The following is a 72,089-nucleotide window of genomic DNA, read 5'->3' as shown; positions in this document are numbered from 1 at the left end:
ATTTGTCAATGATATCATATTATCAAATTTTATATTGGCCCTAATTATTGGGCATGAACATAACATCACCATACATGTATTCTCTATAAGTATTCAACCACAAAAAAATACCAAATATTTGATATATTTATAATAATTAATCTTTATATAACAAGAAAACATATACACTACTAATATAAAACATTTGTGTTATTTTTTATTCTAAATATTTGAGCGGACAAAGATGCTGGAAAAGATTGACACCTACTATTTGGGATTGTAATAACCCACCAAAATTGATTCAACAAAAATTGAGTATTCTTTTTTTTTTTAATGTAATCATTATATTTTATTCAATTGCATACTCTGGACATCCGTCTAATTAGGATTAGGCATTCATCCATCCGGGATGAGCATCTAACCATACGGGTTAGGCAATTGTCCATACGGGACATAAGATTCCATCTATCCAATACGGGATAGGCATCTACCCATACGGGGTAGGCATCTACCCATACGGGGTAGGCATCTATCCAAACGGAATAGGAGATGCTCTGGCCAGAGACTTAGACTCATCGGGACCATTCGGGTCCTGAGCCACTCACTAAGTACTACACTCTTCTAACAAGAGTGCACCGAGGTCGCCGTCCTTAGGAGTAATTAAAATAATACAAGCTTGAATTCCACCTCGGAATTTGGCTTAAAGCCTCGGGAAGTCAAGCGAATCCATACGGGATTCCTTCCGAGTATGCATTGAATTTCTTTTTCAATTTAATTATCTTATCTTTCAATTAGGATTCTTACACAACCAAGCCTAGATCCCACCCACAAATGCCTAAGTACGAGGGACAACTCCATCCCAAGACTGCCTACATACCCGCTTCGGCACGGGATCAAGGCATAAAGTATGTAGTTCTATTTTCTATTCTATGGTTTGATGTAAACTGATTTGTGGGTACGCAACCCTTTCTAGGGTCAGTGTCCCAGACAGTTTCTCTGCGGTTGCTACCCACGATGGTAGCACTTAAGCGAAGGCTCAAGATGGCCTATTGCTTGTGGCCTAAAAATAACTAGATCCTAATTCTTATCATGAGCGTCACCCAATTGCAAATCACCAATATCCCTTCAAGATAAAAAAAAGAAATCAATTTCATGAGAGCATTTAACTTGACCATCCCTATAAGGGGTTTACTATGGTTTATCTCAACGGATGTGAAAATCATTTAAAAGTTATCTTATTAAATTATCGATCCAAGGGGGATTACCTGCCCCTTGGATTTTAACTTCCAAGTGTCCCTTATTACTCCCCGACGATTTATCAGGACGATGCCATAGACGTCGTTAATGCAGCTTTATTAGGCGTTAAGTGCAGTAGTTCAACACGACGACATTACCCGTAAGCGTGACCCAGAGGCACCGTATATACTGAACGCTGCTAGTTTTGGTTTTCCAACTTCCTTTGTTTAGTTTCTAAACTAAGAGCTTATAAAACATCATGCTTGAAATATAATTATGGAATGGATGTACATAATTTAAACTTTAAATACTATTTGAAAAAGAGAAATATCATTATTCTACAATTAAACGAATTAATACATGTATTGGCATGGTAATGATAATTGTGAACTTATGAGTAATTGCATGAAGATAAGGAATACGAAATAATAATAATGCAATGCAAAAGTAACGTCATTTACATACAAAATGCATAAATGTTTTCTCTTATCGCGAGACTAATTAATTATAAGGTTACAAAATCCCCATGAGTGATTAGCTTATATTTTTTTTTGAAATTTTTGGGTCAAATTGAAATAATAATAAGACTTACTTGTTTTCAAAATCATGGATCAAATAATCCAATAATTCCCTAAAGGAATTGAAACAATACTTTGATTTCAAACTTTTTGCTAATTTTAAGAAAAATAAATTTAACTAAACAATTGTATAAAGTAAAAAAATTAACTTAAATTTAACTTAAACGTTATATATATAAAAAATAATAATTTAAATTTTTAATAAAAAATGACTTTTAAAAGTTTTATCAAATTATTCATTAGCAAATGAATTGCTTTAAGTGTAGTAATTAGGGGGAGGTGGGGACCAAGGGTCCCATCATCCCCTGCGGTCCTGCATGCGCAGGCCCGTAGGGAATGAGGGGGCCGCGTGGTCCCCTCCACTCCCCTGCGGCCACTTACGGTGACCGCAGGGTAGTGGGGGGTACCATTAACCCCGCGGTTTCCAAAACCGCCGCCCTGCGCAATCTCATTTTTGGAAATCGTGCAACATAAATGCAGTATGCTATGGCGTTAGTATTAATATATTACCATTGGAATATTCACTATATATATATATATATATATATATATATATGTATGTATACATGTGTGTGTGTGTGTATATATATATATATCTATATGTATATATGTATATATATATATATACATATATACATATATATATGTATACATGTATACATATATGTACACACACACACACACACACACACACACACACACACACACAGAGATATGTGTGTGTGTGTGTGTGTGTAAAAATTATAATTTACAGTTTAATTTAAATAGGTACAGAAAGTAGTTTTTTGATAAAAGGATAAAAAATACTAAAGTAAACAATAAGGATTCATTCACAGGGTGAATAATCCAGGAAGTTACAGATAAACAATCCAGGAAGATGAAAGATAGATGATTATGCTGGGAAGTGTAATCTCATAAAATCTACAGAGATAAACTTTTATTCTCAGAGATAGACAATCCAGATACAATATTTGTTTCCAGCCATGAAGATAAATGAATTATGTTGGTAAATGCAAGCTCATAAAGTGTGTTTTTTTTTTTTTAATCTGATTTTCAATCTAAAACTTACAAAGATAAATTTATATTTTGCTTCTTCACAGAGAGTTATTCACAGAGATAGAAAGAATTAATCATACAGATTTAAATATTACAGGGAGAAATTTAGAATAATCGCAGTAAAATCTCAAACCAAACACAGAGGAAATAATCACAGTGAAATCTCTTTAAAGGATGAGATTCATATAAACAATAACCAGAGAGATGATTCTAGAGAAAATAAAGATGGTTCTAATTTAGTTCTTCAGCAAGAATCAATCTAAAACTTAATAAGAAATTTTAAACAAATTCCTATCAAGAATTTGAAATATATGGATCTAAGTAAAAAAAATTGAAACTAATGGATCTAAATGAACAAATGAAACTAATTCTTATCAACGAAATTTGAAACAAATGATTTCTAATTTCTTAGCAAATTAATCTACTTATCAAAAAAAAATTTGAACCTAATGGATCTAATTCTTATCAAGAATCTGAAAATAAATGAATCTATTTCTCATCAAAATTTGAAACAAATGATTCTAATTTCTTAAACAATTTAATCTACTCTAATTTGCAGCAAGAATAAGATGCATGAAAAAAAACTAAATTCGAAAGAACTTGGGTGCTCGAAAATGGTGTAGAATCCTCTATGGATCTCCCTTGATCCTTCAAACTTGAAGAGAAGTCCTCCAAAGCAAAAATCTTAGCTGAAAAATGAAAATATGACTACAAGAGAAATTTTTTTGAAGAATTTCTTTTATGGAATTACCAACTCCTTTTTTTGAAAACTTGCACATCTTTTATAAGAAAAAAACTCCAAATTCCACTACCTAATTTTTTAATTAAAAAATAGAGATTCTCTCCCAATTTGGCCTTCATGCAAATTGATTAGACTTAGTGGGAGGAGTTACATGCAAGGTGGTGGAGAAGCCTCTAGAAGCTTCTTATTCCTCCTACAACATGTGCCATAATTTGGGTGAGGAAATTTAAATAAACAATTAAAAAAAAGTATATTTTCCATGTGTGTGTGTGATTTATTATTTTTATCCTTTATAATATTCATTCAATAGTTTAGCCAAAAGAAATATAATAGAGTTTGTATTTTAATCCAAAGGTGATAAAGGAGGGTTGTGACAGGGATTATAAAGTCTAAAACTTGATTCAATATGATATTCTAACAACATTCACTCTCAAGGTTTTAATAACAATACTCATTGGCTATGATTTAAAACCATGTATTCGACTTATTGAAAATTATCATACTCACTAATACTCTACAAACAATGCATACCCTAATCATTATTTAAAAAGACTTACCATCCTTCTCGAAGATGAACTAATCAAATTAGCAAATCTTATAACAAATGTGTACAAGCATAAATATCCGTTTTTTCTTTTGAAAACATATTTCTTTCAAACAAACATCCAATTTTGTGTAAGAGAAAACCAAATTCAGAAGTTTGTATTAGCATCATTATTTCAAAGAAAATTTGTTTCAATAAACATATTGGAACAATACTTCAAATTTGTATTATCCTTTTAAAAAAAAGACTACAAATTTTATAGAGTTTCTCTTTATAAGCCTGTTCTCTCCAAAGTCATCTAACCCTTTCAAATACAAAAGTATTTACATTGTAAGAAACCCTTACAAAAAATCAAGCTATCTATGATAGTTTTTTGGAAAAATGAAAAACATCACATTGTTGAAAATCTTTTATTTTTGTTCATCTTTTGATTTTGAAATTTATTACCTTCCAAGTTGCTTCATGGGTATTTAAAATGTATAGCTAAAAATATTTGAAACAACACAATTTTTAAGAGCCGCAACTTTTTATTTGGGTACTTGATTAACCTCCCTTTTTAAAAATTGAATAGATCTACCACCTAGAAATTTTCTAGATAATTTACCAAATTTTAGACCCCAATTCCCCAATTCCATCATTTGAACCTTGAAAGTTCAAATTTAAGATTTTTTCTAACTCTTCTAAAAATTTTGAAATTTCAAAACTTCTTGTTTGAGTGTGATTTTCTAGTTGAAACTGTTGGTGTAAATAATTATTCATCTTGGATATTATTACACTTACTTAAGTTTACTTAGGATAATGCATTTTCATAGTAGTTTGGGTATGAGACACTTGGGTGTTTGTGCCACATTGAGATAGTGTGTGTAGGAGAAATTCCACCTTTTATGGTGTTGATTTTGTTGTTACACTCCACTCTTGTTGTTACACTCCACGTTCAGTGGGTGATCCACCTCATGTGGACTATTATATTATTTCTCCTACCTACCCACATCTATTTCCTACCTACCCTTGTTTCTTATTGAGCCACATGTCATGTTTGTGTGCTCACATATCCCTAGCCTTGCCTATATAAGCAAGCTCATCTACATTGTATGTAACAACTATTGAATCATATTATTGATCATTTTCTATTGATGAGAATATAGTTTATTCTTGTCCCATATTATGCCTCTATTTTGTACATTTCATTGAGCTCTTGATCTTGGCAAAATCTCACATGGTATCAGAGCCATTGGGGCTTCATTGATTCGTCTTGAAGAGGCATTATTGCGACGTCAAGAGGCAGATATGAGGAGTAGCATCTTTTGGAGGCGTCCTAGACTAGATCCGACCCCGCCATTGCGTCCAAAAGGCCGTTTCCATGAATTTTGGTTATAAAGTCGGCCTATTTTGGTGAGAAATTTTTTTTCCCCAATTTTGCCATAATCGTACGGATTTCAAAAAAAATTATATATTTTTCAAAAAAAAAAAAAAATTCTTTTTCTGAAATTTTTTTCAAAAATCAAAAATAAAAAAAAATAAAAAAATTTGAAAAGTCGAAAGAAAAAAAAACAAAAATTTGTGTTTGGGGGTCCGTAGACCCCCGTACCTCGTACCTGCGTGTTGTAGGTTGCAGGCGCCGCCGTACCTGTCAAAAGCGACCGCTCCGAACGCCGTGTCCTCCCTGCCGTCCACGCCAACGCCGTGCACGCCGCCGGTCCCCGCTGCAGGTCACCGTCGTTGCTCGCAGGTTCTCCCAGCACCTCTCCCGCTACTTGCCGGACTTTGCCTACCTCCGTCGTCGGACGCCTCTCCTCTACTGTCGGCCCTCAGCTCCGACGCTCCTTTCGCCGGCGACCACCAGACCGGTGAAACCCGCATCCGCCACGTGGCAGGCGCCCACTGGCCCGCGGGTACAAACCCTTACACGTCATATCCGTACGGTACGACCTACCACGTCATCTGCCACGCAGACCTGCCCAGTTAGCTTGCCCGTACGCACAGTCACCGTGCCATGCAGTCAGTCCGTACAGTGACACGTCAGTATCCGTACTACACAGTCACCTGCACAATCATCTGCCACGTCAGCTGTCCGTACAGTACGGACGCCCAGTCAGCAGAGGGCGAAGTTTTTGCGATGGTCATACAACTGTCAAATTTAACACAGTGACTTGCCGACGTCAGCGCCACGTCAACATTTTTCAAAAATTTGGCAGGCCCCTCTCATTTGCATTTTTGATTTTGCAGTTCAACTTCAAATGGCCATAACTTGCTCATTTTTGCTCCTTTTTGGGTGCAATTTTTTTTGAAATGGGCTAGAATTTTGTGCTCTCTGCAATGGTGAAGAAATTTTTTGATTTTGATACATGGATTTTTCAGAAAATGTAATTTTTGGTGACTGTACCTGAGTAATCCCAGTTTTTGCAACTTCAGAGGCTTCGTTTGGGGTCATACGACCTCCTTTTCAGGTGCCGTTTTTTTTTAAAGTGCGTATTTTTTTGTCTAATTTCACATGATGCTATCAGATTGATTCCATTGTAAGTAGAAATTATACTTTCAGATTTTGGCCATTCTTGGCTCTCTTGGTACTTGTATATTTGTTTGAATCTCAGTTAGATTCATTGCACTATTGATTAAAGTCTCTTGTATCTCATTTGAGAAGTTGTAAAATTTGCATCATAAGTCCACTTTGCCTTGTTTTGCAAGTGGCTCATTGTAATCACACTAAGTATAAAGTGCCAAAATCATCACTTTAGGGGGGGTACTTTGATTGAGTGAATTTGGGGGGGTGTCTCTTGTGCTTTTGTGCTCTTGTGTTCCTTCCTTTTTGCAGCTATGGGTTCTTCTAAGTTTCCTCTCTTAACTCCACATAACTATGCTACTTGGAAAATTGATGCATGGAGTAAACTTATGGAAAAAGGACTCACTCATTACATTGATGGAACTATTGTTGCTCCAGCTGATCCTAAGGTTGATCCAGTTGGTCACTTAGATTGGCTCACTAAAAATATCATGGCAATTGGTACCTTAAGAAAGTATGTATCAAAGGATCTCATTTTTCATATTGAGAAGTGTACTCTAATCAAGGATGCTTGGCAAAAGTTTCAAGACTTGTATGGTCAAGTTGATGAGATTAGGGGATATCAAATTGATAGTGATCTCACCATGTTAGATCCTAAGAACTTTGATACTATACAAGATTATGTCACTAAGGCAAATGAGTTGAGGGCACAACTCAAAGATTGTGGCATTGATAAAAAGGATACTCAATTGATATTCAACTTAATAGGCAAGCTTCCACAAGAATATGCAACATTTGTTTCTAGTTTCCAAACTCATAGGATGACAATGGGTTCAAGCTACACAATGCCTACATTTGATACTTTCAATGAAATGTTGATGATGGAACAAACTAAGTTGATAAGCATGGGCATTCTTAAGGCTTCTAAGTCTCAAACATTAGTGGCAAATCAAGGGAACAAAGGAAATCAAGGAAAGGACAACTCAAACAAGAAGAAGTGGCAATCAAAGCCTAAAGAAAAAGCACCATCTTCTCCACAACAAGGAGATTCATCCTCTTCCAAGAGAGATAATTCACCAAAGAGGGAGAGACCTACTTGTGCTTATTGTAAAAAGATTGATCATGAGGAACATCGTTGCCATTCTAAGAAGATTGATGAGCTTACACATATCATCAAAAAGCATAACATTGATTTGCCTAAAGTCTACAAGAAGGATGATTCATCAACTTCCACTTCCTCACATTCAAAAGGAAAAGGGCAAGCATTCATGGCTTCTACAAGTGGAAAGACTCACTCTTTTGGAACAAGAAAAGGAAAAGCTCTATGTGCTACTATCAGTCATGATTCAGAGAGACGACTTCTAGATTCAGGGGCTTCTCATCATATGGCATCTTCGCAGTCCATGTTCTCTACATTTGAGCCTTGCACCATGCCACAGATTTTAATGGGCAATCATACATACATGGATGTGATTGGGAAAGGATCTATTGACATTGGGGATAACTCCTTCAATGATGTGTTGTGTGTACCCCACTTGACAAATAATCTCCTTTCTATCTATCAAATCACACATGGTGCAACTAAGAGAGTTGTGGAGTTCACACCTGACTCGGTTTTCATTAGAGACTTGGAGACTAGAGCTATCATTGCGACTGGGGTGGTTGATCATGCATCTCGGTTATACTCCTTTTCAAATTTTGTTGATGATGATGATTTCACATATGATGATTCTATACATGATGATCACACTTATTGTGATAGTTCGGATTTTGAGGAGAACTTTGGACACTTGAACATGGGGATTCTCACATGTGACCCCATTCTCGAGCCTTGTATTTCATCTCCTCATATTGATATCACATCACCTATTGCACCTGATGATGTAGATAGTGCGACAGTTTTGCCTTCATGTGATTCAGTGCAGCAGGATATTCATTGTCTTCCAGCTTCAGATTCATGGGATTATTACTTGACAGATATTGCGGGTTTATTTATGGAATCCTACATTGCATATTTGGGAGACATCATTGATGACATTCATCTTCTCTTTGATGAAGGTGATCCTTCTTCGATTGTTGCGAGGGCACAGTTTGACCCTCTTGTTCGTTCTCTACATGATCATTCTTTCGAGGTTGACATGATTGTGGATACTTATGTACAACAGTTGGAGGAGGTCTCTTTATTTTTTGAGGAGACATGTGAGTCTTTGGGACATGTTCTACATCCATCTCCACTAGATCTTGGAGTGCCTTTTTCAGCAATGTGGCACAGTTTACCACCTTTGGAGGGGGTATCTTTTAGCATCGACATGGGGACACTTGAGCAGTTTTCAGAGATTCCTTTCATCATGAGTTTTCTTCATACATCTTCCCTTCATGATTGGGGAGACTTCATGGATACACCTTTGGTTTTGTTTCTTCCTAAGGGGATGAATGTTGTTCAACGTTCATGGAGCAGTTTCTTCATACATCGAGCTTCTATCATTGGTGCAGATTCCACATTGAGGGGGGGCTTCCTAGCTTCTCTTCTTCTCTCATATGGGGGGGACTTTTTCCTCACATGGGGTTTTGTTCTTCATATTCTTCTATGAGAGTTCTCTTGTGTAGCTTTCATCTCTCTTTTGGGGGAGGGTTTTTTCCCATTGGATTTTTCTCTCTTTCCCCACTTTGTGAGAGATTTCATTGCATTGGTTTGCATGCATTTGCATTTGTACATGGGTACCTAACATGGCCTAGTAGCCGGGACCCATCTTGCATTGCTTAGTTGCATTGTAGACTTAAGTGCATTCCCCTAAGTTGCACTTAAGAGGGGGTGTTGGTGTAAATAATTATTCATCTTGGATATTATTACACTTACTTAAGTTTACTTAGGATAATGCATTTTCATAGTAGTTTGGGTATGAGACACTTGAGTGTTTGTGCCACATTGGGATAGTGTGTGTAGGAGAAATTCCACCTTTTATGGTGTTGATTTTGTTGTTACACTCCACTCTTGTTGTTACACTCCACATTCAGTGGGTGATCCACCTCATGTGGACTATTATATTATTTCTCCTACCTACCGACACCTATTTCCTACCCACCCTTGTTTCTTATTGAGCCACATGTCATGTTTGTGTGCTCACATATCCCTAGCCTTGCCTATATAAGCAAGCTCATCTATATTGTATGTAACAACTATTGAATCATATTATTGATCATTTTCTATTGATGAGAATACAGTTTATTCTTGTCCCATATTATGCCTCTATTTTGTACATTTCATTGAGCTCTTGATCTTGGCAAAATCTCACAGAAACCACCTTTAAGGTTGACTATGCATTCTCAAAGATTTGAGTAAATTTTAAAGTCCATATGTACTTAAATACAAACTTACTTATTCTAAAAATGGGGATTTTAAGACAAGTATATTCAACAAGCTCAAAATTACTATAAAATGCTAACCTTAAATAAAGACAATAAGATTTTTTATCTTGACTTGATTTGGGTAAATTGAGATAGCAAAGGGGAGACAAACTTGGATGACATTTTAGTGAAGCGAGATTATTTTTAAGCAGTAGACATGAACTAGAAAATTCAAACATAGGCTCCAACAATATCCTTCTCTAGACATACACTAGAACCTTGGGTGTCTTTTGATTAACCATTTTACTTTGTTCTTGACATTCATGTTCAAACAAATATAAGTTGAGCTAAGTGTACAACCCTCCTTTTGTTGTTTTGTGTGCAATTATACTAGCATAAAAGGTAAGCTCTAATACTAAATATATGATTCCAAACAGTTTGATGGATAATAATGTATACTAGTAAATAATTAACAAGTTTATAACACATGTAAACAAGAGTTGCAGGGCAGCGGAGTTCCTGCCAAAGAATGCAAGGATTGTGTTTGTACTAAGATTTGCTAAAACTGCTAGCAAATTTGTCTTGTAACAAAGAAGCAAGTTAGTAAGCTCATATTGCATTTGTTGTGTTGGAATAGGATATGGACAAGGAACACAAGAATATCATCAAATGATGTGTGACAGATGGAGTGATTGCAGGCTAGACACAATTTGTTGACTGGGCAGTAAGTCATGTTTGGATGAATTGTGTTGTGAGCATTTGTGTGCGGTTGATGGGCCTAGTGGAATGGCAGTCTATGTGCCACAATAGAGGACTGCTAAAGTGTGGGGAGTGTCGTTAGTGCCATGGCTACCCTCACTATCATTTGCAATCAGTGTGCTCCTCATGGGGTCTATGGAAAGCCAGACTTTTGTTAGGTTTGGGTTTTGTACAACTACCATACTTATTGATATCTTATTCAGCCTCGGGCATTCAAAAATCTAGATTATAATTCTTATATCAGATACATAGTTAATCACGTGCTATAAAATAGCCAATTCAGGCAAAACGATCTTACATTTGGAAGTTCAAAAACATATAATTATATCAAACATTAAGGTAGTGAAACACTACAATCGTAGTAAATTTTGCATATATACATATATCATCAAAACACGTTCAAAACACATGTTCATTGGACTTTATATTTTTCTTTCTTTTGGAAAGAATACGTTGAAGTTTACAACAGATTCAAAGGTTATATTATTCATATAAAACCCATTGATTGAGTCTTGTCTGAAGTCATTATACATTTCCAATCAAGTCCATAAGAAGCATAAGCTTATTGTCGCATTAAACTGTAAAGATAGGGGAAATCTTATAAGGGATATTACATTATATTTGAAACTAAGGACTTTCCTCTACAAATTTGATTACACTCAGCCAAATGCAATTGTCAAGTATGAAATTAATCTCCATAGTTTCCCATAGCATGCTTCTAGTCTTTGGTAGAAATGGAGCTTTGGAACAAGACTTGGATATTCATCACAATATAATCAAAACAAGTTTCTCCATAAAATGTCTCATCATCGAGGATTTGAGTCATTGCAAATAGGTTTCGGATCCAAGCCCCAACAACTCTTGATGACCGTAAAAAACAAGGCATGGAATAAGAATATCAACTAGATAATTTTTCAACTCTGTGTGTGCTTTCATGGGAATTGCATTTCTTTGATGCAATTAAAATTTTGTAATTTCTAACAAAAACATAGTTTTTCTATACTGTCATTAATGTTTATGCCTTTTTCCAAGGCTGTAATGACTATGTGCTTCCACAATCATTGCAGTTAATGGAATTACACGTCTTTAACCATTTTGAAAAAATCCAATTTTGTAAACTTATCCACCAAACAAGTGAAAAATATGACATAAACTAAAATTTTCTATATTGTCATAAATGTTTATGCCCTGTTCCAAGGACAAAATTTTCCCACAAACTAGAAGAGTGTTGGCAAGTTTGAAGTCAGTCTCCACAACCTTGCGCTGAATGTGTCTAGTCCCCGACAAAATTAGAGCTTTGGAAGAGGGCATGAACATGCATCATGACATAATCAAATCAACTTATTTGTTTGACTATTGTGGTTATAACCATCCTGGTGAACATAGTTGCAAAATGTAAAAGCATAAACATTACACAAACTATTTAACAAAGTTGATAAAGGAATTATTACTGCATCATGTGATGGGGGCAACATATGTACACAAATTACTTATGGAAGATGCAAAAGCATATTTACTTATTAAAATATAAACATACGAAAAAATATGTTAGCATCGAGGATTTTGTTTACTGCATACAGTATGAGAATGTAGACCTCTGCAGCAACAACCGTACAAATTACACCTTGATGACTGCAGAAACAAAGGATGGAAACAAAACTAGCAAATAGATTCCTTTTGTCATGACTATAATATTTAACGCTATATAACATATGCTAGATAAAGACTGAAAGTATATCCAAGGTAATGTTCCAAAGCAATCCAGCAACATCAAAAGAAATAGCAACCAATCTCATCTCTATAAAGCCTTATACAAAAGGCAGAAAACATTATGACATGAGAGCCTTTAAGATTTAACATGTGAAATTAATAAATTCAAAGATATTTTAAGAGGAATAACATGAATTAGTAAATGAAATCAAGAAAGTTGAGACTATTTTAAAGAGCAATTGCTACTTATCTGGCATTTTGAGCGGCCAATAGCATATTGAGAGCATCAATATCAAGCTCATCTCCAAAAAAATGTTAGGGACAAACAACAAGTACAATACCACAAAGCTAGTTAACAAATGGATGTCAAACAAAATACCCAAAGAATTAGATACTTATAGATATAGCTAATGGAGCAGCAGATCGAGGAGCAACTAGGACAAGAGTGTAAACAATAATAACATGGGGATGGGAAAACAAAAATTTGCTTGGTAAAAAAAAAAGCCTTCTAGATGTGGATGCTACTGATGGAGGACACCATGGAACACAATTATATGGTTACCAACATAACTCTGAACAGTGAAAAAGGATTTGAATGAGACTTGAAATAAAATAATTAATACTAGAGTTGGCTTCATCACTGGTGTCATACAACGCAAAAGCTGAAATTTCATATTTTTATCCCCATGAGTCCTTTTTTGCATATTAAGCTTTAAAGAAAATACATTGCATGTTATCAGAAGCATCACACGGTGAACAACCCCAAAAGAATGAAAGTTAAAAATAAGTATGAGTGTGTTTTCATTTTATTTGCTTTCAAAAATAAAATAAAATATTGATGCTAGGGAATCTTGCTCACCTCAACCATGCAGATGAGTGAGATAATGTCTTGTAGATCCTCTCTATGTTATCAAATACAATAAAAGCGCCCAAACGAGAAATACCAGCAACACAAGCAACGTTTGATTGTAATCAACTGGTCCAAAAAGACTATACCTACTCAAAATTCCAAAATCCTCTTTTTTTGTTGCTTCCACAGATACATTTGCAAAAGACTACAACTAATTTGATCCTCAGGCTAGCAGTTGGGGCCTCATAGAGAAGAGAATAGAAAGCTCCTTCATCGTTTTTAGCAAAACCTTCCACCGTTTAGAAAAAGTGGCATGCCATGCCCATTGCATTTTCTATTTTCTTTAGCTCTATGCCTCGTCCTATTTGAAATAATCCAATACGTAACCTGCAAAGAGCTTTCAAAGTTACATAGAATATTACAAAACACACAGAACCTAAAAAGACCCTCAGTCATTTACATATGTCACATTGAAAATAACATGTGTGCACTGTATTTGCTTCCACGTAATGTTTGTGTAGGATGTTACTGCATCTTCCTGACAATCTGCCCTGCACCCTGCATTTTCCTGAAAAATCTGTTGTGCACTTTGATAATGGTGTGTTCTCTCTTATGGGAACCTGTGAATAGCTCTGAATGCCTCTGCCAACCGTGTGCAATATGAATCGAAGATTGCCAAAATACACTGCACACAAATTTCCACTAAAAAATGAGCAACTTCTTGATAGCACATAATGGAAAATAAAAATATGCAAAGTTTTCTGGCATGTTGACTGGGTGAAAGAAGAAAGATTAATCACTATTTACCATTAGAAGCCTTCGCTATAGTTTTTTGCAGGCAGGAACTAATAAATATCACAAACAATCAACCAAATACACATTCAAAGTGTTAAAGGATTTTAATGAATTTATGTCATTCCTATTTAAAATATTTTTTTGGATACAAATATGAGTTACAATGTTTATATACTAGTTCTTCACTAACATTACAAGTAGTATTTATACATGTGAAATACAAGGAGGGTTGATAACCATGCACTACACCTTATTGACATGTGTCCAATATATATGGTTACATGGCATGGATGATGTTGATTTTTATAGCCAAATGGTAGGTGTTTCCTATAATATGGATTCCACCAAGTTTTGCATGTATATGGTGGCATTTATTTTGAGATAGGTGAATCTAAGTGTTACTTGTCTATGATCTACTCAAGTATTTATTAAAGTGTCCTATATCATAGATAGTCACGTGTCAACTAAGTATGTGCAATTAATGACCTAACATCATAAAACATGTCATAATCAAATACAATACATCATTGAGTTAAATACTATAAAGAGTATCCATATAACTAACATAAAATGTAAAAATAATTATCATTAGCAAGTAGGTCATAATGAACAACTAATGGAGAAGAAAAAACTGTAGACATCCAAAATTAATTAAATCAATATTTAATTAATGTAAGCTTGTCCACATAATTAATTAATTGTGTTGGTCCCTTTCTTCTTAAAATTAATTAAATCAAATTTAATTAATTTTATCACTATAATCCAATAATTAATTTGCCAATAATTTAATTATTCCCCATTCTTCTAAAGTCATCTCAATCATTAATTCTTTCAAATTCCTCTTAGTTAATTAATTCTAATTAATTAACTTAAGTCATGTGATTCCTACAAATCACTTCTTCTAATCCTCACTTAGCCTAGTTAATTCGTCTAGAAGCATGATTATCATTATTCATCATACTCATTCTCTCTCCTCATGTCGCATCCTCCTAACTTTCCCACTTGAACTCCAATCACTCATTAAACCACCTAATCAATCTTCTTAATCATTTGCACATCCCTAATCACCTTGATTAGGGATGTGTCAACTCTTTGCCATAATGCTACCCACTTTGATCCTTTCAAAGAAATTCAAATTCTTTGAATCTCCCCATGCACCCTCTTCTCAAGGAATTTGTAATTCCTTTTCTAATTTAGTCTTCCCACACATCCACTATTTTGGAATTTTTAATTTCTCTCCCCTTTCTCCAAGGAATTTTTATTTCCTTTTGCTCTTCCCAATGTACTTGGGAGCTCTTCCCCATGAACCTTGAGAAGTGTGGAGACAAGAAATGTCTTGTTTCTCCCACTCTTTCTTTCAATCTTAACCCTTCATTCCAAATCAATCGTGGCCCTCCATTTTGGCCTCCTCCAATTTATAAATTGGAGTCTCTTTTCCTCACAAATCATCCACTTCTCATGTATTGTCATTCTGTCCATTTTAGTCCCAAGATCATCCATAACACCATCATAACTCCCAAATCTTGCCACACTTAGCCAATCCATTTCATCCTACTCAATCACTCAATCCAATCTCTTGTTGTGTAGTGGAGAGAAATCCACATCAATCCCTCATTCAAGGAGCAAATCAAGTGAAGAAACAAGGGTGCATCTTCCACTTCATCAAGCTCAATCTGAGGAGAAAGAGATCATCTCACGAAGGTATAATGGTTTTACTATATTTAGTTACATGTTTTATGCTTATTTGATTTGAATCTAACCATTAACCCCTCTTGAGATTTTTCCTTGGTTCAAAAACATCAAAATTTGTATCCATCACACAAGGTGAGTTATCATCTTGAACCAAATAATGTGAGAGAAATCTACCCAAGAGTAAAACATCCTAGCATGCATAATCATCACTAGTCATAGGGAAGGAATGATCAAAAGAAATATCAAAAAACAAGTAAATTGAGTATATCCAAGGGCAAAGGAAAATTACCAACTAATCTTAAAAAGGAGGCAAAAGCATAGCCATGATAAGTTAATACTTCTTTCAAAAATAAATCCCCATTCATAGTATGAAATGACATAAGAGAATCAAGGATGAAATAATGAAATTTCATAAAATGTAAGATGGAAAAAATAAGGCATGCATACATATTAGACAAAGATGACAATCTATGAAAATCCACAGTGGATGATGCATCAATGAAACCCAAACCAATGATGGGTGGAAGGATCATACAAATGTCAAGCGATATAAATTGAAACCCAAATATAGATAAGTCAATGATACATGAATAAGAGTAGATCCAAACCTTGGTTAGATCTAATATAAAATAGATGTAATCAAAATATAAGATTCATTAAACTGTATGAAAGAAGGATAAACCCTAGGTTATGAAATCATATGCAAATCACCACTTTATGTAAGGGGAGATAATTCTTCACATAAATATGATAGAGTAGGTAATTAGATGATTATACTATGGCTATGACATAGAATTATGATCCATATCATAGCATGATAAATTTTAAAATTAATGTATGAATTAAAAAAAACACATATCTCTTAATTTGATGGATAAAAGTATGTCATAAATATCACAAATTGATTCATTGATATACCAAGAAATTGGACCTATCAGATGATGACACCATTTTTGGGGGGACTATTGAGTTTAAGGATGAACTTATGGATCTAATCTCCACATTTGTGGAAGCCAATTTTGTGCTTGCAAAAATGAACTTGACATGTGAATTTAAACTTCATTTTTAGAAATAATTTGACAAAATTTTGATGACTAAAAAAGGTTCACCTTAACTTAATATACCCATAGCTAGGAACTTGATAGGCACCATTCATGAACTTGCTAGACACATATTTGTTCTCCTTTTTCCAGGCCCCTATGTGAGCTAATTTAATGATGGTGAACAAGGATAGAAGATAATTGAAAACCATGTAATAGGCTACTAGAATATTGATGCAATATTAATGTAACATAATTTGCATTCATTTATAGTTGAACATTAGATGTGCTCAATGGGTTCTAGATTTATCCTAGACATTTTAAACAAATCAAATTTATCCTTAAATACACTGCTCTAGTGTGCAATTCAAAACAATTTAAGCACTTTAATTAGTTCATAATGTATAATAAGAGAGGGAAACATGGGTCTCATATATAAATTTAAGTCTTTTTTTTTTTTGGGTAGACATCTGTGTACATATAAGTGGCCCAGTCAATTATGCACCTATAGATATGAACTAGGGTTGTGAATAGAGGATTTAGTGAGTGATTTTGAAATCTTGGATGTGTGTAGAAGGAGTAAAGATAGGATAGATTATTTTGCTATATTCAACAATAAAAATTCACCAACTTGTAGACTATTAAGCATAAAGAGTACTCTAATTACCATAGGTTCAAAACATAAGGGACAATTGCATAAATATATAAGTTTCACCATTACAAGAGTATCATTTTAAAATCTCCTACCATTAACAAAGAAATCAAGGATGATATGAAAGAAAAATTAAGTGTCTACTAAACAAAAAATAGAGGGAAGTTATAACATCATCTTATACTAATCAACCTCACATATAAACAAGATGAGAATGCATATATATGAGCATTAATCAAATTATGATGAATATAATTATCACTAAAAATGCTATTGTTGATATTAAAATTTACTCTTTTGTGCGCATTTTTATCAACATGGCAAATCTTGTAAACATGGGATGCAATTTACAAGATAATGCCCAAATTGAGAATCTTGTTCTTCTCATAACTTTCAATGAAATTTGTTTAGAAATAAAAGGAAATAAAAATGATATATTAAAAATAAAATACCAAGCTACTAGGAAAAACACCAACCAAAATATTTTACTTTTACCATTATAAATTTGCACAAGGTTCATATCATTTGAAATAAATGACTTTAAGTGAAAAGAAAGGGGCACAACCATACATGATTTGATCTCATTTGCAAACTATATAATTTTGAATGAACAAACTAAGGCTTAGAATGAAATCACAATTAAATAATGATAAAATAGTGGGAAAATATGTATGTGTGTGTATGTATATATGTATATACATGTATGTATATGTGTGTGTTTGTGTGCACATGTGTGTTTATGTATATGCATGTGTGTGAGTGTGTCTAAAGTTTTCTTTACACAAAGTATGAAAGACTTAACTTGAGTAGTCATAATTGGCTTAATTAACTATATATATGAAATATAACATCTTGCTTTAAAGGCCTAAGTATTAGAAATTCATGTATCTTTTTTTCCCCCTCTTCTAAACATCATTTTTCAACCAAATATTATATCTAGACATTATAACATTTTCATATGAAAAAAATGCCAAAACTTCAAAATTTGGAGATTACATGTTAGGAATCAATGTGAATGGGCTCAAATCAGTTGTCTAAGTAGCATTTTTGATGAAATAGTTAGCATGTATTCCTTCTTTAATATATGTTTAGTTCAACCATCAGACGAACATCCTTTTAACCATATCAAATGAACTTGAGGAGTTCATATGTATTATATTATAAAATGTTTTGCTAATAATACAACAAAAACCATGTGTCAATCTTATCAATTCCTCTACAAAGTGCTGATGTGCCACGTGTCCTTGTTGTGGCATTACATCCTCAAGAACTTATTTTTTGAAATGGGCTCCACCACTATCTAATGTGTTTAGGTTTAACAAAAGTGCAATCTCCCCAAGTTGTCACACTAATAGCCTTGAAATACTACACACATCATTGATCTTACAGATGATCAATAATTTTACTTCATTAGAACTCCATCTTGTACTTCCCAACTCTTATCAAAATGGGGGGGGGGAGACCCATTTTGTCCGTCGTCTCACCTTTGACCAATAGTGTAACCAGACTGACTTGCTATTTTGATATTATTTTTAATAAGCACTAAGGTGACATGTATCAAATAGTACACATTTTTTTTGGCCATATTCCTTCATATTTGTAAAAGGATATTAATGAAATTAGGTCCACCAACTTAACAAACTCACTAATGTTAATCTAATAGCACAATAATTTTGAAAGTTGTTATATTAACCACTTCAAAATGTTGTAGCAACCATTTGATCCCGTAGGTGAGATCGACAACTCCATTGCATTGAGAGTTTTCTTTTATGATATTCATTAACATGTGGGGCCTACTCAAATCACCATGCCATCTTTAATCAAAGGCATAATAGAAAAGACATGCAAGACAATATATTTCTCTATTGTTCTTGCTATTGATCTTTGAGGTGATCAAGAGTGTGGATCTATTATTGATACCATGGGCAAAATAAATTTTGTGAAGCCATGGGAAAATCTTGCAACTTAAACCAAATTTTGAGATGTATCATGGAAAACCATGTAACATTTTACAATCGATGACTTTTGAAGCTAAAATTTAAGCAAGATGGTCAACTAGAGGAAAATGAAGAAAATATGGGATGCCAATTAAGTTTCATCTTAAAAGGATGAATGAAATGCAAATCTCTACAAGTATTTTATAAGCTTAGGTGGGGGAAAGATATATGTAACACCCAAAAATAAATATTTAGGATACATGTTTTGCACCACAAGAGCGACAAAATAAATAAATAAATACAACATCTAACTTATAATTAAATTTATATAAGGTGTATGGAATTGAATAATCAACTTTATTATAACAACCTTGAAGATAAAAAAAATAAAATCCCACATAATTAATAATGCATATTATTGTCCAAGGAAAAACAAATAGAATGAAGAAGCAACTTTATCCTTGATTTAAGCTCCTTTGGACGGTCGATCTATGCTTCGTGCAAATAGTTTGTTCAAAGGATGTATTAACACAAATCTAATTAGATCTTATTTCTTATTATAGACATTCAAATGATTTTATTTATAACTTCTAAAACATTTGAGTTCAAAATCATCCTTTAAGCCAATTTTGAATTCACAATTTGTTAAAATTTAAATGTATGTTTCTTACAAGACTCCTACTTGATTCAAAATCCAAAACTCTATGACCTCTTTATGTTATCACCAACTAAACTAAAGAATGAGGTATTGATGATCATGTTGTTGAATCAATATTAGATGCAATCAATCAATATCATTCCTCTTCATCTATTTCATTAGAGTATGAAGAGGATGATGATGCTCGAGGCAAGACCAAAGCAAGAAACATGGAGACAAAAGCTAATGAGAAATCTTGAGGTCATATGGTTCTAATATCTCATAATAAATTTGGCAAGGCCCGTTTTTTAGCTTTCTTATAATTTTAGTTGCTAAACTTATGTGTAGTTTTTGTTGTCTTTTTATTTGTATGGGTGGGATTTGGCCTAATTCATAGAGTAACAATATTTTTTTCTAAGAAATAAATTATGAACAAAAATAGTGTATAGTTTTTAAAACCAAACAACTTATGATCCAAAACCATATAACTTTAAAAAGTAAAAGTTTTGAAAAATTTCACGATATAAACATTATCCTTTTGTTGTGGAGAAAAGAATATGCCCTTATAATTTTTCACTCTTGTTTCATGTCTCTTTATATCAACACCTTTAGTAAATGTTTCTAGCACATTCTTGAGCTCTTCTACATACACATTGATGGTCCAAAATCCATTATAGCATGTTATGCCATGGTGCTCTATTCAAAACATCTCTAGTACAATTTTTAGAACATCTTTGCCATGAAACATATTGCACCAACATTTCTCTTCTTAGACAAGATCATAGTTGTGATCTCATCAACCTCTTCAAAATTTTAAAATTTTACATTTCACGACTAACAATACTTAATATGATTGTTAGGCATCAATATGAGTGCCAAAAAGGTTTAAGCTTGATGTCTAGGCCATGTATTGAAATGAATCATCCCTAGGTCATTATACACATCAACACATCACATCACATCACATCACATTGAGAGTATGTTCCGAGATAAAATATTCACACATTTGTATCTAACAAAATTTTAGGTCTAACACACCAACATCTCTATCATACATTAACATCAACATCTATCTCCAAATCCCTTTCACACTTACCATCGACTCATTCTTAGGGTTTGAGAAAGGCACAAGGAAGTCTTATACTTCAATAATTGCATAGTTGGCCCCCATTACGCTCCTTAGAACCACCATCAATTCTATAGTTCAAATATCAATCAATGAACATGTGTTGCAAGTACCACATGTCAAATTTTGTTTAGAATAGTATTGTAACTCTTGATAGGACTGCTACCTCTATTTTATCCCAAATTCTTGTTTCCTTGTATTCCGCTCATCTCAATCTCCTCATCACTAATTTAATTCCAAATTTCATTTTTTAGTTACGTTTCAATGTCTCTCTAATCACAATCCTTATTTTAAAATACACAACACTAATCGTCACTCATTTCAATTCAAAACATCTTATAATAACAATCTCCATTAACTTACATCAATCTTATCATCAAACTTTATACCTAAAATACTTATTTGTGAAAGTGACTTTAAATGTTTATAATAGTTATCGAGAAAGTGACATATACCAGTAATAATTCCTTTCGGTGGTGCTAACCTATTGGGAAAAGAAAGAAGTGCACACAATTGCATATTCCCTTTCCCGTCAGCACACCAATCTTTTTGTTGTTCCCCTTTCTTGGAGAGCCCTCTCCAAGAAAGGAAGCGTATGAAATTGCGCCCTCCTACATTTACTCCCATGATGCCTTTCATGCGGCGATACGAAACCCTATTAAATTCATCTCCATGTTTGTTTGATTCGCTTCAACAAGTTGCTTGTGTGGCCGCAACTATTAAAGCGTAACCCACAAATTGATCATCATACGACTTGTAACCAAGACACATGATCCAGTCGTCATCCTATAAATTTTAATAATAGAATTCATCTCTTTTTGCGGAGAAGGATTTGGTCTTTTTGGGTTGCGGATTTTCTTGCTGCATCAAATAGTTTGCATATTATCCGCTGCATTTCACAGCTCAAAATCCAAAATATTCCGTGCAATTTGTTACAAGAGCAGAGGCGAGGAAAAACGAAGTTAACAAAAGAGGCAAGGGTTTGTTTTGGTGAAGTCTCAGTGCCAGGCTTACGAAAGCTGACATTTGACCCATCTTTCCCCAAATTTGTAGAGTTTTTGGAAGGCATGCTTTAGCGGGGAGTCATGGATTCGTCTAATGCGGTTCCTGCGATCAGTTCCGGCCCTCAAATGCAGGAGGAGATCAGGCAACACTCGGCGATCTCAAGTAAGTTCTTAATAAGCTTAATTGCCTTCTTTTGGGTTTCTGATTTTGCAATCTTCGCTTCTTGGGCTTAGTTGTCACGACCATCTCAGGGATGGATTTAGAATCCGTTACACAGTGGTATGCATATCGTTTGCTAAATTTAGTCGGAACTTTCAGGCGATTTAGCTGTGTAGGGAACTGTTTCGAGCGAATAGGATGCAGTTTTTATTCAGTTTCAACACTTTATTTTGTATCATGTGAATTTTAACCGGGCCCTATGTTTTTACCAACTGAGCTCATCCCATCTGAGTAATTAGTTTCCTTTTCCAAATTTTATACATTGGTTTCCTTAATCGTTGGATTGGGCAAGTCAGATTTTTGAGATCGGGCATGGTTACCAGTGGGATTTGAACTCGTGATTCTGATCACCGGTAGACGGATAATGGTTGACTCTGCCCGACCTGAATTTGTGCCTTCTAAGTTAGATTAGGGTTAATTTCTTTGCATGTGGTGGCAACCGGCTATCAATCTGTAGCCCAAATTGGCAGGGTTGCAAAAATAATCGGTAAAACAGGAAAATAACGGTGATATTCATAAAAAATAAAATTAAAAAAAATGTGTTGCTTAAGAAAAGCGCGAGCTGCTTTTCAAGGGCCATTTCTTTTGTAATTTTTTGAGCCGTTTAGAGCATTTTGAAAAAAAAATCAAAAGAGCAGGTGATTGCAAAACTATAGTTATCCGGAGCTTTCAGAATTTAAGGAGACAGAAGTCTAATACTTCATTTTACTAACAGAAATGAAATAACTATGTTCCACCAAGTTTCTAGGATGAGGACTGAAGGGATGGATGTATGTTTCAGGAGGCCCTTTTTTAGGGGATGGCAGGGGACTCCTAAATAAGAAAATTAGAAAATTAGAAAATTTCAAATATTCATAACTGCCACTATGAGTGGCTGCCTCATCCAATGGAGCCCCAACCAATTCCTCCCATGTCTCCTCCTCATCAACCTGTGTGGCATATTAGGGATCAACATCCTCAGGTGCACTTGGAGTTTGTTAATACTCAGGAGTCTGTCGATACTTAGGAGTCACAAGGCACTATGCATGGCCACCGACTTCTCCAATTGTTGAGAGGTAAGCCTATTCTTCTTGGTCAACTAGGCGAAGTTATATGGAGACCAATTTCTCTCTATATCAGAAAACTAATGATCAGGGAAAGGAGACAAGTGGCAAGTATCAATAACTCTTGTACTCTTTGCCATGCCATGTCAACCATTCAACAGGGTTGGTTTGAGCTAATGTAGCTCTATGATTCTTGCCTCTAATTTGTTGAATTTTGAACCATGGAGATTTACAAAGGCCAGTCACAATGTTCTAAGTAAGGTAGGCTCCTTATTAATACATATGCTCCTTATTAATACATATCTTCTAAGGGCCTTCATGAGCCCTTTTTTGATCTTGTCATTGTCAGATTGAGGTACTCTCCTAGGCCATGCTGCATACCATTTGGGATTTAGAGCGTAGGCTGCCGCCATATGAAGTGGGGCTGTTCACAATGTTCCATCACCATGTCACAATGGGTCTAATATATTCCTCATAAAATCTCAAATTATGTTCTGTACTATGAATGGTTTGTTTCATCTATTCAAGCATCCTCTCTAACAAAATAAAGTAGTTGGCATATCTAGTATCCATAGGCTTGAGGAATTCCATCCTCGAAAAAATTTGAAACAAAGCAAGGGAACATTTGCATGTCTCTAGCTTCTAACACCATTACCTTCACCCAATCTATCTTCTTAATGTCTTTTAATGCATATTTTAATTCATGAACACAACATAAGGTTTAGAAAATGTGCTTGTAAACACCCTCCACCATCAAGACAGCTATCTTACATACATGGGTTGAAAAAGTGACCACTTAGTCCAATCTTTTTTATGTCATCCTTCTGATCTAATGTTAGAAGTTTGCATCCTTCCTCTTCCCCAAACAATCAACAGCTCTAAAAAAAAGCTAGTTGAATGTGTGGCAATGATGTTGATGAGTAGCCAATCTAATATTGGTCCACTCATCCATGATGATAGAGCGGCCATCCCCTATCCAAACTTGTCTCATCTTGTCTATCATCATATTCACTTTGGAATACTCTTTGTCAAGGAGGGAGGTGCGTAGCTTGTGTTTTTTGGGGGACAAACAAAGGGTTGACAAGTGCATCTTTGAAGATTTGTTTTTATATATGAAGAGAGTGCCATATGAACTGGTATGACCATTGGCATAGAAAAACTTGGCAATAAAAGACTCAGTAGTCACTTCTCATGATTGCATATTAAACATGCCTGCAACACTAGTACCCCTTTTTTTACCTCTTTGACTTTCAACATCTATCGATTGTGTAGACAATGACACACTAAGTTGCAAAGACTTATTTAACATTCCTTTATTTCTTGCATCACCATTCATGTGCAACTTAGTTAATTTTGCCTTCTCAGCTAGGGTTATCTTTTTATGCTTTTTACCTCTTGTCTAGTTCTGTCTAAAAGATGAGAGTAAATCCTTGTGTAGCTGCCCCTATAGCCCTTTTTGCACAAATGACACGGCCATACTCTACTCCCCTGTGGATTCTTTTTCTTGTCTTTGCCTATGGCTGTTGCAATTTGCAAATTGTAAAAGAGGTTTTTTGGGACTTATTGGGCCCTTGAATATTTGAAGAGTTCAAAAGGGCATTCAAATTGGTTATTTGAACTAATTATCCCATCAACACTCCCACTCCTAGACGAACATCCAAAAAGGGTACTTCTACCACCATGGGTTCATTATTGAGTTTGAATTTTTTCATCCTCACTGCTGCTCGTTTGTTTATGATGAAAATGCAAATGACAGCTGCAAGTGCAAACATAAAACAAAATCAAACCAAAAAACCCTCCCAAGTGTTTGAAACTTCGACAAAAAACGGAAAAAATGCAATTTTTTTGTTAAAATGAACAATAGATAGTGAACTTACCTCAAATGATGTAGATTTGTTGCTCTGTTGCCCTTTTCTCACTGCTGTTCCCTTCTTTGAGTTCTTTCCTCACAGCTGTGCTCTTTCTTTCTTTTCCTCTTCACAATTTGTAAAATGGCAAAAACAATTCCTCTTTTAGATTTTAGTTTCTCTATTTTAGGTTTTGTTTTTTTCTTAAGGGATGTGGGGGCCTTTGTGGGCCTCCACATCAACCCTTTACTTTTTATTAATTTTATGTTTCTTTTTAGTAAAAAAAAATGAAGACATTTGAGTGCTGGGCCCCAAAGAATGGTTAGCCGTTCCTGGCTGTTTCCTGTTGTCCCCTGCTAATTTTTCAAAGTTTCCAAAATGTTTCCTGAAATTTTGAAATTTTGGAGACAGGATAGGGGAGGGGAGGAGGTTCCTTACCTGTCCTGAATTGTCACCTAAAGGGGATGGGCCCATTTTTGTAGGGGATGCATCCCAAGGCTATGTAGGGAAATTAAAAAACAGTATCCTACCTGTCCAGAATTGTCACCTATAGGGGATGGCTCCATTTTTGTAGGGGATGCATCCCTGGGGTATGTAGGAAATTTAAGAACAGTATGTGGGAATAATACAAACAAGAGGAGCACTGGGAAGTAGAGGAGGCAACAAGAATAGTCAACAAGAGTAGTTAAACCTTTTGCCTCATTTATGGGTTTCACTACAACAGTTTCATGTAGTTTTAACCCTACATACTGAACAATGATTAGTTGAATTTTGCCCCTAACTTTTAAATGCTCGTTCATTGCATCCAAGTCTTAGAAGTGGAATCAGACACAGCTAGTCCTTAGTGTAAGAGATTGCATTGTGTAACAGAAGAAAGATCCCATTGGCAGACACTAATGCTTCTGTGGCCAGTCCCTAGCAAAGACTTTGGTCATTTCTTCTTCTTCTGGTCTTCTCTAGTCTGGCATCGGCATCAGCATACAAATAATTTCTTTAAATTTTGTTTTCCCATCTTGCTCAGCTCAGATTGAAATCTGAAAAATTCAGACAACCCATTTATAACACATGAATTTTTGGCTTTCTTTATTATCTTTCCCTTGAAGTTTGCTTTGTTTTTTCTGCCATCAACTCTGCCTCTATGGCCCTCCCCTTAATTTTTTGTTCTCAGCTGAATTAGGGTCTGCACTAAGGTTTGAGGTAGCGCACATCATTCGTTTCCCAGCCGTCTTTTTCCTGATTTGTTGTTCTGCAATGGTCAAATAGTGGGATAGGCATCCTTCTGTTTAATTCTCAGTCACCTTTTGCAGAGTATCTTTATCTGTCTTCCATTGTGCTTCCACTGCACAGTCTTTTCTCCGTTGTGCATCAAAGTCAAGAGAAATCCATTGAAGCAAGAGGAAAAGAGAACATATTCTGCAGTATATTATCCCTGCCCACTAAATAAGGAAGAATTTTTTTGAAAGTCTTTACTGGTTATTAAACTCTCTTTGCGCATGATTTTAGGACTCAAACATCATTAAGGTTAAGTTCATTCAACTGACAAGTATCTACATTCCGCTGTCATCATGATCTGCTCATATATCAATATTTGATGTCCAAAATCTTGCCCGTCAAAGATAACACCCAGCATGTGAGGATTAATTTATTGCCTTATCAATCACTTACAAATGTGTATACTTACGCCTCTACTGCTCTGTAGTCATTAATTAATAGGAATTATAAATTTTCATGAGGAGGTCATGATATGTGTTGCTATTATTTTTAATATTATTGTTTTTATGATTTATCAATGGCCAATTAAATTTAGCAAAATAATCAGCTAGCTTGTATCCTTTACTTCTAGTATGCAAAAATGAAATGAAATTAGAGTTAATAGTTATAATGTCTTAGGTAACAGAACTGAGCTTTGCAGTATGCCATCCTCTATTGATGGTACATCAACGATCCTGGAATGTGTCAATTTCAAGATATTGCTAATCTTTATTTTAAGCTATTTAAATTTTTGTTAAGGAGTTTTTGCTTCCGCAGTATTGTTCATTGTTTTATCCACAGTAGCAAAATTGTTTTAGGGGTATGATTGGTAAACCAAAAAGATAAAGAATTTTAAAAAAAATTGTTAAATAATCAGGAAATTTTGGATTTTTAAAAAATTCAAAAAATCCAAAACCCTCTGTTTTTTATATTTAAAGGCATTTTAATAGCATAGAAATTTAGAGAGCAAATAAAAATGTTAGTTTGCCACCTTGTAATTTTATTTTCTGTAAAATACATTGAAATATGCTATGTCAACATCCAACACTACATGGGACAAAAACAAAAGATGACAGTGGTATTTTTCCAACAACAATTAAATGAGCAGAATCATTTGAAACTAGCTTTAACTTACTCTCATCAAAAGACATTCTAAAATATCAAGAAGTGTTTTCTAGGTAAACACAGAACTGTGCCCAAGAGTCAGATGCTATCCCCAATGCATCTCCGTAATCCTGGACAAAATACAGAGATGTCCAACCAATCCCAGGAGAGATAGTGGAAGTCTAGGATTTCCTTGAGATGGCCTGAAGAGCTTAGGGACCTTCTTTGGCTCGTTATGTCTTATGAATCTTATGGACCCAACAATGTGGAAAGTTCAGCTATTAATCTTCCCTCAGCAGTTAAAAATTTCACTGTACTCGATGCTCATAATCAGAACTTTTAGGAATACTGAAATGCATAGTTCCATGAAGTTTTGAAATGGGGGTACAGGTTTTGGGGATGGGGGGATCAAGGGAATAAGTTCGAGACAGCGGCTGGTGGGGCAAATATATTTGTGTAAAATTAGAGTAGGAGTCTAAGGGCAACACCCTTAGCATGGTCGAGGGGCACCACACCTTGCAGGGTCTAAGGTGGGTTTGAGGGGCGGAGCCCTACATATTTCAAATTTTTATTGGTATGTTTTTAACTTTTGTCCAACATCAAGTCCTTACTTTTGCTGAGCAAATCTTCATTCTTCGGTAAAGCTGGAGAATCTGACTGGTCTTGATGATGAGTGCTACGCAGTTGAAGACTGGAATATTGTCATTTTTGAATCCTTTAATCTATTTTCTTCTCTGTTTTCTTAGTTCTTGTAGATTGATTTTTTCTATTTTAGAAACTCCTTACAGAAGTCAGCAGAAACTAACAAACATTTATGAATACTGGATAAAAATGAACATCCACCACCACCCTACTGTCTTTGCTTCATCCACTTGCTCGTAAGTAGGGCGTTTAGTGACGTATGAATTAAGAAGTATTTGAACATCCACTTCCTAAAGTTAACATAAGAGTGTGCATCTAAGAAAACAGAAACAGTAATAGCTCTTTTAATAGTCTATTTTGCCTTAAATACCATGTAAGCAATGTTGGAAGTGAGATGCAAACCAAAGTTCAAAAACTTAGACTCGGCAGCCCAAAGTAGGACTTGGACTTGAGACTTGGCACAGACTCGGCAAAAAACTTAGCTAGGACTCGACAAAAAAGAAAACAGTAGTTTTACCATAAAAATAAAGAAATTAATTCATTTAGAGAATATGAAAGCCTTATTTGACTATTGGTTGGTCATAATTCAAAGTTTCAAACATTACACATGTCATTTTAAACTCTCAATATTTGAAATTTCATAATTCATGCTCTATACTTTCAAACTTTCAAATGTATAACAGCATCATAAATTTATTGGTCATAATTCAAAGTTTCAAAAATTACACATGTCATTTTAAACGCTCAATATTTGAAATTTCATAATTCATACTCAATACTTTCAAGCTTTCAAATGTATAACAGCATCATCAATTTATAAATGTTTGCATATAATGATATGTCAAAATGAGAAAAACAACAAAATACAATCTACATCTCCTCTTCTAATGCAACTCAATGTGTCGGTGTCGAACTAAAGGTGCTACAGTATAAAAATGATGATGAATTGTTTCTTCAACATTATCTTTTTGGATCTCAAATGCTTCTCTTCTCCTCTCTTTTTCTATTTTGGTGTTCAGCCCTGTTTTGGTCAAGATTGGGCAAAAAAAAGTGAAGGAAAAGTCACTTTTTATGTTTTTTTTAAACCTCCCTAGCAGCACCCAAGTGGACCTGAGAGTCCATGCCCAAAGCTTGGCAGTCTGAGTCTGGGACTCGGAGAATCCTTGGGGGAGATTCAAACGAGTACTCCTGAAAACTCTTTTGGACTTGCCTCGGGAGTCAATGGCAAGTGGACTTGACTAGAGATAGGACTCAAGAGTCTGGAGGGTCATCAAACTAAGATGCAAACCATTAATACCTGGGTTTGTTTGGGATAGGTGTGATCATGGGTCTCTTGGCATCTTTTACATAGATCTATCTATGAAAGGTATGCTAGTGTAGTTATGGTTGTCAGTTTTGGATTGTTAGCTGTTTTTTGATACTAGAAAGGTCAGGGCCCCAATAAATCCCTCTCTATTTGTATAAAAAAAGACACAATTTTAATATTTAAATATCCTATACATTCTAATTAAATATATACAATTAATGAAAGCTAATTCAAATTGAACACTACGTAAAAGATATAATTTAAACATTGAAATACCCTATAAATATACATAAATACTATATTTAATTACTTATTATTACTTTGACTTGTAAATGGCCATCTAATTTATATCAAAGGGTTTTGGTGAACAGTCATGGCATTTCAATCCAAGTCTTGCTGTCATTTTAGTTATGCCTCTCAGAGTAATTAATATTTTTTAGAGTTGTTCTATACCTTTAGATGTATTAATGATTGAATATTTTTGTATTCACTCTCTTATATAATCTAAGTCACCGCATTCGCCGAATTTCAATAAAATGTAAAAAATTCGTTCTAATTTGGCTGAAAATTCATACGGAACAAAGCTAGGGCTATCATTAGATCAGATGTATGAGGGGGGTGGGCTGTTATCCACAGATGATCTCGGGGTAGCCCTCCTTGCCACCTCCACAGTGGGCAGAGGATCCTCCATCAATTGGTGCACCTCCCTGCGCATGTAATTTCTGAGTGGAGTGATGAACTCAATCTCTCCCTTTTTTCCTCACAGCAGTTTTCTGAAGCTATGGGCACCATTTGTGAGAGAATGGGTGTTGTGAACAATGCCATGATTACAGGGTATGTGTAAAGCATGGTAAGATGCCATAAATTTGATGAATACCACTGCAAAAAAATGCCTTCGAAGCAGAGTTTTCTGGAAACGAGATGTATACTTGAATAGATATTAAATAATAAATATATTCTAAGCATCACCATGGATGCGAAACTCCATTGCAAGCTTAAAATATATTTATTATTTAATATATAATATTTAACATATTTATTTTTTATATATTAATAAATTAATATATTAAAATTTTAAGCACATTTTTGTTATAATGTTTCTTTAAATTTATTATAATATATTAAAAGATTCATAATATATATATATATTTTTTAATAATTTTAATTTAATACGTGAAAAATATTAATATTAATTTTTAAATTTAATATAATATTATTTGAATAAATAATAAATTTGATTATTTTATTTCAAATATATTTAAAATGTTAAATTATTTTGACAATTTAATGAATTTGTTATTTATATATTTAAAAAATTCAAATTTATATATGCGAATTTAATGTTGAATTTTTAATTCTTGCTGAACTTCATCCGAATTTTATTGTTGCCGAATTCGAACTAAAATTTGAACCTGTTGACTTAGTTTATAATTACCAAATCTGTTTCCATTCAATTTTGTGTCATCATCAACATTTATTATGTTTTAGAATTAATGAATCTATTCCTTATTTTTGAGTGGCATTTTTGTAGGTCTCCATTAATCAGAATATAGTTTTTTTTTAAAAATACAGTAGTTTTTTGTAGGCTAGGTAAATAAAATGAAGATAAATTCTGACTTTGTTGTTGCAACATGCATTTTTCAGAATCGAAGAGGGAGCCACAAATTCAGTTGGAAGACCTGGTGCTGACAAAACATCCTTTTGAGACATTGAAATTCTTCACTTTGGCTGTTTGGCAACAGCTTAAGCAGTTTTTTATATATGCTATGACACAAGGATGGTTGTTTCTCTTGATTTCTCTTTTGAGTACAGCTTTGGGAGTTACATTTTTGACAGTAAAAGGACCACATGAGAAGGTATTTTGTTAAAATTTATGTGTATGAAAAATCAAATACATTAGTGTACTATTATAAGCAATTACTTGCATTATTTGCTGTTACATGAATATCTACACTTTTTGATTTGTTTATCATTTTCAGGGATGTGTTATATTGATTTCAAGGCACGTAATTCTTCAGAAAACCAAGTATCCTGTAGCAGTAGTCTACTTGCCCTAAAGAGATCTTTAAACCAAAAGGCTTAATGACTTTGTCTTCATGACATTTTGCAAACCATTCTGAGAGTTGATGACTAGAGTAGGTTTACAAGAGTGTTTCAATTGCTTACACTCAAGAGGTTGAGGATTGTTAAGGATTCTTAGGCTTATTTTTCTCAGAGCTCATAGCAAGGGAGTAGAGTTCTTTTCTACCATGTTCAAGTGTAGAGAAGACTAGAATGAGAGGCATGTAGAGAACAAAACAGCACACCTAACTGCAGACTTTTTAAGATCAAAATAGCTAAGCATGTGGCAAGAAAGACAAACCTGTAACTGAGTGTTAAGCAGTGAAGGGTGGTAGAAAGAGAGTGAAGCAGAGATCCACTTTTTACAGGTCCAAATCAGGAGGCTTTGAAGGTCTTCCATAGGAGAACTGGGAGGTTTACTGAGCTGCTATTGTAAGTTTTTGAGAGCAGAGAAAATTGATGTTCAAATGATTTGAAAGAGAACAAAATGAGAGACAAAGCGATGAAATCAAATATATCACCATTAACAATGATTAATCCCGCTAGGACATTTGGAAAGGATCCATGGATGTCTGTGGCCATTAGACTTATGTCGATTCTGAGATCCAAACACCCAAAAATCTAATATACTCTTGAAATCATTGTTTCTCAAATGTAGGTTTTACTGCTTATGGCGTAATTTGATGCAACACAAAAGAAAATATATAATCATAATGATAGTATTTAGGCACTGAGGTAATTAGGAACCAATTAAGTGTTAATTAGGGTTAATAGCTGCATGTTCTGTGCTGGTGCATTGCTGCAGACAAAGTAAATTGTTTTATTAATAAATTAATACTGAGCACAGAGAATATGGTGTTAATTTTTTTTTGTAACAAATGCAAATTTTAGTCGTAGTCAAATCTCACATAAATCAAAGAAGCGTTTTGCTAAAAATCTTATGGACATCTAATGGCGCTGTGTATTGCTCTGGTCTGTGTTGCCTTAGTAAAAGGAAAAAATAAGAAACGACCTGAAAATTACTTGTTTAGAACAAAACACAACAAGTATGAGCTGGTGCCAGTGCTTAATTTCCTAGCAACACTTGTGTACAATAAAATGCTGAATCTGACTGGAGCACAACCAATGACTCACACTTTCATATTCTTTTGTTTTTAAATTATTTGTCAGAGATTTTGTATATTAATTGTTGCTGAGTTGCACTTAGACTAGGAAATTCACTTTATTGGTATGTCTATATCAAAAGCAAAAAATAAATAGCAATATGTGTTGCAGCCATGGCTGCCTATACCAAGGATCTATGTTTTCAGAGATAAAGATATTTTTTTGACATAGAGGTCTCTTTCAAGGGTTTTGAACCCTACTGTAGCCATATCTCTACATATTTTTTGGAAACCTCAAAACTGTTATCTTTTAATCATCATCCAATGGTAAATCATTTTATAGAAAGCCTTCATTGGAAAATCTCTGATTTTGTTCAAAACCCCTCACAGTTGGTGCATACTGGAGAAAAATTATGTGCAGACCAGAATATATAGAAAGGATTTGAAATAAAAATAGGTTGTTTATGGTTTCATATCTGAAAATTGTGTTTAGAAATTTTGTAGGGTCATCATTTAAGTAAATAAGTATGGGAATATAAACAAATTGCATCACCTAGATGCAATGAGTGCTAAGTGGACCATTCATTCTCAAGAGAGATGGGTTCTCTCTTGAGAATGAATGGACATGGGTCAATGAGTTTGACTCAAATACTACACAGTTCAACCCTGATAGCAATATCATAAAATGCATTGTCTTAATCTCCTGGAATGTTGCTGAAGCAGCCATTGATAAATTGCAAGCTTGGAGTATGCCTATGATGAACATTGTAAATGGTGCTATGTTTTTTAATTTTTACAATGATGGAAAAAATTGAAGAGGTTAAAATATAATGTAACGGTAACCAATCTAAAATAAAGAGAATAACTTATAAAGCTTGAAGGGATTTTAAAACTTCACGTATTAAGCAGTGTATTTAAAAAAAGACATTATTTCCTATTTAAATTGCCCTATCTTGCTACAGCAAATGGAGTTCTTAAATTCAAGTATTCCAACATTCATTAAGTGATTAAGTGTCTCACACAAATTTTGATTAGTCACATGCTGTATTTGTGCTTTGTTTTCATTTCAAAGTAAATTTGGTGAACGTCTAACCAGGAATGACCTGAAAAATGAAGAAAAACTCACTCTTTACATAGAGAAAATCTGAGAGAGGTTTTTATGCAATTTAGGATACTGATGAAAAACCTCTTTCCGTTTCAGCTCAACCATTATCAACATTTGGGAAAAACCAAAAAGCTTATTTGAAGTCATTATCTGGCTAATTAAAAAATTGATTTATGATTATTTTAATGCTTAAAATTTAATTCGAATATCATCCTAGAGACTCAAAATTGTTTCTATATCGCTACATGATATTTTGGAATGTTTGAAACTATAGGATAACCACATTGGGTGTGATTTGGTTTGTGTAGATATGTAGACGTCCCATTTGGCACCGTGGTCCATTGGAGTCAGCTTTTTGTCTTCTATATTTATTAATTTTGTTCCATATGCTCATGTAATCACCTGTACTCTGAGACCATTAATTGCATGTCAGAAACACACAAGTGATATTTTTTTTCCTTGAAATTAAAGTAGCACAATAAATATTTAACTTATAGAAGTACATTCACTTTTATTCTTCGTGCTTTTAATTTTATAATTTTTGAACTCATTAGTGTAAAAGGAATAGGTTTTTTGACAGGCATGTGCGTTTAAAATAATTATTTATATTTTTTAGGGGTGTGCCCATTTCTTGACACCCACCATACCACTAGCCATCTTTTAAATCTTTGGGGTTTACTTAGCTTTCTTCATGCCTCAAACCTGGTGGAACACAGGCCTCTACCCAACATATCTACTAGAGGCAAATGTACAACGGACACCTAACCTACAGTGTGTAAAAGAAGCTTTTTGATATAATTATATTAATGTTGTGACCTTTTTCACACATCGCCCCATTGCAAATGGAGACCCTCCCTTTTTCTTGCTTTCTAGGGTTTTTGTTAGGGCCTTGTGACCTTCCTGCATCGGTATTGCCAAGTTTGTCAGTTTTGAATGGTCTAGGTTTTGAAAGTCATGAGTTAGTTTGAGCAAGCCATGGTTAGAACAAAGTCTAGACACCGTCAGAGTGCTTAGAAAGTCCGAAGGACAAAGATTGCAATTGATTTGGGTCAATTTGGACAACATTCTATTTTTGGAAAGTTTTGCTTATTTTGCTTTTTCCTATTTTTTAGGAAGTTTCGTTTTTGGCACTTCAAGCACGATCCCGAAATGGCTATTTTTGGAAATTTTTTCCTATTTTTTAGGGATGCTTGCTTTTTCTATTTTTGGAAGGGGATCTAGGGTTTGGACCGTTGGCAATGAGATGCACTGAAAACAATCGTCAAATTCCTCCAAAATTCAAGTTTTGATAAAAAAAGCCAATTTCCTAGATTTTAGGGGTTCAGACGAATTCAATGGATGAAAGATGCATGAATTTCAAATTTCAAGCAAATCTGGAAAAAAATGCACAAGTTATGGAGATTTCAAGTTGATCATGTGGTTCCTGAAGTTCATGAAGTCCGCCCTTGGTCAAGGTTGTGGAATCCATGAAGTCCGCCCTTGATCAATATGAAGATGGTGCCTAAGCCAAGTAAAGTCCGCCCTTGATCAATATGAAGATGGTACCCACGTCAAGCAAAGTCTGCCTTGAAGAGATATACACAGTGCACAGGTTTGATGAAGTCCACCCCATGATGAAGAACGAAACTCACAAAGTCCGCCATGTATAAGGAGAAAAGGGAGAGAGAAGCAATTCAAGTCTACCTTGAAGTGTGTGGAGACAGCAAGTCAGAGGTGCATGAAGTTAAGAAAGTCCGCCCAATGGTTAAGGAGGCAACAAGCAAAGAGGTGCAAAGGATTGACTAAGTCCACCCTACATTGATAAATCTGATTAGCAAAGAGAGGTGCATGAAATTCTCCAAGTCCGCCCTCCTACAAATCCAAGTGCATGAGCTAAAGGAAGTCTGCCTAGGACTAGTCAACACAATGGGAAGCATGCTAATGAAGTCCGACTTGAAGTAAGGAATGATAATAGGCAAAGGTTCTTAAGTTTCTTCAAGTCCGCCCTTCCCCTATAAGCTGAAGTGCAACAAGTTGATAAAGTCCTCTTGAAACATGGAGAATGGTGCACAACCCAAGGCAAGTCCGCCTAGCAAACAAGCAATGTGGCATGAAGTTAATAAAGTCCGCCCTATATCAGCATACACTTGGTGCCCGAGAACAGCAAAGTCTGCCCTTTGGTTGAAGTGATATGCATGAATTGGATGAACCCTGCCTATGGAGATAGAGCACAATTCGCACCAAGTCGGCCCTATGAAAAAAAAGAGTTAAGAAATCAAGGAAGTCCGCCCTAGAGAGAGGGTATAAAGTTAGGCAATCAGTCAAGTCCGCCTTGGAGGTGGTAAATGGTGCACAAAGTTAGTAAAGTCCGCCCAACCTGCAAGTCTATGGTTCCTGATTTCAATAAAGTCTGCCTTGGAGCTGTTAGGGAAGGATTTGAAGTCCGCCCTACCTCAAGTGCAAATAGAAACAAACTTCAAGAAAGAAAGTTTCAAAATTCGAGCTAATGGAAAGAAGAAAGTTTTAGAAAGTTTCAAAATTTGGAAGAAAAAAGAAAGATGGAGTTCGATTCATGAACTCAAACTGAAAATAGAAACTTTCTCAAGGAACTAAACTCAGACTAGAAACAAAATCAGAACTTTCTCAAGTGACTGAGTTCAACTGAAATGAAATTAGAAACTTTCTTAAGAGACTAAAACAAGACATGTCTAGGTTCGATGAATGGAAGAAAAATAGAAACAAAACCATTTCAAGATTTGAATGACCAGCTGTGTTTCTAATTGCAAAAATTCGAATTACTTGAAGGTTTATACAAGTGGTCATTCATTCATTTCATTCATGATGAAAGTTCGAACTTGAGGAGAATTTTAAGAGTTTTTCTTGGCAGTTCTTAAGAGTTTTCAACAAGTTTTGAGAGTTTTCAAAAGATTGCAGGAGACTTCAGGAACAATTTGAAAATTATCAAGAAGCCAAGGCATGATTGTGGGGTTTTCAATCCACTTTTTAAGATTTTTTGGAAATTTTGGTCTGATTTTCACATATTTTCCAGAATTTGAATCTGATTCCAACTTTAATTCGCAGATTTTGAGGACTGAGTTTTCCATTTTCGAGTTTCTTGAGGACCAATTTCAATTCCAAATTCTCAAATCGGATCAAGTTCCCCGAGTATTTCCAAATTCTAAGTGCTTACAACCTGTCAAAAACTAAGTGTTGAGGAAGTGGAAAATCAGAGCACACTCTACCATCAAACCTTCAAAGTTTACGCTCAAAATGAGGATTCTAACTTAATTTTATTTTGGTTTTGCAGATCACAAATGGCAGGTGAAGGCGGGATCATCGTAGAAAACACAAATGGAGTTTCAGGCCAAATTCAGAATTGAAGACAAGTCCACGAGCAAGGTTCATCCAAACATAAAAATAGCCAAAATTCTAAATTTGTCCATTATGGCGAAGGCATAGAGGAATTCTTCTCCAAATTCGAGGCACTTGAAAAAATGTCAAGGCATCAAGAAAGAAAAGTCCTCAGACTTGATGAAAGGAATTTCAGACTTCTCAAGGAATTTCATCCATAATCCTGAACCTATTGGAGCAATCAGGACAACTTCTTGAACGATTTCATCTCTAGAAGAAATTAAAGACAAGCTCCCAATCAGAATCAAATGGTGACAAGAAGAAACAAATTTCCATACTTAGAAAATTTCTTGACACTAATTGGAGAATTCAGAGAGAATATCCAACACGTTGAGGTGGCGCCTCGTCATCTTCCAACGAGTCACATTGTTCCAAGTTAGCATGTCCAGGTTCAATGAACCTCACTTATTCACGGAAGCTTCTAGAGGGCACACTTCACAATGCAACAACCTTCTATTTTCATTATTGATTCATATTTAGCAAGAAGGACAAGTGTCCCCAAATGTAATTTTCTCATTGGTCAAGGGGTAGTTAGTTGTAACAAACCCTAATTAGGGTTTTGATCTCTCAGTCTGGGCCCTTCATTGCTGTTCGATCTTGGCCATTCAAAATTTTTGGACTCCTATATAAGGTTGCCTCCTTTCATTTGGAGAGTGTGAGGTTTTTTGAAACATTGTCGCGAGAAGGTCATTTTCAGATAATATATTACTTGTGTGCTTGCTCTTAAGGCTTTGTAATCTCTATTATGTGAATGATTGGCGAGGTTTTCAATTTCTTCAACACAATCGTTTAGAATTTATTTTATGTTGTTAGATGAATGAAAGATCTGATAAGTATTGGTTTATGGTGTATCTCCGCTCATACTTTTGGTGAATGGATGATTTTCATTCACTATGCAAAGTTAGTCCGAGCTTTCCTTTGTGCATGTTTAACTTCCAAATCATAAGCACGTCCTTTGAAGATTGCACCCACTTTGTGTAGTTGTCGTGGATGAGGTGAAACAAAGTGTGGTTTATTGAGGTCATTGAACCAATATCGTCTCTTGAATTCCTAGGAATAGATTAGAACTTCTAAACCCTTGTCTCGTTTTCAGTTTTTCCATGATCCCGAATGATAGAGCTTCATTGTGAATTGAACAATCCAAGTGTAAGTCCTTTTGTGTACTACAATCAAATCACAGCACCCATTGAGCTTATCCACACGTCAAGACTTGACTAAAGAAACCTTGGAATCACCATATGATCTTCTAGCAATCTTAGCATAAGCGGCGATTTTTCAAGAGAGGATAAATTATGTTTGGGTACTTTATTCTAATGTTTGGTAGATGATAAATCATAAAACAGACACCAACAATTAGGAGGGCTTTGCTTGGCTTGCTTGAAACTTGTCTGAGTTTGGCTTCTCTGAATTCAATGGGTAAGCCATTATAGAAGCAAGTCTCAACAACCTGATGTCACAATCTAAAGAGGTAAAATGTTAAAGCATGCAATGGGAGTTTGCACATCTAAGAATTTGTCACATCTGTTGTTGTATGTGGCTATGTGTTAACAATGTACTCAGTTAATTGGTAATCCATATATCTTGAGTGTGTTAGCCTTGACATTGGAAGCTCAATACATCTTTAAAATGTTAGCCTTGACATTGGGAACTCTCAAAACTGGTAACATAAATTTCCTTTGCATTAACAATCTCTCATTGCTTATTTGTGTTGTGAATAATCTAATATAAATAGCAGTTGTGAGGAAAAGTTGGATTACAAGGCAGTTCACATGCCAAAATGCTATTTATTCTGGAAGCAATTGCTTTGAGTTCAAGTTCCTGGATGGTTATGTTAGCACATCCTCTTTCTCTGGTACTGAAATTGTTGACGTTTTTGGTGCCATGCCTTTTAGTCCCTCTCTAGCTTGTCTGTGCACAACAGGATTCTGATTGCTAGTATATGCACAAAAGTAAAAAGTCTAGAAATTTTATATTTAGATGTTTTAACTTAGGCTTACACAAGATTCAAACTAATTAAATTACAATACATATTAAGTAAAGTTAAGACCTTATCTTCCTTTGTGTTCAAAGAAGGGTAAGATCTTATCTGTATTTTTGAGTTTTCACTTTCGTATGTACGGTATCTATAATAGATATGCAATACATTTTTTACTATAAAGATGATCATAATCCAGAATAAGAATCTCAGAAAAAAAAGCATTATACGTAAATTGAAGTTCTCAAATGAGTTTAAATTAATGAAAATTCTGCAAGGCATATATTCTAAACCAGTGGGCATCAAGTGTTTAAGGAAGTCATGGTTGGACATTAAATATATAACAATGGATACCAAAGCATTATGTAGTCCACAGGGAAAGGTAATAGTGCAGTTTTGCAATTAGGCAGGAAAGGTATTGCAGCATGTATTGCCAAATTGTTGTTAACAAAAACACTAGCATTATTGGTAAAAATAATATTTGGACGAAACCATATTGTCTTGGAGAATTTTCCAGTTGTAGCAAAGAGCTCATCAGGATGTTGATCCTTGTAGCCATCATAGAAATATTTTGATATTTAGGAGATAAAGGTGGATGTTTTTTTTAAATTGTTATGTACCAAAATCGTGTCTGTATTTTAGTGACAATTTCCAAATAACTTGAAGTCACAATATTAACATGCTTTTGCCCAAAATTTATTTTAAATGCATGCAACTAAAACTTTAAAGTACTAGTTATGAGTGAAATGCTTGAATTATAGCTAAGATTTGTTTTTAGGAGGAGCGGTAATATTTATGCGGGAAAATATCTTAAGAGAAAGGCAAACTGTGATTTTTCAAGTATCTTTCAATTGCTAATAAATATTATCATTTATCAAATTTCAAAATAAAAATGAGCAATAAGCTTGTACCCTCTAATGGTTGTTTTCACTTTGATGCCCACAGGGTATGACTACTGCAGAATTTTACATGATGTTGAATATATGTCTTAAATGAATGATGAGTGCATCTGAAAATGTTTCTCATTATGGAGATGCATCTTTATAAAGATTACCATGTGCTATGTTGAATGTCGATGGTTCTGAATTCTTTTACCATGCATCTGTTTACAGCATGTGGATGAGCTTCTTCGGTATATCAGATTTGGGCTATGGTGGATTGGTCTTGGTGTAGCTTCGTCAATTGGACTAGGTGTGTATTCAATTTCTTGGTGTTCTATGTAAGCTGAAATATAAGATGTACAGAATTCACTTTTATGATCTGCATTATATATGTGAAGGAAGTCCTAAAGACTGAAACATGTACTGCAATACATTTTGTCATGATACAATTGGTGTTTTCTGTTGAATACGGAATAGAAGTTCTACTGACTGAATGTTTAATGCGATGAATTTCATAAAGATAAATGATAAAACAATGAGTATGGTTTAGGAATTTGAAGAGTTATATCTCTGTTAGTAGATGTAACATTTTTTTTTTACTTGCGACAATATGTGGTTTAGGAATTGCTTAGACTTGCTAAGAGGGACCAATTGAATGACAAAGTATTGTTCTCTTGCAATTCAATGCATTTATATAGCTGTGGTATTGACATTTGATCGAACTGTTGCACAAGCTGAGTTAATTGTGCTGGATTTAAAATTAAACTTTTCCACGACATCAATTTTTAATCAGGTGCACATAGTCCAATGGTGCCTTGGAAAAAGTATTATTTGTCAGTTCTTACATGCTTCTTTATTTATTCATCCATTTAGATGTATTTACGTATATAGATAAGGATTATAGTGTGCAAAATTATAACTGTTAAAGTAAAAAGGGCATACAAGTAGTTATTGAGATTCCATGTTACTTATCAATATCATTATCACTATATTACGTATCACTATCAAAGAGATTGCGGTGTGCTCGTCTTTAATGATCTAGATTGAGTCTTTAGCTGAAAAATGACGAGCCAGTATACGAATAAAGATGGGGAAATGTATTTATCAATATGGAAATGCTTCACTTATGATGTTCACCATTGTGTCTTTTGTATTGCTGTTTTGGTTTCTGGATATAAAGAACAGGTTCTAGCATCTATATCTTATATGGTACATTGCTTTGTTTTTGTAAATGTGATCTACTTTGATTCTAACTAGTAATGGAAGATTTACTACTTTTCCAGCTACTGAGGTGTGCTCTTTGAAATTATTTACTTATATTGCTTAGTTTTGTTCATGCAGGTTCTGGCTTGCACACATTTGTGTTGTATTTGGGTCCTCATATTGCTTTTTACACCATAAAAGCTACTCAATGTGGACGAATCGATTTGAAGATAGCTCCATATGATACCATCCAGCTGAGTAGAGCTCCATCATGGATTGATAAGCCCTGTGAAGAGTTTGGCTCCCCATTGTTTCCTCGTCTGCCTAATTCCGAGCGCTTTAGGACTCCACTTTTTAGCATTTTACCTCAGGTCCAACTTGAAGCTGTTCTTTGGGGATTGGGGACGGCTCTTGGGGAACTTCCTCCTTATTTTCTCTCACGGGCAGGTATACAGATGTTGTTGCTATTAATTTGTGCACACACCATTTTAAGAGTTATTTTTTTCTAAGCGTAAGGTGCATATGGTATTCTCTTTTAAGGTTGGCTTCTTAGATTTAGCTTCAGTATTATATTATCGATTTTATATTTGCTGGTTATAGTTTGTGTGCATATTTGAATATCTATTTATTATGTAAAACAGGATTTGAAGAAAACAGTCGTGATGATGAAATGATTTCCTTTGATTATAGTGAGACATTTTGTTGAATCATTGTCAAACTATCTTGATGATGAAATGATTTGAATTTTCTTTAATTATAGCAAGACATTTTGTTCTATTTCTTAACAAATACTTCAATGCTTAGCTCTTGATTTATACCCTATGCTTTAAAATCCTTTTAGAGGTATTAATTTTATGCTTGAAACTGCTTGCAGCACGCTTGTCTGGTAAGAACTTGGAAGTACTGGAGGAGTTGAATGCTACTGTTGATGAGGGAAGTGGAACTTTGTCAGTCTGGTTGAATCGTTTGAAGCGCTGGGCTTTCTCAAAGTCACAGCATCTGAATTTTTTTACTATCCTTGTGCTTGCATCTGTGAGTATTTGATTTTTTTTGAAGAATGCTTTTGAACCCTTAGCATTACAAGGATCATATGCCTTGTGTAGCAGCACATCTTCATGGTATTGGAATTAAAATAGGATGTTCATATTATCTTTTGACTATCCATAATGAAAAGATAAAGTGTAATTGACTGAAAAGGAGTCCTGTGACTGGATGATAACTATCTGTGATTGGGTGTAAATAATCATATTCTTCTGCTGTCTCTGTTTAGCATGCATGGCATACAGAGTAGTTTTTATTTGCTTTTTTTGTAATGTTAATTTGATGTCGTACATTCACATTGCAGGTACCAAATCCCTTGTTTGATCTTGCAGGCATGTTGTGTGGACAATTTTCAATCTCTTTCTGGGAATTTTTTACTGCAACCTTAATTGGAAAGGCTGTGTTCAAAACACACATACAAGTACAATTCTGACTCCTTTATTTCAAAAAAATAAATTATATGTCCATTTGCATGGACATGGTTTAATATTGTCTTTACCTTAGGCCATGAATTTTAATTGATCTCTAGTGTTTTAGTGTGAATGCACGGGTGAAATAAAATGTCATTGTTTGCTTTCCAAGGACTGTGTCTTTGTTTGAATTTCTCATTTAAATAATTTGACATAAAATCCCATTGGTGAAGGTTGTAATCAAAACACACACAATGAGGGCTATTAATACGTTCTCCAATTCCTTAAATGTTATAATTCCATTTTCATGCATATGGTGTCCTATTTTCTTGATCTGGAGATTCTGAGTTTACTGCACTGATTTCAGGAGTGAAATGGAAGACATGACACTTCATTTATGTAATTAAGTTATCTATGGAGATGAGTTTCCATAGATAATTTAATTAATATTTAGAAATAATACTTCATTATGTAATTAAGTTGTCTATGGAGATGAGTTTCCGACACTAAATATGGGATTTCCTTATCAGATACCAACTCCTGCAATCTGTGGTTACACACTGTATTCTAAAAGGAGAGTTGGCATAAACAACAAAATATATACCAGAAGCCAGATAAAAAGACTCTAGGTAGTTCATTTGGCCTTTTGGGTCATTTATGGCATTCTGTGCACAAGATCCCAGAGCTGAGGTACTACAGTTTTAAATTTTTAATGTGTGGACTGGCTGCTTGCTTTGAGAATTGATATTGTTGAACCTAACAGATAACATACTGATAGACGTTATTCTTTTCTTTTAAGCTGACGAATCAACCTGCTGATAATACAAGTTATTGATTAATAATTTAATATCATCACTATGGCAGGAGACTTTGTTGGCAAGTTACTGGTGGTAGCTTACTGCCAAAAAGGAAATTTGTGATGTTACCCTGCTTGTTTACATTGTTCTATTTTGGATCTAGCCTTTGGTTGCTTCACTTCATGTCATCAATCATATTGATCTTAGCTGCTCTTTCTGAATCTTGTTTGGTTCGGTGTAGAACTATCATCTTCTTACAATTGCTCTTGGCTTCGTTATCAGTGATAAGTTAACATCTTGCTGTTGCCAATATATGGGATTGCAGGCTTTCATAAACTTGTGTATTTTCCTGGATGGCAGCACCAGAAATTTCCTCTCTGTCATTGATGGTCATGTTAACCTATAGATACTGGGATATTGTTCTGAGATGCCAACAGTTATGCAATATTTCACTTAAAATTTAAAATTTAAAATACAACTCACCTTACTTCACAAAGCAGATCTTTAGCATGCAATCTATAGAGTCAAGAGTAAAAGATGCTAAGGTCTTGTATTACAGGAAACATTGCCAGATTTCTCTTAGTAAATTCTCCCAGTTTTCTGTAATTTAAGTGCTATGTTAGACTTCTTTTAATATTGCAACTTTAATTGCCTGGTTTGGATTTGATTTTGATTTTGGCAAAAGACAAAATTTGAAAATTGTTACTGGTAAAACAACATGCTATAAAATCATTGATTAAATTTAAAGATACAAGTGCATATTTTAAACATTATCAGAGAAGATAATCTTTTTTTTTTGGATTGGTAGTAGGTTTAAATTGTATTAGATATCGGGTTTTAAGCCAAGCCCGAACCAGGTGGGGCTACAACCAGGGAGCCACCTCCCCCAAAAAACACATCACCAGGGTACTAGACCCATGAACAGGTCAACAGTCACTTACGGACTTTCATACCTTCCCTTTCTCGAGAGCGAAGAAGCATAGTAAAGGTTCCTTCTTCTTTTGCTCTCTTTTCTTTCTTTCTCTTCATTTCTGCCCATCCTTCATTCTTCCTATCTGATTTCACTTCCTCTGCTTTAAAATCTTCTGCAATTGAACTCCCCCTTGCATTTGAGCTCGGTAATTGTGCTTGGGATGACTCTTTCTCCATCACCTCACCACACCCAGCCATCAAGTTAAGGTTAGCCCTTGCATCCAAATTACTGTTACCTTATCAGTGCTACTAACAGCATTAACACTTTCAGTAGCCACTGTCGCTAAATCTCCCATTATCTCAACAGAAGCCTTCTCATTTGTGTCTTTAACATTTTGACCACCATGTTCAACCACATAATGTTGCTTCGAGACCTACTTCCACCACGTGCCCTGTCTGTTCGATTTCTTCTTGTCACAACTAGCAGCAGAATGTCCTGTTTGGAAACACTTATGACGTCTGAAAGCGATACCTTCATAATCAACAAGTTGCAACCAACACCCATCTCCAAATTTTAGAATTACATTGGCTGGAAAACCTCTTTTTAAATCCATTTCAACCAAGATACGAGCATATCTGGTATGTAAAAACCCTTAGGAGCTTTCATCCGTCCACAAAAACTTACCCAAAGAATCTCCAATAGCCTTTAAACAAAAATCAAACCAGAATTGCAAAGGAAGGTTTGGGTGTCTTACACATGTTGGGATTTTATCAAAAGATTCCGTTGAAGGGTTGAAGGCCAGATACCACGGTTTCAAAAGCAACATATACTTATCCTCCCAACACAATTGAAACAACCACAAAAAAACCCCATTCACCAGGATAAATCTCGACATCCCCGTCTAAAATGGGGCTCCAAAACTCTGAGATCCACTTGTGCAGTTCGTCCAGACTTGGCCAGAAATCCTTAAATCTGCCAATCAAACCATTCTCAGAGAAATATTTTTCATTTTCTCTTACTTTTCTTACAATCTCTGTGCCTTGGCAAACAATCGGCCTTTCTACTATTGGTATGCTTTAGGAAAAACCCATACATGCCCCACTTTTCCTGAGCGCTTCTCCTCACACCAGCTCTTCTCATCCGCCTTGTTTTGCACAGACTGCTCCACTTACCACGACACTCCATCCCTGACTGCATTGAGGTAATGCCCTTTTGTGAAGTTCTCATTCGTGCCGTGTATAGCCTGTGGATGCCTCAACCATTCTGCATGCTGCCCCCTCTATCCACAGTCGAAGCTATTACAACATCCCTCTCCCAAGTCGGGTGGGATAAGAGGAGCGGAGTCAGCACCATTCCTCCCAAACTCATCCCACACCACCGCCTTATCGCTACTTAAAGCCTGAGAAACGTGTTCAGAATGCCCAAAGGAACAAAGGCTACCTTTGGCAGAAGCACCTGGGGCGCAAGGAAGCCGCTGCGGGTCACCCCCACGTAAGCCCTCAGAAGAAATCCTAGCCCCCAGAGAAAAACACAGTGCCATTGATCAACATAAGACAATATTAATATAAATGTCTACATTGAAAAAATTATGGAAGTTGGATTTATAAAGTAAAATCGTTTGTTTCTCTAAATAAGCTTTTGGATATTATAATATATAAATGTCACCTGATTGATGATAAATATCTTTGCTCCATGGGGACACGTCCTTGACCTTCAAACCCCTGTTCCTGTTCCCAATATGGCGTTTTCGGTATGGCGGGATGGTATGGGATGGCCCCTAGCCATCCATAAAAAATTTGAAAATCTTTGAAACGTTTCCAGAATGTGTTGCAGAAATAGGAAGTGCTGTGGGGAAGTTTGGCCCTCCCCAAGACAGCTGGGAACATCTGAGATGTCCCTCAACTGTCCCAGTGACTGTCAGACGGCCCAGACAGCAAAGCAACTTTTGAAAAACACATTCATTCATAAATTAAAAAAAGTTTGTTAAATATATCATGACAGCATTATACCAGCAGTATAACATGACAACATTATAACAACAGCAATGAATACATCATGACAGCAGTGACAGCAACAAATATATCATGATATAAGCTAGGTAACTGTATTAATTAGCAATAATGTGGATTTTTGATTCATTGTTCAAAAAGGTTTCAAACTTCAAAATTCTATATATTGTATCAGAGTCAGTTGCAAAAGAGATTAAAAGATCATTGGCCATGGTCTGGTTCAGTGTGGTATTTGTGAGAAGTGCAGACAAAAGTATTTGATTTTGAAGGTGGTTGGCATGCAGGCTTCTGCAGACGTTACCCAACATCGTTTTAAGAGTATCAAAATATATTGCTGCCCATCAACTTGTAGAAACGCGACTCTGTCTCTCTCTATTTACACACACACACACTGCCATCCCACAGTCCCCATCTTGGAAACGCTGTGGAACATAGATAAATGGTATAAGGAGTAAAAGAATCACTGTTACTATAAACAAGTAAAATAACAAGCATATCTGCTCATGGACAATATTGAACGATCAATATTCGCTTAAATACATGTACTAGGTATAAAGACTACACAAAGATTAAAATCATAGATTTAAACAATAAATTGATAAATTATAAAGATTAAAATTTGGAAACATGTAATCTGCCCTGAGATAGAGCTATTAGATATTAAACTAAAGCCTATGCACAATTTTTTTGAATTGATAACTATTCACTGATTGCGGAAAGATTTACCTTTTTTCTGAAAGGAAGCGCAATTTAACAGTCACATTTTACAAATATTTAGAATTATTGGCAAATTTATGCATCTTTGATATTCATTTCTGTGCAAATTGCTCAGATGCCTAGTAAGCTTTTTACCTGCATATAGTTTCCACATATATTGCAATCATAATGGTAGAAACTAAAAGCTCAATTTTTATGTCTGCATTCATTAAGGATGTTTAGTTTCTTCCACATGGAAGTCTACCTGATCGCCATTCACTTAAACCTGAGTTTGTAACTTGTATGTTTTGTATATATTTTCAAAGCATCGTTATTTTTTTCTAAACATTGTACAAATTATTGAGTATGTTTTTTATGTTTGGTTCAAGCATTTTATTATGCCCAGTTTGCCTTCTGTTTTACTAATTCTTTTGTAATATCATTATTGATTTATATAAATTATGAACCTTTAGTTAAGTTTTTGAAATGAATCAATTCTTCTAGGTTATAATGAGAGATATCATTCTTCAGATTCTGACCTGTCCATTTCCTTTTTTGCAATAGTAAGACAAATAGGGTTATTACACATGTAATATTTTGCTGGATTAGTAAGACAAATAGGGTCAGTACAACCATTCCAGATAATGGTAGGTAGGATTTCATATGAAATGAATGATACTGTTTGCTGGATTAGTTTTAATTAAACTTGAAAGTGCAAATAATGGAAATTGGCATGTCGTTTTTCTGTCAATTGCCTTTTCAAACAATTTTCTGAAATGCTATTTTTGCTTGTGGCTTTGACAGACTGCTTTTATCATCTTGGTTTGCAACAATCAACTGGTTGAGTGGGTGGAAAATGAGTTTATATGGATACTAGAGCATATACCAGCGCTATCTCACATTCTACCCCATCTCATGGAGAAATTGCACACTGCAAGAGAGAAATTTTACCGTCCAGAGATTATACCACCAAACAAAGCAAAGGTTTTTACTTTTTGCCAGCCATGGAAAACTTAAGAAATACTATTTCTTTTATCTTACTTTTATCTTTGATTGTTCTAATGATTGAGATTTATTATCTTTTTTTTGGTAAATTCAATAATGCCTCCAATTAAGAGGTAAATGTGTAAGGCATATTGAGGATAGAAAAAATTGGCTTATAATAAATCTATAGCAGATATAATTATGTCTTTCACACTACAATCATTGGCCAAGGGGCCCCTCCGAGACAATAAAACTAATAGCTGAATTGGAGAGTTAACCATACTGGGTATAAGCGTTAGCAAATTTTCAGTCAGAGAATTATAATCGGGCTTAAACAAAATACTCAGCCACATACTATACAAGATTGTTAAAGATAGCAGAGGTAGTTCAACTAACAAAAATAAAATCCACTGTCAGTTATCATTTAGGATCAACCATGAAGTATAAAATGAAGCTATTGTACTTCATCGAGATATTCATGGCAGACTCTAGATGGACGATAAATTTTCTGAACTTAACCTGCCACAGGCCAAGAGACCTTCAGTGAGACAAAATTTGTAGTGAAAAATCATTTAGATTCCCAGCAAGAAGTGCCATCTAACAATTGGATTCATTGAAGCATTAGTATGTTGAAATAGAAAGCTAAAAACTAAATTGCTCCCCCATTCATCAACCATACAGATTAAAAAGTGGCACATAATTTTAGGGTTTAAGCTAGAAACCAACTCTAGAATTTATCAGGAACTCTAGAAGATTAACCAAAATGTGTAAAATGAAGCTACCATACTGATTTTGACACTTATGTGAACACTAACACTAAGGATAACAATCTTGAATTGCTGATTAAGAACCTTAGATCTTGAATTGCTGAAAAGAGTAGTTACTATCATCAAGTCAGAAAGATCTGGCACCAAGCAGATGATATTTTATAAATTTGAGTCTAGATTTAGTGGTTATGGGGTCTGCCACCCATGTCTAAGTTGACAGGGTTTTCAGGATGGTTGCCTTGAGTAGGACTGTTTGCTTATCTTTGAGTACTGACATCTTGCAAGTTCTGCCACTGCTAAGTTCAGTCATTACGAGTCTTGTTCCTGAGATTTATTTGATCCCCTTTGATAATTTCCCAGCAGAGTTACCATGCTTCAAGGTGACCTTTTTCCTTGGTTTCTATGGCTGACATCTTGCATGTTGCAGCAGATTGAGGCTGGAAAAAACAAGTTTCTTGGTTTCCATTCTCAAGCTCAAAGGAAGGTGTCCTCAGTCGGTTTGCTCCTGAGGATGCTGCTCTCAAGGTTCACAGATTCAGATCCTATATAAGAACTCAGCCTCTTTTCTGTTAGTTAAAACTTGTCCAAATTTCCTTTAGGCATACTGGAGTGGTTTCATACAAGGAGATTGCATGGGAGAAAGAAGAAATTTATAGAATATGCAGAGGGTTATGCAAGAGAAAGTGATTACAAGGTTTTGTGGAGCCCTTGGAGTTGAAGTGCTCGAGGTTGAGCCCACAAGTTGATGTTTGCTTTTAATGTTCTCAGACCCAACAACATACCAGCTCAAATAAGAGAAAAGTTCACAATTACTTGCAATGCTGAAAACTTAGTGCTCCATGAGATAAAGGCAAGAACCATTCTCTATATGAACTTCAATTTTTTTGGGGGACTTTCAGAGGTTTCAGTTCTTTTGTTTGGGATTTTTATGCAGTTTTGGACATTCATTTTATCCTTAGCTCCTTTGACTTTGCTAATGGGCTAGTATTTTGACTTAGCTCCTCTGAGGATTTTGGATTGCAACAAAAAATCACCATCAAGCCAAGACTCATTAGAAGGCAATCTATACATGCAGGCATGTAGCTCATCTTGATTTGTTCATACTTCCATGTGAATCTGCCCTGCTTTGATTTCAGCCTGCACAATTTCAGGTTTCTTATTATATGCTTGAGGGCTGGAAGAGTGAGATTTGAACATCATTTCCTTGGGTGGAGAAGAGTAACTCTCCTTTCTGTGAATTCATCTTGAAGTCTTTAATGATCTTTCCAGTAGTCTTTACTTTTGAGTCTTGATAGTATTGTTTAGGCATATACATTGGGCAAATAAAATGAACGTGTAAACTGAAGGTAACAACTTTGAGGTTGAACTAGTTATTCTTTAGTAGAAGAAAGGTCAAATGATTTTGTCTATTTTCCAAAGAATGCCAGAGCACAAATGATCTTTTGATCTGACAGCCTGGTACTCTAATATTATACTAAATTTTGTTGGAGTGATCAGCTCCACTGCCAGGACCTGCAACCTGCAAAGTTAACCTTCATGGAGAGAAAGATAATTCACCAGAAAAAATGATGATATTGAGATGATTTACAATGTACATATGAGCCTGCTTATAAAGCCGAAGGCTAGGATGCAAGCACCAATAAGGTGCAAGGGTAGGTAAAACTATTTGACAACTATCAACACAAATATTTATGCAGGTAAACAATAAAATATTAATAAAATTTACCTATACTCTTAATAATTAGCCTAGGTTAAACTTAAGCTTATGAGTAAATATAAATTACTTCAACACCCTATAAGTGCAACTTAGGGAGAATATTATTATGCAATATGGGTCCCGGTTACAAAACCATTTTAGGTACCCATGTACAAATGCAAATGCAATGCAATGGAATGAATCTTTCACAAAGCGGAGAAAAGGAGAAAACCACATGGGAGAAAACTCCTCTTTAAAAGAGAGAAAAGAAACAAGATGCATGGATGGAGGACTCGATCATACCCCCCAAGGACTACATACATCATGTATATACAAGCAAGAATCCCCCCATAGGAAGGAAGAAGAGAGACATAATATCCCTCCACATAATGAAGAAACTCCAATGCCGATGAAGTATGCCTGGAAACAAAAGATGACCCAATGCCTACAAGCGACACATCTTCCTTTAGGAAGAAATATGTCCATCGAATGATGAAGCCATGCCATGTCCAACTAGAAAATGGAGGAAGAAGGTCTCCAAATAGAAGTCTCTGAAATGTGAGGAGTCTCCAAGCACGAATAAGCCACCACATCATACTCATGATCAAACTCAACCATGGAATCTGACAAAGCAAGTGAAGGAGAAAACTCATCAATATCTATCTCCAAAGACAATGGAGATGTATCAACAGTTGTGCCCAAACTATCATCAAAGAGGAGAGAAATCCCCTCAGAAATGTCTCCAAATTTTCAAGATGAGACTCCACAAACAAGTCTGAAATACCTGCCAAATACTCATCCCACATATAAAGATCTGGAACACTATGATAAACCTGCTGAATTGTAGCAATCTCCAAATTGGAAGAAGCAGGTGTAGGAGGAGGAGGAAGCTCAACACTAGTCTCATGAACACCAAGGTTCAAATGATCAAACTTCTCCTCACAAACATGATTTACCCTTGGTGGAAGGGTATGAACATCATCCAAAGGAACATCATCATCAGGGACAAAATGAGAGAAGGAATGCAATCTAGATGCATGATCAACCACTCATGTAGCAATGATCTCTCTAGTATCCACATCTCTAATGTTTACATGATCAGGAGTGAACTCCACTATCTTACCTCGTGTACCATGGGTAATTTGACAAACTTAAAGGAGATTAGTGGTCAAGGAAGGTAGACAAAGAGCATCATTCAATGATCCCTCACCATTATCAACAGATCCTTTTCCACACACCTTCATGTATGTATTGTTACCCATCAAAATGTGAGGTGAACTGCAAGGCTCAAAAGTAGAAAACATATCCATAGAAGATGCCATATGATGTGATGCACCGGGATCAAGAAGCCATCTACCATTCTCAAGAATAGTGGAAGCCAAGAGTGCATTACCTTTCCCAAATTATGTAGTTCCTAACTTTGTAGATGAAGACGGAGTAGCTGCCAATTGCAAAGTTGAAGAAGAAGATGGAGACACTGATGAGGGCAGCTGGATATTGTGCTTTCGAAGAAGGTGAGAGAGCTCATCAATCTTCTTAGTATAAAACTTATGCTCATCATGTCCTTGCTTTTTGCAATATGCACATTTGATCTTTTCTTTTTGGATGATTCCTCTTGAGAAGAGGACTTGGACTCAAGAGTAGGCTGTGAAGGAGGATCCTTAGCTCTTTCATTAGACTTAGAATCCTTATGTTGTTTCTTGTCCTTGCCACTTGAAGCCTTTGGATGTGGGTACTTTGCAAGAAGTGCTTGAAACTTTGGAGGTATCAATGTGCTCATCTATGCCAACTTTGCTTGTTCACTTGTGAGCTGTGTTGCAAAACCATCAAGAGAAGGCATTTTGTGTGCACTACCTAGAGCATCCATAGTAGCATAAAATGTAGAAACAAATACTGAATGATCAGGACCAAGCTTAGAGAGAATAGATAGGTTCAACTGCTCATCATCTTTTGTAACCCCACATTCAAACAACTGCTTTCAAAGACAATTGAGCTTGGTGAAGAAGTCTTGGATACAATCAAAGTGTCTTGGATCAAGGCTCATTAGTTCATTCTCCAAATGAAACTTCCTCATCTTATTTGGCTTACCAAAGTGACTCTCAAAGGTGGTCCGAATCTCATTGGATGTGTACAAGTGCAACATGATATTGAAGGTTAGGAGAAATGGACAAACCAAGAGTGTACCAAGAGCTTCATTTTTTCTGTCGACCCATAATCTCCCTTCTACAGCACCTAGTGTTGGTTCAGGATCAATGCCAAATGTGATTCTATACAATTTCAATGTTGGCAAGAATAACTCCATTTGTGATTTTCGCTCATGATAATTATGCTAGAAGTACAACCTTGGACCAATCCATGATCAAACAAGAGAAAGCAACAAATATTCTTAACAATATAGCCAATCAACTCCTTATGTGCACAAGAAATGGATCAAAACTAACATGCAACTTCAACAGAGGAAATGGAGTAGCAAACTGAAAAATATTGGAAAACTTCCTTTCTGATGATATATGGTTTGCCAAAAACGGACTCCATATGCAGAAGTTGTACAAGTTTGAAAAAAAGGCCTAGAAAAGGCACTTCGAGGCAAAAAAATCAGCACCACGAGCTCAACATGTGACCACGATCAACAATAGGACAAAAATAGAAAGATTGGGAGGTGGGTGGCCTGCGCCACAGCGAACCCCCATAGTCTATCTTGAATACCAAATCTCCACAAGAAAATCAACTCACAAGAGGAGAAATGGCACTGATGCATATAAACTGCAAGAAATTAAGAATCGCAGGAAATGTGGGATAATACTCCCAAAGTAAATGCCCAATAACGTGCATAGGGGCCGACCAAACCATTTTTCCATGGGAAATACCAAACCCTTTCAAAGACTATTCACTGATCAGAGAACACAGCTTATCGCTGCAATAAAAGGGCTCACAGACTGAATCTCTGTGCTAGTCAATTGGAATGAATCATGGAGTAGTGGATGTCAAACTCTCGAATCCGATGGAGCACAGGTGAATCTGACTAGATCCCAACAGGCTCAGGCCCCGCAATGTGAAGGCAAAACTGCCTGTAAGGAATTCGAGTCACACTGCACAAATTCCAGCCGATGAGAAAATAGGGGCTGAGAATAAATTGAGCCTGCAGCTTGAGAGTACCGCCACCAAAAAACACAGGCAAATATGAACCGCTAGTCAACAAGCAGCCCGATACAATGGCCCTCTGATTTAGCAATGACCAATGCGCAGGGGTAGCAAAGAGCCTCCAGGCAACACACAGATCTGCAACCTTACCAGAAAAAAATATGGATCAAACCTCTAAATGTGAAGGAAGAACTGTCAGTGTCTATGCAGGCCTCAATACAAGTGCTGGGAACTCTTATCTTAGTTGCCAATACTGTTATGGATTGAATTTGGCCAATATAATGTCTCCAATATTGAAATGCAGCAAAGATTTGGATTAGAAAATACTGGCTCCTAAACTGAAATTTGGCGAAATCAAACAGCTCTGGCAATGAATAAAAACACTGATCAACCTACAGATCGTGCCTTACAATAAATGATACAGAGCCAAATCAGACATAAATCCTGTCCACCATACACGGCTGGCACAGATGAAATATAAGCTCTCTGCCAAGAATCGAGGCACCAGTGATAACAACAAATGCACAGCTGATACAATAAACCCAAGATGGAGCCTCAATTAATATGGCCCAATAAATCACAGAGAACAAAACCATTTTTGCCATATGATAATGGCAAATAATCGTTAAACAAATCCTCTCTGTAGAATTCATTCTGACCTCAAATCTGACTGATGAATGCCTCTCAAATGTGGAAGGAGTAGTTGGAAGGAAACTCTGATACTATTGTTGGAGTGATCAGCTCCACTGCCAGGACCTGCAACCTACAAAGATAACCTTTATGGAGAGAAAGATAATTCACTAGAAGAAATGATGATATTGAGATGATTTACAATGTACATATGAGCCTGCTTATAAAGCCAGAGGCTAGGATGCAAGGGTAGGTAAAACTACCTGACAATTATCAGCACAAATATTTATGCAGGTTAACATTAAAACATTGATAAAGTTTACCTAAACTCCTCATAATTAGCCTAGGTTAAACTTAAGCTTACGAGTAAATATAATTTACTCCAACACTTTCAGTGTCTTGTATTTGATTATTCCCAGCTGAGTTTGTTCAAAGGTCAATCAATTTGTCCATGTTTCCAAAGCTTTTTTAGATACCAAGTGGCTTTCTGATCTTCAGCCTGTCACTACGCTGATATTATACTTTCTTTGTAGCATCCTGCATTCAATTTCTTAACAATTTAGTTTGCTCAACAAATATTAAACCTGGTTTGCAACCCTGGATTTTATGCAAAGCAGTCTTTGCTTATGTTGAGAATCCAACCCTGAATATTCCATGACAAAATTATCATTCTCAGGAGCTCTAAAAATATTTTTCAAGGTTGTCATCTATCAGTACCCAGAATTAACTAGTTCTGGAGTGGAGTCCTTAAATCAAACCCCAAACATAGGTGTTTGGCAAGGTACCCCACTTTTGAGGTCTTCAGAGGTTGCTTTTGCTGCTATACACAAACATGTAGCCTTCAAATTGAACCTTCTTTGCGTCCGATCCCCTCTTTCCAGCTGAGCAAATAACTTTGTTTTTTTGCTTGCTCATAGGTCCATTTTCTGATCATTTTCCTTTTCTTCTCATGATATTTTGTGTTCCAGCTTGGCATTTGCCTTGATTCCATGCATTGAATCTCTTGAGATCGATTTTGATCCATCACCTTGTCTTTTCATCAAAGGCTTGTCCTCCAACTGGTCTATCAGCATTGCCGCATCAATGAAAGCTCCTTGAGACTGATTTGAAGCTATCACATGGCACACTCCTAGTGAATATACAATATTTTCCTTTACAGATCCCTTGGAATATCTACGTTCTCAAGTAGTGTTTCTGGGCCTCAATTATAAAAGCTGGAGTCGTTAAGGTTCCTTTTTTATTAGAAGTTTGGGAAAGTGCCAGTTGAGACTGTTTGGCTAGGGATTTTTGCTAATTCCATTCTCTTGATTTCATTCCCTTTTTGGTTAGGAAGTGAGCATAAGAATGATGATGCTTACAGTGTAGTCCAAATGTAATTTTCAACTGAAGGCTTAACCTTCTCCAGCTGAGGTTTCTTCATGTCCAGATTCACGTAGATCTGCATATAAGAAACCTGATTTTAACAGAGGGTGCAATTAGCTGTAACTATGCATTCCTCAGTATTTCTAAGCCTGTTCGGTTTACAGATCTTGTGAAATAACTACTCATTCCCAAATTGTTGTGGGAGAATATAAGTCTGAATCCAGATGGAAGCTTTGGAAGGAGTTGACACATAAAAGGGTAAACTGTATGTGTAAAACTTCATAAGAAGTCTGACACTTAAATATCAGAGGGCGCACTGAAAAATTAGGCCTTGGTCTTCTTTGCTCAGGAAAATGCATTAAAATAACTGCAGATAAGAAAATGGATGTCCACATCTCCCTCAATTTTGTAGTTCTTACGCTCCCAATGGTTTGAGGGTCCACTCAGCCAGTCTTATAAACTGGCATATCAGATCCTTGCCTTTACAGTCGTGTCTACTTCCAGATTTCCTTTGACAGTTTGAGAAGGTTTATTGTTGGAGATGTTCTGATGTTGACTAGACAAAATTTTCCTTTCCAAGGAGCTGCCTGTTTTCCTCTAAGCGAATAATAGAGCCTATGAGGTACCCGTCTTATATTCCTCGTAGAGCATTGCAGTACAACCTGTTCAGAAGGCCGCAGAGGCCATGCGTGGGATGGTACATTTTCCAGAAGTTGCCTCTGGATTAGCTCTGGGATACCATGAAAAACAAAACCTAAGTAACATGATTAACTCTTGTTGTTATGGAAATTGAGTGTATACTAATATGTGAAACAATATATTGTTGATCCTGGATTGTATTTCTAGTATGCTAGCGCTCTTTTGAAATTTTTGCTGTTTTCCTGGTCTTTCTCACATGTGCTAAGGAAACTTTTGCAGGGTAAAAGATGGAATTTCTCAGTTGCCCTCATCTGGAACACATTTGTATGGCTTATGCTTATTGGCTTCTTCAATCAAATAATTACAGCAACTGCCCAAAGTTATGTTAGGGAGAGGCAGAAAAAAGAGATTGGTTCCTTGACATCAGAGCAGGTTTCCGAAAGGCATCCAGAAAGATTGGATTCATCTAATGGAACAGAGGATCTAAAGTCTGAATGAAGAAATCGGTCTCCAGCTTTCCCTGCTAGCTCAAACAAAGGTAGGACCAATGTCTGGATTCTGGCAACACCTACAGAATAGAGTCTCGCCTTTGCAGCTACACAATTTCTTCTATTATGGATAACATCATCAGTCAGACAGGATCTCCATTTATTTGTATAAAATGAAATGTTGGTCATTGGCAATGGTATGTTATTTATGTACATTGAGTTGAATCTGCTCGATGTGCTCACTGTATTTATCTCAAGGCATTTCTCATGCACATTTTTTTGAAAGTGGGAAGGCCGTGACTTGCACTTTTTTAATTTTTAATTGCCTTGAATTCAAGGCTATTTTGAATCAATTGTCAAATACAAGATTTCTGTCATTCATATGCACTTGGATATGAGCTTTTGGTAGAAATTAATGATTTTGATAATCACTTGAATCTTGTTGAACTGCAAGTTTTATATATTTTACTGGGAATATTACCAAATTAAAACCGCTAACTTAAAGGGCTTATCAAGGAGGCTTTTAATAATACTTCATACACCACACATGGCATGATTTCTGCAGGGTAACTATTGCAAAAAGGTAATACGTTATTATAAATTTCTAAGTACTTAAATGCCGGAGATTTTATGGATTGTATCATGTTTGTTTGGCAGTCTGTAATTTGTTAGGTTGCCGTCTTTTCGACTAGCAGCATTTGGTGAGTCTCCTAATTGGCCAAAGGAAAATACATTCCTTGGATGCTTTTTAAAACTATTTTTTCTGACCAACCATGCTTAAAAGAAATTTTTTCCATTGTCACAGTGAAAGTTCAAAAAACAACAGATGTAATTTTCTTATTTAAGATATTTGAAATAATAGGATGTCAAATGTTGTTCTGGTCATGCATTTAGCATTCTCTAGATTCAATGGTGGCTGCTTAAAGTGCTGTATTTTGGCAACCCGGCATAACTATATTCAATTAAAAATGCTACGTTCACCCTTCAATGTTCTATATTGTAGTAGTGTTGAACCATGCCAAACCAAACCTTGGTGACAAATTCAGCAATGTGAAAAAAAAAAAACACGGTAGATGACCCCAACTATTAAACTAACTAGCTTTCAATCCTTGATCGGGAACCCAGATTCATTAATTCACAAGTGATACAAAAAAAGAGAATACACGACGCAATCTTAACTGGTAAACTGACTAATTTTGAAGCCTTGTATGATAACTCTTATGGACATGAATTTGTAAATAACAAAAGAAAACATGGGAATTATGCATGCTTTTAAAATTTTTTATGCAGTGGGATTTGGGGAAATGAGAATGCTCCTCAAAAAATACTCTGCTTAGTCTTCCAGAAAGTCTTGCATGCGGGGATATTGCAAACCTTGCAATAAATATTGGCCCTTCTCATCTTTTCATATACATTTTTGGGCTCTTGTTGTCATGACAAAAGAATCCCTTGAAAAGTCCGGTTTCTTCTGTTGTCATGACAATGAGAGCGATGAAAGATTGGGTGCCTGTTTATTGGGGTCGGCTCATGTAAATTTTTAGTTCATTTTTCTATATTCTTCTTTAGTCAGCTAGAGGTAGTAGTTTTGTTTACAAGTTTAAGAAGTGTAGAGGTGATAACAATTCCTTTGTGTGCAAATTCATGGAATCGATATTGCCATTGGATATTTTAAGAATCAGTTAATGAACTTGAAAATTAAATTGGTGGTCGTTTTTGAGTTCAATGAACATAAATTAATGAAAGTTTGATCTGTTATACTTTTTTGTCTGAAAACTTGGTGAGAACGAGAAGAATATGCAAATTTGGAAACAAACCTAACATGAGGTTGATTAGTAAGATTTTTAAGATTGGAAACAAACATGGCTAGGCTTAAATTTCACATTTGGTGTGTTTGGTCCATTAGTGCGTGTGGGAAATGGGAAAAATTAGCCGGTGGTGATTTGTTCTTAAGGTGTTTTAATTTAAATGTAACTACATCATGTTGATTTAAACACTTATTTTTATTCTGTTGAAATGGGAATGTAGCACACTTTTGTCCTTGTCATGCTAAGTTTAAATTTTGGCGTTCAAGTTGCAGAAAACAATATCCAAGTTTCTTGGTTGATATCTTTATTACATACAATTGTATAGATGTTAAAACAATTGCATAGATGTTAAAGTTGTCATACAATCATATTTAGTAAAGGAATAATTGAAAATTGATCTTGGACATAGTATGAGAACTTGTTGGAAAATAGATTTGTTACTGCAATACTTTGCTGAAATTAGCTTGACTTGTCCAATTGAGCAGCAACAAGCATTCATTAAAAATGGAGAAATCACTACTAAATTTTCAATTTTTTTTGCATTAGAGAGGAGCAACTCCCTTTGATTTATTTGTATACTTCTAACCAAAAAGCATGAAAGAAGGGGACAACTTTAACCAAGCTTATACAATACTTGGTTTTAGATTCCTCAAAGATTGTGGAAAGACACAAAAAGAAGTGAATGTGATGAAAAAAAAGACGCACGTTTTTTTGGACTTGCATATACGATACTAGGGAGAATTGTTTTTCATAGTTTACCTTTTTAATGTACAAGAAACAGTGAGTAACTTATTACAAATAATCAACATTTGATGACGGTTTTGAAGTACTCTTTAGATCCCTTTCAAGATTAGAAAACAGTTTCTATTTCATTTCTTGCGCAAGAGAGAAACTAAAGACAATATTACAAGTTGTACATAAGACAAACTTGAGATCCCTGAAGAGTTTATTTACACAAAGTTAAGAAAATTTCTTTATATTTCTTCAAAATTTTGGAGATCAAGTCCCTTTATAACTTCTCGTGCTAAGAGGATAAAAGCAATTACCCCTCTGAAAGAAGCAAAGAACCATTACAATTAGTATAACTTATATATAGTCTTTCCTTGCTCCTAACAAATATGTAATTAACTCCATAATTACTTTTTGTTATAATTTCTATTTCACTTTTTTTAGGTCATAAAATAGCTTATTACAATTTCTGAAAGCACAATGAATAAAAATAACACAAAAGATGAATACAACCTAACATGATTCACTTAATCCATTTTGCCTAGATACTAGAATTATATGCAAAAAATATAATCACTTGTGGTAGATTTTATATCTATGACTAGAAGTAGCTAACTTCCACTCCTCTGCCCTCAGACACCATGATCCTTCACCAACCTAAATGCAATCTTTCTCTTCGATCATTGAAACATAAACATGGGCACTCGTGTCTAAAATTTTGATAGAGATCGACCGTCGAAATCCGTGACCTTCGAATTTTCAACTTTATAATGTAATTCTGTATTAAACTTTGCTGCCAGGGTTTGCCAATATATTGTGTTTAACCTGTATCATGGTTTTCAATAAAATTAGCAGCTCTTAAAGGCCACCGACTAAGAAGTCTAGCTAGCAAGTGACGACATTTTCATCCCGGGGTAATGGCATTCCATCACAGTGATTACAAAGGTCTCTAGCACCTTGGGCTCTCAACAGGATAATTAATAACTATATTAGCCATATCTCTCATATTATTGTTTTGCGTTGTTTTAAGTTATCTGATCCTTCGAGCCAAATTTAGAATAATAAGAATTCTGGGGTAGGAAGATTTAGGGTGCAAGGGGATCAAAAGCAAGTGGTAAAACTTAGGAAAAGTTGTCTTGAACTTTGCATTCTTTATATTGACATTCTAGAACATATGAGAGTATGATTCTAGGTAGTTAAAAAGTGAATCAAGAATATTCATTCATTTATGAGGCATATTATAACGCATCATAGATAATCTTTCTAAAGGAGGCAAATGATAAACAATGAGTCAAATTTAGATGTAGGTCATGAGAATTTTTACTATGGTGTTTTTGGACTTTGTTTGCATCCATGGTAATGTCTTCTTGTAGTATTTTGGGCCTCCACGAGTCTATATATTGAAGGCTTGAAATGGAGACAAAAAGGAGTTTTCTTTTTAGGAATATTTTATCGGATTTCCTTCATAGGAGCAAGACATAGATATCCATGTTAAGGCTTTGAGCCTCCACGTGTATGGTAACATGTTTTTTTTTAGATAAATGCATTGGTCCAATGGTTTGGAGTGTGGGGGTTAGATGTGTTAATTACATATCGTTATGCTACCAAAATTTATAGATCTAAAATCTTCATTACTTTCTTCAAAAGGTTAATGTGGGAAATTAACTATATCCCAATTTTGCTTTATAAGTTTTTTAGAAAATCATATAGTACTAGAGGTGCATATTGGGTTCGTTTTCCTTACAATTAGTATTAGAGCTTTGGTGGTTCTATAGTTGCATGTGCTTGTATGCAATGGTTCCATGGTGTTTGAAGTTTTAGGTATTTCTTTTGTGATTTTTTAGCCCAACAAGCTCAAGGGAATGATAAGAAGGAATTGGTTAATTATTAATCATTGTATGAGTGTAATTCTTGCAATTGATTTATTTTTAGGGTGCAACAAACATTTGAAGGATAAAGGTGGAACATCAGAGAGTTGGTCATGTGGTTGCATGTAACATGATATTAACTAGGAGCTCTTATTTGATATTATGGAACAACCCTCTTGCATGGTAGCTGTGTGTTCTTATTTTGTGATCGTATACAATAGAGTGCTCATGTTGGGTGCCTAGTTTTGTCTCTTTGATTACATGGGAGAGCATTGGTTACCTTGACTAAAATTTGGTGTACTTATCTTTAGTCCTTGACATCAGAAGGTATTTATTATCCCTAAATGCATCTAGGCTAAGTAGTTGGTCATTGGACGACCTTAAAGTTTTTAGAACAATCTAATTTGCATATTTGTGGTGGTTGTGGAGTTGGTTTGTTTGGAGGCTTGGAGTTGCTAGAGAACTCTTTTTCCCTTTTGAATGGTTGTATATGCATGGTTTAGATTCATATTGAATAAATTTATGGGTTTTGTACATTTAAATTTAAAATCTATGGTTATATGTGACATTCCATTATTTTGGTTTAACCATTTTGATGTTTATAAACTTGTGGCTCTTTAATATGATAAGTGGAGTCAAATTTGCATGCATGTGTTTGACATGGATGGTTTTGCAGGTTTTGCATGTTTAACCAAAATATATGGTTATGTAGATATGTGAAGAGACTATTTTTTAGATTGTGAATCAGGTTGGGGTGTATCAAGATGCAAGATAGTTGCATATTTACATGCATAATTTGTGCATCGTTTTAAGGAGGTTCGTTATAACCTTCTCATGTAGAGGTGTTGTTACATGCTTGTTCACTTAACATTCATGCAATTTTTTTCTTGTTGGTTTCCTAAGTTTATTTTGTCTTCAATTGCAGATTTGTGACAAACTGGATCATTCTTTTTTCTCTTATTATTGTGATGTAGTGTTGAATTTTCTTGTTTTATGGGTGTACATTACTTGGTGGATCCATGCTGTGTTGCTTTGGGACCTATGAGTTTAGTATTTTTATGGGCTCCTTATATCCACATCATGTATAAATAACTTGAATATGGGATGTCTATATCAATAGACCTTTTTCGTGTTAATGACGTCTTGTTGTAGTAGTGTTTGGATGTAAGCCATCTAGATGCCATGATTTTCTATATTTTGGTTTGTTGGTTCTTTAACTGTCATGATGCATTGGTGGAGTATAATAGTGTAGTGAAAAAATTAAACTATTAAAGTATTTCTTTTGAGAGCTTAACTTTTCACAATATTTGGATAAACCAAATGTTTCCCAACAATTTGATTTATCTTCTACAAGAAGGCTTATACTTGGAAATAAATAATTATCACAATATCCTTTGATACAAGCTCCCAATTATATTGATTAATGATAATATCTATTCTTGTTTATGAAAATACTATTTATGTACAATAGAAACATTAATGTATTGGTGTTGAAGATTAATTTGTAACTCATACAATCTCTCTATTGCAGACTTTACCACCATGCAAATACTACAATGCGACATGCTGCCATCCCACAAACAAACATGGAGCTCCAAAATATAACAAATCCTGTTTTTGCATAGGTTTCAAGATGACAAGAGCACACCATGTAGTGGAATAAACTAAAAAGAGATACTAAATATTCAAATGATAAGACTAACTATGAGAGGAAAGGGTAGAAAACACCAATCTATCTAAATCTATGAAGAGATCCAAGAAACTTGTACACAAGGAAATATAGAGAAATGTTGGAGTGACTATGTTAAGAGGCATGCCTTAGTCAAACATTAAGCAACCATACATTAGGCTAGATATTTTTTCTTATATGTATGGAATCATACATTAACCAACCACACTAGGGGGTAGATTAGTTTGGAGTGACATTGTTGACCATTTTGTAGGAGTTATTTCTTCTAGTGTTGATATTGGCACTATGTGTGTTGTATCATACATTGCTTGTGTGGTTGGTATAGTGTTGATATTGACACTATGTGTGCTGTATCGGACATTAATTGTTCCCACACACTTTGGACTAGACTTTGTGAGAGGATCTCCATTCCTGAAGGATCTTGTAGTGGATTATCTAATTCCCCTTACACATGCAAACTGTATACCCTATGATGATGATACTTAAGAGGAGCTTGATAATATCACAATGTTGGATGTCTTGATGGATCCGAGGCTTGTATCCTAGTTCCTACTCCTCACATTGAGATCAAATCTTCATCATTTGTTGTTCCTTACCAACTTGATATTGCCACATCTTTGGCCCCCATTGGTTTAGTACAATAGGACATTCATATTCTTCTAGACATAGCTAATTGGGATTCATATATTGTATACATATCATCCTTGTTTTTGGAGTCCTATATTGTATATTTGGAGGATTATCATGAGGAAATTCATCACCAATTTGTTGACAACCACATCACTGTTGTTAGCCCACCATATTCATCACCTTTGTAGCTTGATCTACATTATTATTTAAAGGTTTCTAGATTGACATCATCTTATTTTAACATGAGGACTTTTGAGTAATTTTTAGAGGCACACATCATTTGGATTTGGATTTCCTATTCATCTAAGTTTTGGGAATGGATTCTCCAATCACTAGTGGATCTATTTCTTCTTAAGGGAAGAATGTTGTTTGTAGGTAGTGGACTATGCTCTATTTTTACGCTTTCATCATTGCCACACTTAAACTACTTTTTTATGGGGGGATTTATATCTTATTTTCTCTATTCAGTTGGGGGGACATACATTGTACTTATGTGACAAAAACAATCTGATGTAGAGAGGATGCTCACTCCTATTGGGTTTGCTCACTCTTGATGTCTCCTCAGGTTGTCTCTTGAACCATCCAATGGTTCCACTCTTTCCAACATTCCAAAGGTTGTAGGGCCTACCCTTACTAACCTTCCCAAGTTCTTTTGACTAAGGTGATCACCCCTAGGCTTGTGAGTGTCCAACACTCCTTAATTGAGACTCTCCAACCCAACACCTACTCACACCTTCACCATGAGCCAACCCCCTCCACCATAGGATCGTCATTCACACATTCCCAACTCACATAGGGTTGATTTTCTTTTGGTTTTCCAACCCTATCCCTTTATCTAGGTCTTTGGAGATTACTGATTCCAAGCTTAAGGGCCAAATTGCTCTTTTAGGCCTACTAGGAGTCCTAGTTCAATTAGCCCTACTAGCGAGGTATTTTGCACTTATCTACCAGAAGTCCTGCATACCGGTATAAAATCTTTAGCTTTTCGTATACCCTTTTGGAAGCTTCATACAATACCTCAGAATTGGATTTGGGTTTGGTCTCTAACCCACCTAACCCTTTTTAGGCCTAATTCCCTCCTTTTAAGCCTACAAAGGGTTTTGCTCAAATGTCCTCACCATTCCGTTTGGCCAAGGATTTTGATGATTGGTTCAGGTCTGTACACCCATGAGGATGTCCAATCCAATCTGATATCAAATCCATCCAACGGATTTACCCATCTAGGGCCTGCTGTCCATGATCCCCATTGCTTGCCAAGCCTAGGGTATGGTGGCAAATCCAGAGTATAGCCTCCCTTGTCTTAAAAACAAAATGCACACATACTTTATAAGGTCTACTAGCTTTCCACAAGGTTTCATTACAAGGTTCCACCATGGAGTGCTAGGATTGAGCCATAGAGTATTCAAAACCCTTGTTTTAAGGTCTTTAGGACTTGCCTGCAACAAAATTGATAAAACTTACAAAAAATAACACTTCAAATCCTCAAATCACCATGAAATGGAAAAAAAGTCTTTGTTCTAACAATTCATATCTTGGTCTGGGCTTGGAAGTCCGTACAGACCGTACAATACAAATGAAAACTCAATGCAATTCACTGAAACACAAACTTTGAAGGCTAAAACTTACTCTCCTTAATTCAATTCTTCAACCAACATTCTCATCAGTTGTCCCAAGCCTTATATAGGCCTTGGGTTGGTTACAAGTGTCTTTTAACCAAAAAAAGACAACCAACTAGCTGCTGGTGTTTAGAAAATGCAAAAGTTGCAAAGTAGCTATGAGCAACTTTTGCAACTTTTGCCCAATTCAAACCTAGATCACTTCTAAAGGTTCAAATGACCTTAAAAACCACCAGACAACAACAACCATCCTATTCTAACACAAAATCAACTTATCCTACCAAGTACTCTTCCAGGCACCCTTAAGAGCCCATATGCCAACATTGGCCAATCAGTGACTCCCAGGGTCCTTACAAACTTCTGAGTACTTATTCACAAACCTAATGACCTTATTACAAACCAAGATCACATGATTCCAAACTCCTGGAGCCTACACAACAAAATTGCTCAAGTGCTCCTGCACCATAATCCTTGGTGGGTCACATCGAGTCCTCCTATCCTTCTTTCACTAGTGCAATTATTTCACTTTCTCTCCTTTGGAGAGAATTTTCCCATGCAGTTTTCTCCCTTTCTCTTGTTATGAGAGGTTTCATTTGTTTGTATATGGGTAACTCATCAACTCTTGTAGGCAGGATCCATCCATGCATCCATCATTGGAGTTTTCTTTAGGCTCTTAGTTTCTCTCTAAGTTGATTTCAAGGTGGGGTGTTGGACTAATTAGGATACCACCTTTATAATTAATCAATCAATCATTAATAACTTAGGTCCCATTTTAGTTGATTACAATTAAGATAAACCTAGGAGTTCTTTTCTATTATTAGATTGAGCTAATTATAGGCCATGTTGTCTCATTACATATGATGAGGACACTTGTTATGCTCTAATTTGTTCCTCACCAAGGTTTAGATATGGGGTTTTATCTTTATGATTTTATAAAGATTCATTGTAATCTGTTTCATGCTTAAAAATCATAAATGCTAAAATAGGAAATAAGGACAATCGCACAATCCTTAACTATTAAAGCAAATTAAAATATAAATCAATGAAATAAAATGCATGAATGAAAGAATTAAACAATTAACATAATTGAAAACCCCCTCAATTGTATTGTAGCTTCCATTGCTCTTTTCCAGAATTGTGTGGTTGATTGGCTCTTAGGTATTGCACTGGGATTCTTGCATAGATTAGACACAATAAATTTGAAGACTGTGATTATTGAAATTGAGAAATTGATATTGTATTTATAGATTTTCAGGTGAGATGGGTGGAGAAATTGAACTGAAATGCTGATTGACAGATCACTGATTTTGATTGATCAGTTAAGTGAGTTGATTGATCTGTTAACATGATAGATTGATTTGTTAACTCATTTGATTGATTTATTAACAAGATTGATTGGATAGTTGACTCAATTGATTGACTAGATGACTGAATTGATTAGGAAGATGACTAAATTGATTAGCCAGTTGACTAGTTTGATTGAGGAGAAGACTGAATTGATTGATTAGTCAGAAAAGGTGATTTGGAGTGAAAAGGGAAGATTGGAGAGTTAACTGATTTGATCAATCAGTTAATATTTTCAACATGTGCTGTAGGAGATCAAATTAAAATTCAATTTCATTCTTATTTGGATTTGAATTTTGATTTTCGAATGATGAAATGCACATGAGATTTATTGAAATTCAAATTTGATGAAATGTTAATTTGAGATAAATGAAATTAGTTGAAATTCAAATTTGGGGAATTGGAAGAAAATTAATTAATTAAATAATTTAAATGAAATTTTTTAATCATAAGAAATTGAATTAATTAAATAATAAAGATTATTTAATTAAAGAAATAATCACAATTAATTAAATAAATAATATTTGAGAAAGAGGTTAAATGATGAATGAGTAAAGGATAAAAATTGAATAATTAGTAATGTGGAAGTTGGTGATTGAATTGATTTAGAAGAATAAGATTAATTAGATTAATTAAATAATTAAATAATTATTTAACTAATAGGACAAATAATTAGCGTGCAATCGATGAGACATTTTTAGGTGTTTACATAATCTATCCAACTTATTCATATTAATCTGAATATCATATTATTTCCTAGATCAATCCTTTGTCAAGGTTGCATAACACTCTATCATGGTTTTTTCTCTTCAGATGTGATAATCATTTTGGTTGCAGATGATTTCTGGGAGCTATGGGGTTAGCTATCAACTCCATTATTTAAATAATTTGCGTGACCCCAAGGGGTGCAAGTTATTTTAAGGAGAAGAGAAAATTAAAAGATATATGATGATACTAAGCATGTTGTTGGGTCATAAAATACATAGCTAGATGTATTCATGGATTGTTATTACTTAACAAGAATGACACACAAAATCCACATCACTCACTCAAAAAGAACACAAAGGGAAGCAAAGACATAGAGACAATATGATGAATTGACATCGCTTCCCATATAGAATGAAACAACAAGCACAAAGGAATATGTACATGAAAGCAAATAATTTTTTTGGATCAAAATGGAAGAGACCTAAATTATTCAATGCTTTGCATTATCCTAAAAAACAAAGGACAAGTCAATATACAACACATAGAAGAATGATGAGACATATAAAGTAATTGACAATAGATTATCTTCCTTGTATCCATGTACCTACAAGGGTAACATGGGTCCTCTAGGTAAGACTCGTATATATATACATACAAAATTAAGTGTTATTAAGAATGGATGTGATGGAAAGACATTATGAAAATGCATGAAGAGGGAAAAGTGGGAGATAAGAGTGTAGAGTGATGTAAAATCTTGTGTGAAGTAATATGGAGTCATATGTATATATATGTACATACACATACACATACACATACACATATACATATACATATACATATACATATACATATAAATATGAGGGTTTAGGGTGTACAAGAGATGTTTTGAAAGAAGATTTGATGAAAGTTGAAAGGTGTAAATCAAAATTGATAGAAAGGATAAAGGAGTTAGGAAAGGAGCAATATGAATTATTATGTGAAAATAATAATCTTGAACGAGAATTGAAGGAAGCTAAAATACAAACTGAAGAACTACAAGAAAATTGGAAATTTCTTAATGGCGAGGTTAAAAAGAAGATAGAAGGTATGGAACATAGGACGATCATGATGGAGGTGTCGTCAAATTTTCCCTCCTTTGGTTCACTTGAGGTCTCTACTAGATGATTTATGTTGTTAAGGATAATGTTTTTAAATATTAGTGTTAAGCTCCCCTTGTAATCCTCCAAAGTGTTTGTAAGTTTATTATAATTTGGTTTATACTTATTGGATATCTAAGTTCTCCCTTTTTATTGCATCACATCAAAGTTGACTACATATAATAGAATATTAAAACTTAGATTTAAATCAAGGTTTTTTGTGTCAACAATAGGTACAAAAGAAGACAAAACCTCTTCTATAAAAATAATAGATTAAGAGAGATCTTGAATAGATGAAGAATATGGGTTAGGATTCTTTTTATGATGCGTTGGAATAGGGCCTTGCTAAAACTTGTGCTTAGGTGGTTGATGGGAAACGTTCACATCAACCATTGGGTATGTGCACCAAGATGTGGTACCAAAAGAGGGTCTTATGATGACACTTATTTATTTATTTATGAAATTAACAAAGTTTGAACTTTGACGACACAATGAACATAATTACACTCCAAATTTGAAGATGCAACAAGAACAAGAGTTGTAGTGCTTTGAATCTACTTTCTAAATTACTATTTTTTTTAAATGGTGAAGATTAAGGGTTTCAAAAGGGGGGCCACAAAAAGTGGTCATGTTTCATGCAAAAAACATAACATAGTGTCTGTTGTAGCTTCCCTAAAATGTTAACCTTTTTTTAGAATTGTGAAAATCGCTCGAGTGAACAATTAGCTAACACCATGTAGTTTATACTATATTTTTCAACTAATTTTTTAATGAGTATATTATTATTGCATGATCCTCCCTAAAATGATTGAAAAGTAATTAAAAATCAAAGATTTTTTATCAATACATGTAGAATGGAGTCTATTTTCTGAAAATGTAATTTATTTCAAAATTTGATAAAAAATAAAAAACTATACCCAAAATAACACATGTTGGTTTTTGATAAAAATAGATGCACTATCAAAGGAAATTAAAGATAAAAGCCTTAACAAAATCAAAATGTGAAAAAAAATGGTTAGATAGCTAAGATAGAGCTTAACATCATTTTGGTATTGTTTTATTTGTATTAAAACATGTGCAAACTTGATGGAGAGCATGACCAAAAATATATGTAAATTTTTTATTTCCCGATAAAAAACATGTCCTTGGTGTTCAGGAAAATGGTGTCTTAACCTTGCATATACATAAGGTTACTATTTTTAGTAATTTTCATTTCAGCACATAGTGGCCCGAATTTTCTCCAAAGCTTCAAATTGGCTAGTTAAGCATGCTGATATTTTTTCGTTGCAAGATCATGTCTAGATTTGAAGATATTAAAGTTTTCATTTTTGAAAGTTGGGAACAAAAGTTTTGGAGTCAATTTTGAGGGCTTTAGAGGCTCTAAAATGTCCCAAAAGTTTATGTAACTAGTGTAGTAGGTTAGAATTTGATACAGAACGTTGTAAGCTTTTCGACGCTTTAAATAGTTCGTCAATCAGACACTCGGATCAAAAGTTATGGCCTTTGAAAGTTGGGTCTCTTGAAATAGGAAATATAAAAATGTGTCACACATAAATTAGTTGTAAAAGGGAGATACATGTGTTGATGTGTGTTTTGACAAATCATAGGTCATCTAGGATCGGAGATAAGATGGGCGCCACTTTATTGGATGGTTTTAGCCCATGGTTTTGTAATACCGTTTGACGGTTTTATGCATTGTATCTCCTATATATGAGGTGTGTGAGATGAAGGTTGGGTGTAAGAGTCTTATAGAAAGCATATTGTAACTATTTATTGATTTTTGAATAATATCTTGGGTGGATTTTCAAGTGTGGGGTTTTTCTCTCAAAAGGGTTTTCCCCATGTAAATCATTGTGTTGTGGTATGCATGCTATTCATGTTTATTTCTATCAAGTTTCTATAACTATTGTAAGGATCTGTAGTAGTTTTTGCATTACCCTACTCTCAAGGTTAGTGTATTTCCCAATGCAAACTATTTGGCGAGATCCAAATATGGTTCTTGACAAATTAAAAAAAATCATTTTTCACATTTGGCACTAGCCAAATGTGGCACTCACCAAATTTGAAAAATGTATTTTTTCATTCAACAAGCATCACATATGGCATACATGTTTTGCATTGAATCTTGTCTCTCTTTCTCACTCTCTTTCCCACTTTGATTAAATATTTGGAACTCAAGTCAAAGTCAATCTCTCTCTTCCACCCTCTCTACCTCACCTTCCCTCTTGACCCACATCTTTAACCCTCTCTCTCTCTCTCTCTCTCTCTCTCTCTCTTCTTTCTTCCTCTCTCATTGTTTCTCTCCATTCTCTTGATCACTACACATTCCTCCCACACACTCTCTCCCCATCTCTAGGTATCTCCATCCTTTACCTCATTACCTATCCTTCCCTATATCATTACCTACCTCTCTCCCCCCTCTATCTCTCTCACATATATCTCTACCCCCTAAGTCTCTCGTGTTGGCAACAACAATGAAGGAAAACCGAGAGGAGGGGAGGGGTGAATCAATTTTCATTGGATCAACAAACTTAACCTCAAACACAAATCTGATAAGCAAATTGATAGCGCAACACACAACACCAATATTTTGACGTGAAAAACCCGATTAAGGGAAAAACCATGGTGGGAACCTACCCACAATAAGATGATACTCTGCAGTAGTATGTAAAAATAATTACAATGGGGAATACACTTCCATTCAGGCTCATTGCTCAAAATACAATAAACTTGAAGGTTACAACCCTTAGGGAAGGTTCATTACCTTACAAGGAAGTCTCATCGACTTACAAAATATTCAGACAACAATCCATAATCAAATGAACTGAAAGAATAGCATCTGCAAATGCCTAATGACAATTCCAGTTAAGCACATTTGTCTATTGGCATTTCAATAGAAGGAGATTGTTGATATTCATTAAGGATATTGAGAAGGTTGTTGAAGATTATTGATATAACTAAAAAAGGATGATAACTATCTTTATAACATTATTTTGTCATTGATGTCAAGAAATTGATTTTCTGATTCAGTATGATGTTGCCATATCTTGAGAAGATTGATTTGAAGAGAATTAAGATGTCGGTGAAAAACACAAAAAGAATGTGATAAGAAAGGGGAGAAATAAGATATTCAATGGGCAGCTATTACCGAGTTAGACAATGATGAGATCATGATGTTTATATTGTTTTGATATCCTACATATGTTGTTGATTGTAAGGTTAATACTATATTATGTCACCGAGCAAGGAACTTGGTCGGTAAACCCTAAGGAACCTAGTCAGTGAACCCTAAGGTTATCGATATTGGTTAATGAAGGCGGAATGTCTACAGAGTAAAGTTTAGTATTTACTGAGTTGCAACCGAGTTATGACAGATCACATTGGATGTATAAAAGCATTATTTAATGAAGGACAATGATTAGCTGGAGATGTATAAATGATTGGTATGCCATGCATGAAGTTTGTTAAGGATCTATGGCAATGGGAGATCGGCAAGAAGATCTACAATGCAGATTGAACCACAATAACCTTGTGTAAGTTCCAAGAAAGGAATGCAAGTCCCTAGGCAAGGTAGAACATTTTCAGATCGAAGGATGCATTGAACCTAGTCAAGATTGAAGATCTGATGGCTAAGATTGATCATGGGAAATGTGATCAAGGAGATTCAGTAGTTAGCA

The 72,089-nt window shown here is 35.1% G+C and overlaps 1 protein-coding gene across 1 annotated transcript; it reads left to right on the top strand.

Annotated features, from left to right (window-relative positions):
- Positions 1 to 21,687: 21,687 nt before the first annotated feature.
- LOC131066767 (vacuole membrane protein KMS1) lies at positions 21,688 to 57,273 on the top strand. Its single transcript, XM_058001608.2, has 8 exons — positions 21,688 to 22,345; positions 31,240 to 31,451; positions 40,342 to 40,420; positions 41,452 to 41,760; positions 42,188 to 42,345; positions 42,659 to 42,775; positions 47,984 to 48,163; positions 56,678 to 57,273. Exons 1-8 carry the CDS (start codon positions 22,264 to 22,266, stop codon positions 56,894 to 56,896), a joined length of 1,356 nt encoding a protein of 451 aa, XP_057857591.1. The 5' UTR covers positions 21,688 to 22,263; the 3' UTR covers positions 56,897 to 57,273.
- Positions 57,274 to 72,089: the final 14,816 nt, after the last annotated feature.

The sequence above is a fragment of the Cryptomeria japonica genome, chromosome 4 (assembly GCF_030272615.1).
Source record: "Cryptomeria japonica chromosome 4, Sugi_1.0, whole genome shotgun sequence".
In the NCBI taxonomy this organism is placed as follows: Eukaryota; Viridiplantae; Streptophyta; class Pinopsida; order Cupressales; family Cupressaceae; genus Cryptomeria; species Cryptomeria japonica.
The sequence above is the reverse complement of the archived record's forward strand: the minus strand, read 5'-3'. Positions and strand labels throughout refer to the sequence as shown.

Bases quoted from the DNA above. Each gene is read 5' to 3' on its own strand.
- LOC131066767 (XM_058001608.2), top strand. From the start codon at position 22,264: ATGGATTCGTCTAATGCGGTTCCTGCGATCAGTTCCGGCCCTCAAATG. The intron at 22,346-31,239 runs GTAAGTTCTTAA...TGCATTTTTCAG, and splicing joins GCAACACTCGGCGATCTCAA to AATCGAAGAGGGAGCCACAA. The intron at 41,761-42,187 runs GTATACAGATGT...AACTGCTTGCAG, and splicing joins TTATTTTCTCTCACGGGCAG to CACGCTTGTCTGGTAAGAAC.